This window comes from Pongo abelii, chromosome 1 (assembly GCF_028885655.2).
Source record: "Pongo abelii isolate AG06213 chromosome 1, NHGRI_mPonAbe1-v2.0_pri, whole genome shotgun sequence".
Lineage (NCBI taxonomy): Eukaryota > Metazoa > Chordata > Mammalia > Primates > Hominidae > Pongo > Pongo abelii.
In genome coordinates, this window is record NC_071985.2 from 128,660,249 (window position 1) to 128,732,337 (window position 72,089).

The following is a 72,089-nucleotide window of genomic DNA, read 5'->3' on the forward strand; positions in this document are numbered from 1 at the left end:
TTACCCAGTGCAATGAAAATAGTGGTCCTTTTCACTTCGAAAGTTATCCATTTGCACATTAATATTTTATGCTCACCATGCCCTTTGCTATCCTATTGGACACTTGAGTTGATTTCCTTATATTTCTAAAATCCATCAGCTTCTCTACTCCCCTTTCTTTGCTTCTGTGAAATGCTCAGAATGTTCTGCCTGGATTGCTTCTACAGCCTTTTAGCTAGTCTCATTGTCTTCAGTATTGCTCCTTTGATCCTATTTCAATACTGACAGCAGAATGACCTTTCTAAGTTCAAATAAATTCATATCGCTGAGATCACTCAAAGACTTTCCAGAGATGTCTTTATACAAATTATTTATCATAGTAGCTATGATTCACCATGATCTAGAGCCTGCTTCCATCTTATCTCAACAGGTCACTGCCTTGGAATCTGTCTTCTGGGTGTGATGAAACAAAGGCATTGCCTTTTCCAGGTAACATCAGTAATCCATTCCCCAAAATTAGATACTGCATGAGAACATCAACTAGGACCTCATTTCCAAGTAAACAAAATTACCAAGGGTTACTTATCAAGCTGAAGCCTTCCACTAATTTCTGAACAATGGAGCTACAACATGTGAAAAAAACTTAGATTCATTACAATTGATAGGGTCAGAGTGCACGATATGTAAACATATCTTCATCTCTTTACTAAACAATCAATATGTTTATTAATAAGCCATTGATTTTTATTCAATAATGTGTAGTGTTTGCATCCCAGGCCATAAATGTTGACATTTACAATATAACAAGGCAAAAAATCCACAAATGAACATATTTTTGTTAGAACAAAGAAAATAAAAAATGTTTAATTAAAAAAAAGCAAGGTGATTTCCTGAAAAAAAGTTTTATTCTCAAGTGAGAAGGAGAATAAAAGCTTTAAAAGGTTAAAGATGGAGAAGAGAGCAGGTTTGAAGCAGGCACAGTATGTCACTGGTTATGAAACATTATGATGCTGAATAGATGGGTGTTGAAGAGTAAATTTCAGCTAATTACCAGACTCAGAGGAACTGACAGTTTCCACTATTTTGGTGCATCAAAGGGCTCTATGACAAGATGGCTCAGTAACTCTGCAGGGCAGGTGGTCAGTGCTCCAATATGCACGAATTGCAAAATGCATCTTTGCTTGTATTCTTCCTAGTCATTTTCTTTGTATATACTTGTCGTGCTTCAAATGTAATCACCTTCATCAAACCCCTTGTTACCTTTTGTGTGAGCATTCTTTCCATTTTTTTGTTTGTTTTAATTTTTGTTGCTCATTACATGACTGTAGGCAAGAACAAAAGCTAAAAATGAAAAAAAAAAAAAATTCAGGATGATGACAAAGTATCCAGAGAGAGGAACGAATAGGGTATGGGAATGTGACTCTTCTAACAGCACCAGTAGCAATGGAGATGCATGTCCCTATTGCTGATAGTCAATGTGAGTTTTTGAACATCTACACATGAATCCGACATTTTACCAATTGTTTTGGAAAGTAATGAGATTTTCAATATATTGTTTTGCATTTGAGGGCATAAATATAAATTTTGACCAAAATTCTTTCACTGACAGATAAATTTGTTCTATGAAGTATAGACATAAAAGTATTTCACTAGGAAATCATTAATAGGAAGAAGCTCTGAAGGAGAAGCCTCAATGGGTGCTGCCCCAATTCCACCCTAGTTTTCTTTGTGCCCATTCCTGAGATTTATCTTCTCTCTCTCCATGCCATATCTTTTATACCTGGAAATTTATTTCCATTTTTAAGATATGTTTTGCCTTTCATACATATCCAGGATTAAATTCGTGAAAATTATAAACATCTGCCCTAATCTGGCTTATATTCATGTCCTATATCCTCCTCTTTTTACCTCTGTCTAGACTATGAGACCGTAACATTTAGTTGTCTATTGTCTTTATTCCATATACTGTGCTTCTCAAAGTCCCTGAGAGCAGGAACTACATGTAGCTCATGTCTGAATCCTCATGTCTAGCACAGTGTCTAGCACATGGTAGCACTTAAAAAACATTCAATGAGTGAAAGAAGAAAAGAAAGATTCCAAACTGGCAATTACGTATAACAGGCGAGGGCTCAGGAGACAAGCTAGAGCTACTGATACATATTTATAAATCTGTGTAAAGTAGCTAGTTGAAGTTTTATGAGTGGATGAGATCACTCTAGGAAAATGTAAATAGTAGTGGTTCTCAAATCTGTCTACAGTTTAAAGTTACCTAGGAAGCTTTTTTTAAAAAAATAAAATACCCAGGATTCACCCCATAAACAACATTTCTGTGGTTGAGGCCAGGTGTTGCTGTGTTAGAAAAACTCACCTGGTGATTGCTATGTGAAGTTAAAATTAAGAAACACTAATAAAGTTTTAAAAAACCAGCAAATGCAAAAGCTTTAGAATAAAAGCATAGAAGGATCAGGATAAGAAAGAGTAGCCAAAAATGAATGAATGAATGAATGAATGAATAAATGAATGAATGAATAAATAAGAAAGACAGATAGGAAGGAAAGGAGGGAGGGAGAAATGAAAGCAGGGATGGAAGATGGCTCAGAAAAGTAGGCAAACCTGAAGCTGCAGTGTCCCAAAAGCCAGGTACGGAGAGAGTCTTGAGAAGGATAAGTTGTGTAGTAAAGTGTAAAATGCCAGACAGATTTTCTGAACAGTAAAACCTAAAATAAAATCAGAGAAAAAAAGAGACTCTTGAGATAATAGGCAACTTTATTAAAAGCTATTTAGGTAGCGGGATGCTAAGAAATAAATTGAAATTGTAATGAGTTAAACAATAAATTAAGTGCAGAAATGACTAATTTTCCTGTAAGCCATAAGAAATACTTGTTATAAGGTATTGCCAAGAAATTAAGTCAATGTTTACATTATTTCTTTATGACATAGTCATTACTTTATTATTCCATAAGACTACAGCATACATTTTTACAATAAAATGTAATACATAATCCTAAAAATATAATATCCCAAATAACATGAATAACCTTTCAGTGTAATCAGAAAGTAATCTGCTTTTCATCATGCATAGGTAAACAAATATAAGGCTACAGAAAATGGAGAAGGGAAATAATCTATTTCTTATTATTCTACTGGTTAAGACAAAAGCTGATTTGCATATATTTTTATCAGATAAGGAATGTTTGTCATTTTATTTCACCACTACCTCAGTAGTAAATACCAGGATTTTTCTGATCAAAATATCTTGTTGCTATTATTCACCATAAAAGTAAGATAATACAGGTCAGAAGGAATGGTAAATTGTACACTTCTCCAAACTGTTGAAAAAGTAATTCCTCTATAAGTCAAGATAAGGTATGAACTAATTTGTCTCCTGCAGAAAGTAGATACAATTGGATTCCAATAAAACTCCACTCAAATATCAATGACAGGATATTTAAGACACAAAATGTACATCCTAATTGTTGGTTGATACATTTGTATTTGTGTGCATTGCTTTGTACAAAATTGAAACCCAAAGAGTATGGTTGAATCCATTTACAAATTAATCAGTCACCTGGAATTGGAAAAATGTGCATTTTTGATGGCTCTAATTTGTGTTCCCAATCTTCCCATTTTGGAGGATATTTTTGTATTTGTACATATGACATACATTAAAATACTATGCATTCATTAACTGGTCTGCAGACAATGGAATGTTATATTTGATTTTGTGGACCTCTTACCAAAACACTCAGGTCTGGTAGCTCACAGATTGGGAAATTGTACCAGAGGTCCATAGAATTTGTTTCTTCCTCTAACTATTGTTCTCGGAAAGAACAGTTTTATTTGACAAAAACAGAAATAAAACTTTGAAACCTTAAGAACTGTATTTTAATTAAAAAAAAAAGTTGCCATGAAGTTCTGAGTTTTCTGAGTATAGCTGCAGATTTTTGTATCAATAATATCAATCTTCATCTTATTTATCTCTGTCTCAGCTTCTTACAATAAAAATTCAGACATGTGCAAACTATCCTGCAATGAAAAGCAAGAAAGGGTAAAGTAAGTAGTAAAGTAGGAGTCTCAACTGCACAAACTAACTAACGTACTGGGCACTTCAACATGGCCTTTGGGTTTAAAGAGTCTTCCTTTTGGAAAAACATATATTTGACCCTACATCCCTCTACAGGCATCATTGTTTTCACTATCATTGATTAACTCATTTTATTTTCTATTCATCTCCTCCCATTCTTTTTGTTCTCATGTCAATAGGATTTCAGTCTCTGTACTTTTCTGAAAGAAAGCTTGTCAAGATCATGAATGACAACAATGTGACTGAATCCAATGGTCACTGTTCAGTTGTCATGGCACTCAACCCATCAGCACAATCTGATCATTTGTGGTTTTGACTCACTTTCCACAATTGGCTTCTAAAACACCACCCTGCCTGGATTATTCTACCTGCTACAGTACTCATTCCCGGTCTCCTTTGTGTTTCTTCATCCTTTCCTAGACCTCAAAACTTCAGAATGCTCAGGTTTGGAATATCAAATCAAATAAATATCAACATCTTCATCTATGTTTAGTTTACCATTAAAATTTAACCAGGTCCAGAGCCAATTTCTTGGTTCTCCCTACCACTGGTAAAAGAAAAACAATTCTCCTAAAATCTTCCTGTATTTCAGGAGCTTAGGCCAAACTACTGATCTCATCCACAAGTTATATTTCTCTCATACCCACATACAATTTGGAAGCAAATTATGCTGACTCTATCTTCAAAATATGTCCCGTATCCTACTCCTCCTCACCAATTCCAAAATTTTATCACAATTTAAGTGGCCATAACTTCTTGCCTTGATTATTGCATTGACCTCTTTTTCAACATCTCTGCATATAACCCTTATCCCCTAAAACATTTTTTAAAAAATCTATCACTTACTCAAATCCCTGTCAGATAAAAGTAAAATTCAACCTTGCCTATAAACCCTACATAATCTTACCCGCCATCCCCTTTGGCTGTTTTATCCTGCAACACTTTCTTGTCCACTCTGCTTCAACCTCATATACTCTTTTCTCTACTTGCATTTTCCCAGTATACACACCTTCCTTGAGGGATGGGTAAACCCTCAGGGTCACCACCTGGTCCTGAACATCCATCATGTTTTTTTAATATTCAGCATATTTACATATTTTCCTACCTTTAGGCATTGGCATCTTAGTAATATGCTTAGCCTGCTATCCAGATAACTGAACAGCATCAACTTCTCATCCTCATTCTTACCATGTATTTGCTTGATACTACTTTGGGAATATGAAGGTATAGAATTACCAACAATGCTGATATTACTCACTTTTAAGATATGAAAACAAGCTAGTCTCTTCCCAAAGTGGACTGAAACCCCAGGAATTAATAGGGATATTAATTAAACAAACTCAGAGTAATAGTTGGTACTACTTGGATTAATAAAATAAACCCCTATTGTAGACTCTATGATTAAAATTGAGTAGTCAAAATTGAAATGTAAGTGATGAAATAAACTCTACTCTTCTTCTTTATATCATTGTTGCTTTATGTGATCAATAAATACGACAGAAGTGATGACATGTAGTTTATGAGGCTAAGTTATAACAAAGATCGTGGCTTCTGCCTGTCTTCCTCCCTCTTACGTTACTCACGCTGGAGAAGCCACCTGCTACATCATGATAACACAAATGTAGTCCTACGAAGAGGCCCATGTGGCAGGAAATTGGTGCCTCCTTCCAATGGCCATGTGAGTGGGTCACCGTGTAAGCAAATTCCCCAGCTCCTGTCAAGACAGCAGATGCCTGAAGCCCCTACCAGGTCCTTCATGAAAGACCTTGAGCTAGAACCACTCAGTTAAGCTGTCAATACATTCCTGACCAGAGAAACTGCAAGATACTAAACATTTTTTGTTTTAGTCATTCATATTTGTGATTAACTTATTGTACTGTAATAAGTAACTAATACACATGCCAGTTTATTATACATTTGAATGACCTTGTAGGATGACTCTCCAGCATAGGTCTAGGCGATTGCCTTCCAGTATAAAAGACAAAAAGGACAGACACTCATTTTCTAGCACCTTCCAACACTCAATATTGCAGAGACTACAGCAACTTCGAAGTATCCCGGTATGGTAGAGTCAGTAAAAAGAGAAGCAGTTCCAGCGTCCAATGCCAGTGGCAATCAAATTTACAATTTCCAGTGTTCAGCTGTGAAAATAGACGTGTCTTCACTTATTTACCAGTGTGATTTGGCTGTCATTTTGTCTTTGACTTTTCCATGGTTACTGCCAGTTTTCCAGTTTGATCAGGATTCCAACAAATCTGTGAATTTACCAGTTAAGGTAACTATGGCAGTTGTTGTAATCAATCAGCACAATTTCAGTAGCCTAAAGCATGGAAGTTCCTTTCTTATCAATTTAACAACTTTAGAGGGTGTTTTGGTAGTGGATGACTCAGGCTGTTTTCATTCTAAACCTCTAGGACTTCTTCAACATTTGTGGTTAGAGCAAGAGAAAAGATGGCATAGAAAAGTTACTCTACTTTAAAAAAAAAAAAAAAATCCTGTCTCCTGTGCATTCTCCTTGGTAAGACCCAGACACCAAACACACATGAACTCACAGGTGAAGGAAAATATACTTGTAGTCCATAGGTTGCAACAATTCCTCAGCAACAATCCTATTTGATATATGAAAAGTACATCTTTTCAAAAGTTATTCGCCTCTGTCACACAAGCTATAAATACATCAAAATAAGTTTGTTTTACTTAAATCAGGCTGAGTTAGTTTGCTTGCAATTGGGAATCCCAATATAGTAGTATTCTCACTTACTTGATCAAAATTAACATAATTTGACTAGTTAGTACAAATTAAGTTGAATTACTTCTTTTTTTACATTATCAAGTATCATATTTTTGATAAATATAGGCTGCTTATCAATAAGTAGTTTATGATACCTAAGCTTATGCATAATGCTTACTATGAAAAACTTGGAAGCCTCTGTATCCTTTGTATATATTTAACAACATGGAAGAGTTCATTGCTGTAAAACATTTGCTATTTATAGACACATTATGTCTAATAAAGCCTGAAAGCATCTCATTTCTTTCAACTCCATTAATTAACAGCACAGATAGCCAACACTACCACTAAACACATATTTTTCATAAATTTCAAATAATAGATGATAATTTTCCTAGGAATATTTGAGATTTATTTAATATTATATCATTTATTAAATTTTCTTAGTCATCTAAAATAATTATGATCACATAATATTTTGCTGCTATGGAAAATCTCTACTAATTATGAATACAGCTTAACATTGTTGTATTGTATATCTTCAACTTCATTATCTTGAAAAATAAATATTTGTGAAAGGACTAAAAAGACAAGCCACAGACTGGGAGAAAATATTTGCAAAACACATACCTGATAAAGTGCTGGTATTCAAAATATACAAAAAACTTTTAAAACTCAACCATAAAGAAAAACAACCCAGTTAAAAAATGGGTAGAGTATCTGAAAAGACATCTTACCCAAGGAAATGCACAGATGGAAAATAAGCATATGAAGAGATATTCAACATCATATTGCAGCAGGGAAATATAAATCAAAACAATGATGTATCGTTATACACCTGTTATAATGGCTAAAATCCAAAACACTGACAACATCAATGCTGACAAGGATGTGGAACAACAGGAACCCTTATTCATTGCTGGTGGTACTTCAAAATGGTACAATCACTTTGGAAGACAGTTTGGCAGTTTCTTACAAAAGCTAGGTATACTCTTACCATATGATCCAGTGACCACACTCCTTGATGTTTACTGAAATGAGTTGAATATGTATGTCCACACACAAAACCTGTGCCCAAATATTTATAGTAACTTCATTTATCATTGTCAAAATTTGAAGGCAACCAAGATATCCTTTCAATGAGTAAATGGATGAGCAAACTTCAATACATTCATTAAATGTAATGTTACTCAGTCCTAAAAAGAAATGAGCTATCAAGCTATGAAAAGACATGGAGGCAACTTAAATGAATATTGCTAAGTGAAAGAAGCCAATCTGAGAAAGCTAATACTGTATGATTCCAACTATATGACATTCTGGAAAAGGCAAAACTATGTAGAGAGAAAAAAGATTCATGATTGCCAGGGGCTTAGAGAGGGAACAAGAGATGAAGAGGCAGAGCCTGGGGGATTTTCAGGGTAGAGAAACTATTATGTCTGACATGATAATGGTGGGTATATGTCATTACATATGTCAAAACCTATAGAATGTACAACACAAAGAGTGAGCCTCAGTGTAAAAAAGATGTCAGTTAATAATAATGCATTGATATTGATTCATATATTATAATAAATGTACCACACTAATGCAAAGTGTTAATAATAGGAGAAACTGTGGGCTTGGGAAATGAAGGGATATAAAGGAACTGTGTACTTTCTGCTTCCTTTATTTGTAAATCTAAAATTTCTTAGAAAAAAAGTTTAGTAATTTAGAAAAATAAATCATTGTATTTAAGTGACAGAGGACCACAGATTCTAGGAATGATGTTCATTATGATTTATTTTTATGAGATTCTTTTATCTAAGAGGAGAAACAAAAGCTGTTACATTCACTCTAAATGCAACTAGATGGTTCTCAATATTCCTTAAAGATCAGAGGTAGTAGGATAAAAAGCCCCATCAAGCAGTTCCAATGTGAGCTATTTCTGTCTACCAACAATTCATGTAAATTGCTTCCTAACCTTAAATTGGCCTATATTTTCTGTATTTTTACACAACTTCTTGCTTCTTGGTCCACCTGTTAGGCTCAATGTCTAGCCTCCCCATATCCTCTCATAGTTTGGCTTTACTAGCATTAACTAACAACCAGAACAACATTGAAGTTGTTCTACAGTTCCACCGTCAGATCTTCCTTAGGCTCTTAGTTGCTGCTGCCCAGAAAAAATAAATAAATAAAAAAATTCTTAGCTCAATGTGAACTTTGTATTGCCATCTCCCAAAATTACCATGGCTTATTCATCTGCCTCCCTTGCTTAACTTCAAAGTTTTTTCTTTAATTTTTTTTTTTAATGTGACACAAGGACTCACTGTGTCACTCAGACTAGAGTGCAGTGGTGTGATCATAGCTCATTGCAGCCTCAAACTCCTGGGTTCAGGCAATCCTCTCCCCTTAGACTCCTGAGTACCTGGGATTACAGGCATATGCCACCATGCCCATCTAATTTTTTACTTTTTGTTGAGGTGAGGTCTAGCTATGTTGCCTGGACTGGTCTCAAACTCCTAGCCTCAAGGGATCCTCCTACCTCTGCCTCCCAAAGTGCTGAGATTACAGGCATGAGCCACCAGACGTGACCCAAAGTTTTTAATGACACCGATTTCTCAATTAACTTATGGACAATAAAACAGTATGCATTTCATAAAATAAAATACATATTAAAAGAATAAGAGAACAAATTAATTAATGATAAATATTCCTTCTAGTTTTATTTTCTGCTGCTTCCATGACCCTAATACAAAACAGAGCAAGATCTATCTCAAAACTTCCCATACCAGCCTAACCTAATAATTCCTCAGGTGCTAAGCATTTCTGTAATGAATATAACAAAATCTTACCAATTTTTAAGCAGCTGAATATTTAATAACCTTAGATGATTTGGACTTTTATAATAGCATCATATTAAGCCATAAAGTCAGATATATGTTATTATTAGCTTAGAGATGATGAGGGATATTCACTGGGATATTCACTGGGATGATGAGGGATATTTGCTGAAGATCATTCAGTCAGAATAAAGGGCAAACAATTAATCAAGAAATAGGTTGTAGAAACCCGGCAAGCCTAAAGTAAAGTTCATGTGCAGGAATAATTAAAAAGCAGGTATCATTTCTGATTAATTTTTGAAATTTCTTTTGATTTCTGAAAAATTCATTACCTTTTTGTTTGTTTTTTCCGAGTAAGGATGACCATTTCAAAAAGAATATTTCAATTTAAAATAAGCTATGCCTACAGAATTCATAACTCAATCATTTATACATTTATTTAGCAAATATTTATTAGCCTTCTAATTTGTATGAGGCCCTGTATTAGTCACTAGAAAGTTAATACAAAGCAAAGATAAACATGATGCCTGCCCATGTAGAATCTGAAGTCTGGTTAAAAGAGTAACAGCTCCTCCTTCCAAATTACACATGAAATTTGTATCCATCATTAGAAATGAATCAAGCTTTAAGTAACATAGAGTGAAGATACAGTGCCACAAATATATAGGGCTAATTTTTCTCATATACATATATTCTAGATGTAGGCAACTGCTGTTGTTTCTTTGGCAGCTCATTGAATGTGGACCTACAACTTTGCTATTGTCTTCCGCTGTCCCTTGAGAGTGCCTCTCATGATCCTAAGACGCCTACTGCACAACCCATTATAAATGAGTAATAATGTATTTGTTTCAGTGGAAGATAAAGGAAAGGAAAAAAGACAGCAACTATAGGAAAACAGCAAAAGTCTGCAGAAAGTCCACAGCATACTTCTAGTTCCAATTAATTGGTCTAAACCTGGATTATATTGTCACTTTTGACTGAAAGATAACTAAGAAGGATACGGTGAGTCAAACAAAAAAGTTTTGTAATGCTAATTAATACTGCATAATTGCTAAGTGTTGTTTTCCAGTGAAACTGACCCCAAATCAGTCTTTAAAAAGCAAATTTAAAAATAATTCTTAGTTCTCTCAAAAACCAGAGGATTAAACTGTATATATATAATATATGTCTATATATGTGTGTACATATATATGTTTATATATACACACACACATACATACTGAAAAAATATATTGGTTGTAGCATGGTATGCTCTTACTATGAACATAGGAATAAATCAGGATACTAGGTACTCTAAGTATCTCACAGTATAGTGGAAGAGACAGGTAAACAGATAAGTATAAGACAATGTGATTTGTACAATGTTCAATCTTCTAGCATAAGATGTCATTGCTAAGATTTTCATATATCTCCAAACAGTATCAGAATATTGTAAAACCTTTGGTTAAGACACCACTGGTAGTGATTCTTAAACTGGAAATCTGAACAAAACTAAAAAAAAAAAAAATCCTGCCAAATAGAAAAGGGTTCTATTGTCATCTAGTGGCCAAACTCATGTCCTTGAAATGATTTAGTTACTTTGGATATCATCTATCTGAAATAAGTTATTTTTAGGGGGGGAAAGCAATTAACCACAATTTCACAAGTTTTCAGATCCTAATACATGAAGAGAATTAATGCTCTGAAAATTATGATAATATCACATGCCTTTTCAGGGACAATTTTTTTTTTCACTCTTTCATCACAGATAGAAATGCCTTCAATTTAAAGAACTGTCCCAGATTAAAGGAAGCTAGACAGGCATGAAAACTAAGTGCAATATGTGATCTTGGATTGGATCCTGGAACAATTAATGATTTTCAAAAAAGCCCGTAGATTATTTAATAGTACTGTAGCAGTAATCATTTTATGAGAGATATTAACATTTTGGGAAACTGGATGTCAGATATATAAGAATCCCATGAAATTTTTGCAACTTTTTATAACTCTGAATTTATTTTAGAATAAAAAATCTAAAATAAACTAAATAATAAAAATTAATGTAACTTATAAAACTGGGTTAATAATGTATTTTCTGTTCCCCTAAGCTGATAATATATTATATAGCTATAAAAATATTATAATTCACTTATTCATATATTTTGTTATAAATTATATATTTTGTTCTAAATTGTATATTTTAAATCTTAGGACCAATGTGAAAGTTTAACATCAGTGATCAGAAATATGAAATATGTCTTCATTAAATTGCTCTTGTATGCATTTAGTTGTGACACTGCTGTTTCTCTCAATCTTGGCCCAAAACTCTAGCTACTCCAGGAAGACACAATTAGTATCTGCATGGGTGCATTATTTTTCTTTCACTTCATGTACTAAGTGTAAAATAGTTTAAGGAAACTATTTTATTACATCCCATCAGACTTTACTTTAAAAACTCAATGAGATACATAATATTTTATATTTAATACTCTCAGTACTTTCAGAAAAGTAATACTTTATATTATCTAAGTCAATGCTTCAGATGTTTTATTTTGTTGGCAATAAATGAACACATTAATCATCTTTTATTTATCATTTATCTACTTATTTAAAAAGTATGAATTGCCTACTCCTTCTGTGGTAGGCACTGAGGCACAAAGATAATGAGATATGGTCCATATGTATTATACTATATAGTATAATTTCTAATAGCTCAGCTTCACCTATTAACATTTAGGTGAAATTAACAAATTTTTAGGTTGCAAGCACACACCTTCTTCAGTTGTCTGAACCCTGCAAAAAACATTCATAAAACTATTAGATTTAGATAACATGTTTCAAATAGGTTTATTCTTTAATTCAATTCATATTTACTGAATACTTATTTGCCAAAAACAGTGGTAAACACTGAAGATATAAAGATGAGTAAGTTCTTGTACTCAAGAAACTTATGGTCTAGTAAAAAAAAAAATTCAGTCATGCAAACAAATAGAGACAAAAAGATATCAAATGTGAAACAATACATACAGAGCTTTACACAGAAATATGTGGTCGTTACAAGGAGAATTGGAAAATGCTTTAAAACAAGGTAATAGCTGATCTGAGTTTTGAAAGCTGAGCACGTCTTTAGCAAGAAAACAAGCATAATAGATGACTCAAAAGCCAAAATGTTACTATCCGAGTGACGTGGATTGCCGTTATAAGATAGGTAGAATCTAAAAATTGTGTTTATGTGTGTCTAAAATATGTCTCTGTGTTGCACTGGGTGTCAGGTTATCCTTCGTATTTTAAAACAAACCAGAAGATGCTGGTTTTCCTATTCGTGGTTTGTGTTATCTCTTGCCTCTGTCCTTATCTCTTCTTATTAGAACACCAGTCATATTGAATTAAGGTTGACCCTAATGAGCCTGTTTTAACATCCTTACCTCTTTACAGCCCTATCTCTAAATACAGTCACATTCTAAGGTAATGTGGGTTAGGGTTTTAATACATGATTTTTTTTTGTGGGGGAGGACAATTCAGCCCATAATCCTCATCTTAGGAAGTGGGTTGAGCAACAAAATGTCCAAATGTTAAACCTAACAATTTGCCTTGCTTTTAAAAAGCTCTCCCAGTGGTTCTATTTTCAATCACATTGTAGATCAAAATTTAGGAAGATTATAATGCAAAGATTCACCTACTGTGATTGAGAATTGAACCCAATGTCATTTGATGCCTTTTCTACTCATATTATTTTATGATTTTATGTCACTCTGATTAGTACAATCTTACAGATTCAACACAGACAAACTAGATTTTTGGTCATGTGCCAACTTTAGTTGGCAAGTGCTTTCTGAAGCACTGTAACGAGGAGAGTTGTAAGACCACGTTCAGGCTTTAGGTGGAAAAGGGCCCTAATGTATTATTTATGTTTGCCATAGAATAGGGAGTAGGAACAGCTCTGCATGTGCTACGCATGTGTCTTTCTTGTAATAGTCATCTAAACAGAGACTAAACTAACAATTGCTAAAGAAAGTGTAGTTTCAAACCATATAACCCTTTGGAGGACTCTATTTGGCTTCAGGTATTTTATTTCATCATCCTAGCTAGAATAATGCCCACATTAAAAATGTGACCACTTATTCTCAGGTTCTTCCCCTACTTTACTTTGTGGAATCTCACTTTAGCAACAATTTTTGTGTTTTTCCCACTCTTCTCCAGACCCAAATCTGTCCCACTGGGTCTCTGAGTTCTTCCTGTCCTTATTGTCTTGGCTTTTCTCATAATGTTCACTACACCTCTTTCTTTGGATCAACTCACTCTGCCTTCTTACACCTTCTCTCTCATTCTCCATCTCTGATTTTTTTTAATACATGTGTGTAGATTTATATAACAATCCACCATCTACCTACCAGTTTTGTTATTAGATCCTCAATGGAATCAGTTTGTAAATTCATTCCTTTAAGTAAATAAATTATTATGTTCTCTCTTCATGGATTCTTGAACTGGAAAATGTTTTAACCTTACACTCCCATATGTAAGCTCTCCACCATCAATTATAGTGTAAAACCTCACTATTATTCTTTATAGAACTAAAAATGCTTAAGCTATTATTTTTGTAATACACCACTAAAACTCACTTTATTCCGTGTCTGTTCACTATTTGATTAACAATAATTTAGAGGTGTAGATGAACACTAAATATCATTTTCCAGAGTGTCTATTTTTTTATTGGAATAATCACCTAGATTTTAAAGAGAGTGATTTGGGACATTACAAAAATTAGAAATGATGTTTAAGCATTTGTGTTTTTAAAATTATTTCACGGTTTATCAAACTGTATCAAAGTTCTACTTTTGGGCAACTATTGTGTTGAAAAATAGCAGAAGCATTTATAAAATTGCGAAGTAAACAGTTGCTGCTAATACGTATATCCCAAAATTGAACAATGGATTTGAAAGAGGAATAATATTTTTTCAAGATATTCTGATTTAATGTGTTATTGTGCCCCTAAGGAATATACATACATAAAATAACAGGAAATTTGACTAAAGAAAATATTTTTATTTCAATTCATGAAAAAAGATATATTTTTTAAAAATTAATGTGCTACATTTTATATTTTGTGGAAGATATTCAGTGTGAAATGTGAAACAGGAAAATTGAAGTGAGAGTTTGAGTATCATTTACATCACAGGTATTAATTAATTAATATAATTAGAAAAGAATACTTCTGAAATTATCCTCAATCTTATGGTAACTATACTTCCGGCACTTTTTAGAAAAATATATTTTTCAAATATTTTGACTGTTGATTTATAAAAATCATTAAAATTCCATAAACTGGAGTATTTTAATAGCTATAATCTAATTCATTTTCTGCCTTTTGTAGAGATAAACATCACAGAACATTTTTTATTGGACCAAATATCTAAGGTTTTGGTTTAGAAAAAATGCTCACCGTACATAAAATTTATGTTCACATACAAAAGCAACCATTGACCACCACTCTTAGGACTTTAGTTTGTTAGATTTCACTCCAAGAATTGTAATAGAATGGTGCTGATCATGTATTTTAACCCAAGACCCCTTGTGAGTGTGTATATTTACAAGAGAGTTGGTTAGGATTAAGGATGCGGTCAGTAGTGAAGGAATAAGCAAATCAAACAATTTCACTTCAAGACCAAATTCCTCATTCAGAATGCTAATCAACTAATCTAGTCAACGTAGGCAAATGAATTACAGAATTTTGAAATATTTAATCAGATTAGTATAGTTACTTATAATTGATTGTTGCATAAATACTTTAAACTCAATATATCCTAAAATAATTTAGTATTTTCTCTCTAAAATCCATTTCACCTTCTGTGCTTTTGGTCTCTATAAATAATTTAATGACCAGAACAAGACACACATAAGAGTGAAAAAGGTCAATGCACATAAACATATATACTGGGGCAGTGCATATGAATTTGGACTGTCCTAGGTAAACCAATGGATGGTCCCACTATTTGTGAATAATGTAATCACTTATTCATTTGGCCAAATCAAAATCAGATGTCCTATTTGACTCACCATTTTCTATCAAATCATATCAGTTAGAAAGATTTGTTGATTTTACTTTATTTTTCCTTGTTCATTACCCATATATGAAACTCTCACATCATTCCTCACCTAAGCCAGACTTTGTGCCTCTAACCCATCCAATAACCACCACCAAAGTGATTGCTTTGCAAAATGCAAAATAATGTCTCTGTCCTAGTTAAACAAAACATAAATATATAACTGCCTCTTGACAACTCCAGGATAAAGTTTCCAGGTAAAGTTTTGAGAGCTTAATATAAGACCCTTTATGATCCCATTACCTGTGAAATACTTCATATTCATGGTATACATACATGACCTAACGTACTGTTTACCATTTATGTTCCCCTACAGTTTCCTCTGATGTTGATGCTCTCTTGTGTCCACTTGACTTCCAGGTTCCAACTTTATTTGCACAGAATATTTCCTAACACCACACACACACACACACACACACAGACACACACACATACATTTTTCTAAGCATAAAATAATGGATTGTTCTCTTTTTTTAAATTATACTTTAAGTTTTAGGGTACATGTGAACAACGTGCAGGTTTGTTACATATATATACATGTGCCATGTTGGCGTGCTGCACCCATTAACTCGCCATTTAACATTAGGTATACCTTCTAATGCTATCCTTCCCCCCTCCCCCCACCCCACAACAGGCCCCGGTGTGTGATGTTCCCCTTCCTGTGTCCATGTGTTCTCATTGTTCAATTCCCACCTATGAGTGAGAATATGCAGTGTTTGGTTTTTTGTCCTTGCGATAGTTTGCTGAGAATGATGGTTTCCAGCTTCATCCATGTCCCTACAAAGGACATGAGCTCATCATTTTTTATTGCTGCATAGTATTCCATGGTGCCACATTTTCTTAATCCAGTCCATCATTGTTGGACATTTGGGTTGGTTCCAAGTCTTTGCTATTGTGAATAATGCTGCAATAAACATATGTGTGCATGTGTCTTTATAGCAGCATGTTTCATAATCCTTTGGGTATATACCCAGTAATGGGATGGCTGGGTCAAATGGTATTTCTAGTTCTAGATCCCTGAGGAATCGCCACATTGTCTTCCACAATGGTTGAACTAGTTTACAGTCCCACCAACAGTGTAAAAATGTTCCTATTTCTCCACATCCTCTCCAGCACCTGTTGTTTCCTGAGTTTTTGATGATTGCCATTCTAACTAGTGTGAGATGGTATCTCATTGTGGTTTTGATTTGCATTTCTCTGATGGCCAGTGATGATGAGCATTTTTTCATGTGTCTTTTGGCTGCATAAATGTCTTCTTTTGAGAAGTGTCTGTTCATATCCTTTGGCCACTTGGTGATAGGGTTGTTTGTTTTTTTCTTGTAAATTTGTTGGAGTTCATTGTAGATTCTGGATATTAGCCCTTTGTCAGATGAGTAGATTGCAACAATTTTCTCCAATTCTGTAGGTTACCTGTTCACTCTGATGGCAGTTTCTTTTGCTGTACAGAAGCTCTTTAGTTTAATTAGATCCCATTTGTCAATTTTGGCTATTGTTGCCATTGCTTTTGGTGTTTTAGACATGAAGTCCTTGCCCATGCCTATGTCCTGAATGGTATTGCCTAGGTTTTCTTCTAGGGTTTTTATGGTTTTAGGTCTAACATTTAAATCTTTAATCCATCTTTAATTAATTTTAGTATAAGGTATAAGGAAGGGATCCAGTTTCAGCTTTCTACATATGGCTAGCTAGTTTTCCCAGCACCATTTATTAAATAGGGAATCCTTTCCCCATTGCTTGTTTTTGTCAGGTTTGTCAAAGAACAGATGGTTGTAGATATGTGGCATTATTTCTGAGGGCTCTGGTCTGTTCCATTGTTTTATATCTCTGTTTTGGTACCAGTACCATGCTGTTTTGGTTACTGCAGCCTTGTAGTGTAGTTTGAAGTTAGGTAGTGTGATGCCTCCAGCTTTGTTCTTTTGACTTAGGATTGACTTGGCAATGTGGGCTCTTTTTTTGGTTCCATATGAACTTTAAAGTAGTTTTTTCCAATTCTGTGAAGAAAGTCATTGGTAGCTTGATGGGGATGGCATTGAATCTATAAATTACCTTGGGCAATATGGCCATTTTCACAATACTGAGTCTTCCTACCCATGAGCATGGAATGTTCCTCCATTTGTTTGTATCCTCTTTTATTTCCTTGAGCAGTGGTTTGTAGTTCTCCTTGAAGAGGTCCTTCACATCCCTTGTAAGTTGGATTCCTAGGTATTTTATTCTCTTTGAAGCAATTGTGAATGGGAGTTCATTCATGATTTGGCTCTCTGTCTGTTATTGGTGTATAAGAATGCTTGTGATTTTTGCACATTGATTTTGTATCCTGAGACTTTCCTGAAGTTGCTTATCAGCTTAAGGAGATTTTGGACTGAGATGATGGGGTTTTCTAGATATACAATCATGTCATCTGCAAACAGAGACAATTTGACTTCCTCTTTTCCTAATTGAATACCCTTTATTTCTTTCTCCTGCCTGATTGCCCTGGCCAGAACTTCCAACACTATGTTGAATAGGAGTGGTGAGAGAGGGCATATTACTACCTAAGGTTAGACTATCTTTAGTTTTTACACTGAGTTTTCCCTCTCTAAGACCAACTTCTGTCTTTTGTGGAACTTTAACCAACTCTAGTGAGGGATGCTAATTATAGAATAATATTTCCTGATCACTGTGGATTTGTCAAAGGGTAGACATGTAGTCCAAGCCATGTCAAGCAGTCCATCTTCATAATTTTGTCGAATTCACTGAATAAAGACATTCAGGCCCTATTTGATGATTAAGCTATGCTCCATAAGTTATGGGGCCTACCAGAAGTTACGTTCCCAAAATGAAGGCGTTTGAAAACTGCATTCAACAACAGAGAAAGCCATGATGTTAGATATAGAAAAAGTTCTGGGAGTATTCATACTCCTCATTCCATTTGTCCCTGAGGCCCATACTACCCATGGATACATGAACTTTTAAATAAAAGCCACTCTCCTTTTATTTGCTCAATGTATTTGTTCATTTATTTGTCTCATTTGGTTTTTCTCAATTTCAAAAATGTCAATAAACAAGAATCACCTGTCCTGATTCTCCCAGGATGAGAAAAGCTTTCTGTGATCTCTGATTCTTTACAATAGTGTACTTGTATCATGCAAGCTTTACTTTAGACAAAGTCATCCACATATGCTAATCCAGAAACTAAAACTGTTCTCATTTACGATAATACCAAAATAGAAATAACAAAATAATGTCTTTTGCAGAACCTTGGATGAAACTAGAGGCTATTATGCCAAGTGAAGTAACTCAGAAATGGAAAACCAAATACTGTATGTTCCCACTTATAAGTGGGAGCTAAGCCACGGGTACACAAAGGCAGACAGAGTGGTATAATGGACATTGGAGACTCAAAAGGGGGAAGGGAGGAAGGGAGAAGAGGGAAAAAAAGCTACATTTTTGGTACAATGTACATCCCACACGAATGACAGGTACACTAAAATTGCAGACTTTATCGCTATGGAATTCATCCAGGTAACCAAAAACCACTTGTACCCTAAAACTATTGAAATAAAAAAATAAAAACAATAATAAATAAATAAATAAAGTAATGCAGATAATCGCACTCAATGAACACACATCTTAATGTGTAAGTATAATCTGAATCTTCCTGTGTTTTAGTTCTGGTATACCCCTCAGAGGGATTTATCCTCTTTCGCTGAGGAAGATTCCTTCTCTTAAAAATATGATATCAATTTTAAAATTCAAAATAGCTTTAAAAACATACCTACCACCTGAATTTTGGTTTCTAAAAATCATTTGCCAATAAATTAACTGGGGGCTTTTTGGAGAGGTGATTAATTGCAGGACTGGAGCAGAGAAAATATGAATATCCTGGTTCCAGAAAGTAAAAAAGTGCTCAAAGAAAGATGAGGGTTTGTCAAACAACACAGGGGCCAATCTGAAGGTGCTCTTAATGGTCAAAGCTGGAACATTTGAGCATCAAAATACATAATTAAAATGCTGGATTTTAGCCCACAGAATAAGAGAAATATTCATAAGTTGATACTGACATAAATAAGTAGTCAACTAAGAGAGATGAAATAGCTTTTCTTTATAATACAGTCTCAAATAATAAATGAGGAAAGAAAGAGGAAAATAGAAATCGTCATTAAGCAAATACCACATTAACAATTTTTGAAGACAAGATCCGTTGATGGATGCAAATGGTAGCTGGTGAAAATTTGAGGAGAAATTAGATTTCATCATCTCAAAGTATCTCCTCCAAAATATCTATCAACTAAAAAGTGATAGTAGTATTACAATAGAGGAAGCTCACAGAAGACACCTTAACTGTCAATAATAACAACACTATTAGTAATATATCATCGTCATGAACCTTATGATATAATGCACTAAGATTGTGTGCTATTCTGTTCAGTAAAAGCATTACCACAGTTTAATCATGTGAAAACATAAGACAAACCCAAATTGAGAAATTTGAAAAAAAAAACTTATTAGCATTCTTCAAACTATCGAGATACTGAAAGATAAGGAAAGCCTGAGGAGCTGTTGTAAACTACAAGTGACTATAAAGAAAAATACACTTAAGTTAAATATTGGATTGTGGATAGGATTCTAGAGGAGAGAAGTACATCAAAGGGCAAATAAAGTTTACCATTTAGTTAATGGTATTGCAACAATGTTAATCTCCTGGCTTTGAGAACTGTACTATGGGTATGTGACACTACTAGAAGACAGGTGAGAAATAAATGAAAAAGAGCCCAGATGGGATTGTTGGTAAATTCTATCAAAAATTTAATGAAGAAGGGCCGGGCGTGGTGGTTCACACCTCTAATCCCAGCACTTTGGGAGGACGAGGCAGGCGGATCACCTGAGGTCAGGAGTTTGAGACCAGCCTGGCCAACATGGCAAAACCCCGTTTCTATTAAAAATACAAAAATTAGCTAGGAGTGATGGTGGGCACCTGTAATCCCAGCTATTCTGGAGGCTGAGGCAGCAGAATCACTTGAACCCAGAAGGTGGAAATAACAAGAGCAAAACTCCATTAAAAAAAAAAAGAAGAAATTTTATACCAATTTTTTACAATAATTTCCAGAAGATGGAAGCAGGGGGAATACTTCTAATTCACTCTTTGAGGTCAGCATAACCCAATACCAAAATCAGACAAAAATGTTACAAAAAGACCGATATTTCTCGTGAACACAGGTGCAAGAAAATCCTCAATAAAATATTAACAAATTAAATATAAAAATGCATTAAAAGAGTTATATATCATGCCCAAATAGGATATACGACAGGTATGCAAGGCTGGTTGGTTCAACATTTGAAAACTCATTATTGTATTCCATCACACCAACAGACTTAAAAAAAAAAAGGTATATGGTTATATCAAAAAAATGGAGAAAAAGCATTCGATAAAACCCAACACCCATTCTTAATAAAAACTCTCAGAAAACTAGCAATAGAGGGGAACTTTCTTGACTTGATTAAGAACATTACAAATAAACTATAGTTAACATTATATTAAATAGTGAGAAACTAAATGCTTTCAACCAACATCAAGATCAGGCCAAGCATAACCCCTTTCACCATTTCTATTCAACATAATATTGGAAGCCCTAACTAATGCACTAAGAAATGAAAGGAAATAAAATTATACAGAACTAGTAGGAATAATATTGCCTTTGTTTGACATGACATGAATGTCTATATAGAAAATCCTCCCAAATCAACGAAAAGGCTACTGGAACTAATAAAGGATTATAGGAAGTATGCATTCAAGGTTAACATATAAGTATGTCATTTACCTTCATATATACCAGCAATGAACATTTGAAATTTGATATTAAAAATACAATATTATTTACATTAGCATCCTCACTCCAACATGAAATACTTAGCTAGAAATCTAACAAAATATTTAAGAGATCTACATCAGGAAAAATACAAATACACCAGGAAAAATCAAAATCAAAATACATCAGGAAAAATCAAAAATACATCAGGAAAAATACATCAGGAAAAATCAAAAATACATCAGGAAAAATACATCAGGAAAAATACAAATACATCAGGAAAAATCAAAGAAATCGAGGAATGTCTAAAAAAATGGGGAGCTCTTTCATGTTCATTGATAGGAAGACTCAATTTTATCCCTGAAAACTTATAGGTGTCAGTTTTCATAAATTTGTCTATAGATTTAATACAATCTCAAACAAAATCCAAAAGATATTTTGTCAATATCAACAAATTCATTCTAAAGTTTATATTGAAAAGCAAAACCGAGAATAGCCAAAACAATATTGAAGGAGAAAACAAAGTTGAAGAAATGATACCATCCAACTTCAAAACCTACTATAAATCTATAGTAATCAACAGTGGTGGTGTTGGCAAAACAACAGATGAATAGATTAATGGAACAGCATAGAGAGACCAGAAGTAGACCCACATATAAGTAGTCAACTGACCTTTGACCAAAAAAAAAAAAAGTAAAGGCAATAAAATGGAGAAAATATTGTCTTTTCAACAAATATTGCTGGAACATCTAGACATCCAATTCAAAAAAACAATTTTAACACAGTTTTTAAACCCTTCTCAGACATTAACTCATAATGAAACAGACTTATATGTAAAATGTGAAACTATAAAACTAAAAGATAATATAGGAGAAAGTTGATGACCCTGATTTTGTCAATAACTCTTTAATTACCACAAAGTTGTCATTCATGAAAGGAATAATTAGTAATCTGTACTCTGTTAAAATTAAAAATGTATGTTCTGCAAAAGAATGATATTTCACCAAGATAATGAAAAGAGATCCCACAGATTAAAGAAAATATTTGCAAAACATGCCTTATAAAGTACTGGTAACAGAAATATACAAAGAACTTTTAAAACTCAGCAATAAGAAAATAGATATCCCAGCCGAAAACACAGGCAATGTATCTGAACAGATATCTCACCAAAAAAGTTGTAGAGATGGCAAATAAACATATGAAAAGATGCTCACCATCATATGACAGATAATTGTGAATTAAAACAATGAGGTATCACTACACACCTATTACAATAGCTAAAATCCAAAATACTGACAATATCAAATGCTAGTGTTTCAACAACAAAATGCAACAGGAATTCTCATTTATTCCTTATGGAAATGCAAAATGATGCAGCTACTTTGGAAGAATTACAGTTTCTTACCAAACTAAACATACTCTTACTATATGATTCAGCTATTGCACCCTCTGGTGATTGCCCAAAAGAGCTGAAAATTTATGTCCACATAAAAACCTGTATGTATGTTTATAGCATCCTTATTCATAATTGTCAAAACTTGGAAACAACGGAGGTGTCTGTATTAGTCCATTCTTACACAGCTATGAAGAAATACCTGAGACTGGGTAGTTTATAAAGAAAAGAGATTTAAGTGACTCTCAGTTCTGCATTGCTGGAGAGGCCTCAGGAAACCTATTGTATTAGTCCATTTTCATGCTGACATACCCAAGACTGGGCAATTTACAAAAGACGGAGGTTTATTGGACTTTCAGTTCCACATCGCTGGGGAGGCCTCGCCATCACGGTGGAAGGCAAGGAGGAACAAGTCACATCTTATGTGGATGGTGGCAGGGAAAAAGAGCTTGTGCAGGGGAACTCCTCTTTTTAAAACCATCAGATTTCATGAGACTTATTCACAATCATGAGAGCACAGGAAAGACCTGCCTCCATGATTAAATTACCTCTCACCAGATCCCTCCCACAACACACGGGATTTCAAGATGAGATTTGGATGAGGACACAGCCAAACCGTATCACTTACAATCATGTGGAAAGGTAAAGGAGAAGCAGGCACCTTCTTCACAGAGTGACAGGATGGAGTGAGAGCAAGCAGGGGAAATGCCAGAAACTTATAAAACCAACAGATCTTGAGTGACACTAACTCACTATCACAACAAAGCATGGGGGAACCACCCCCCATGACCTCCACCTGGTCCCCTCCTTGACACATGGGGATTTGGGGATTACAATTCAAGATGAGATTTTGGGTGGGGATACAGCCAAACCGTATCAGTATTCTTCAGTAAGGGAATGGATAAATAAACTGTGATACATCCTGACTATGGAATGCTATTCAGTGATAAAAAGAAATGATCTATCAATCCATGACAAGACATGAAGGAAATTTAAATGCATATTACTAAGTGAAAGAAGCCTGTCTGAAAGGCTACATACTGTATGATTCCAACTATATGATATTCTAGAAAAGCCAAAACTATGGAGACAGTAAAAAAAACCACAGTTCCCAGGAGTTCAGAGGCAGAGAGAGGAATAAATAAGCAGAAAACAGGATTCTTAGGATGAAAAAACTGTATGATAACGTAATGGTGAATTCATGTAATTACCCATTTGTTCAAACTCAGAATGTACACCAAGAGTGAACCTTAATGTAAACTATGAACTCTGAATGACAAAGATGTGTCAATGTGGGTTCATTGTAACAAATGTACCACCCTATTTGTTACAATGTGGGTACATTGTAACAAATGTACCACCCTAGTAGGGAATATTGATCATCAGAGAGGCTATGCATGTGTGTGGGCAAGGGTTATTATAAATGCAAAATGTATTCTATTCCTCTGAATTTTGCCTATGTGTGTTCTTTCCAAATTCTTAGATCCTCTTCTCCTATAAACTAATCTGAATCAAACACTTGCCTCCTTGATTCCAACAAAACTGTTCTTAATGTCAATGGCTTACACACTGAATGATCTTATGATTTTTTTTGTTTTTTGTTTTTTTTTACTGAAAGACCATAGGGAATAATCTTAATGTAGCTTCAAAGACGAATTAATTCTGAACTAATAAACAGTTTATAAATTTAATTTTTCAGGTGCTTATGTATTTCTTTTAATAATTTTTAATAATAAAAAAGACAGTTAAATGAAAAGATGAATATTAAAAGATAGGCTAAATCATTTTCTCTGTATGTGTTTTTTTTTTTTTTTTTTGAGACAAGAGCCTCGCTCTGTCACCCAGGCTGGAGTGCAATAGCGTGATCTCAGCTCACTGCAACTTCTGCCTCCCACGTTCAAGTGATCCTCCTACCTCAGCCTCCCAACTAGCTGGGATTCCAGGTGTGCAACACCAAGCCCGACTAATCTAGGCATTTTTAGTAGAGATACTTTCAACCATGTTGGCCAGGCTGGTCTCAAACTCCTGACCTCAAGCAATCTGCCCACCTCAGCCTCCCAAAGTGCTCAGATTACAGGAGTGTGCCACTGCTCAGGGCTCTCTGTGTATTGTTAAAAAATAAATTGACCAAATCAAAGACAAAACAAATTTTCTAAGTAACATCATAACAATGTTCATAGAATAATATCTATTAATTATATGTATTAAAATTTTAACATTAAAATAAGCATTTTTGCTGGCCTACAGTTCATTCAGAACTAGAATTATTAGCTATAAGTTAAAGTCATTTTGTTTATTTCAGCTCCTTCAAATAAAATGTTATTTTATGCAGAAAAGAACTGAAATTACTTATAGCATGATTGAACTCCCACAGGTTTTATTTATTTACTTATTTTACAATTGCTAGATTCCTAAACTAACTCTAGGTGTTGCAGATGGGAGAAAAAGAAGCAGGATGGGGAAATACAAAAGACAAAATAATACAACTTATTTTTGGATAGTGGTTTTCCTCAGTAGCAATAAACTATGTAATTAGTATAAACTATGTAATTAATTCCATATTCGGAGAATATGGAATTAATTCTGATGTGGATGTAATATTGGATGGAAATCTTCTATTTTTGTTAACATAGAAGTCTAGATATCTTTTAAAATGTCATATATTACAAAACACTAAAAAACATATAGTGTTATATGTGGTGAATATTCTTTGTGATTCATAGATGAACACATAAAAGATAAGGGCAAAGGAAGATCCCACTGGTTTATAAACAAACCAAACTTTAAAACCAAAGTGGAAAAGTAGTACAGATAATTAACCGCCATGGGTGCATTTGCCAGTCTTCAAGTAACATAACAGTTTTAGTGAGAGTCTTTTAGTGGAAAACTCCCTTTTAGGGAGTTGAAACTAAAGTACATACCTCCTTCTCTACCACCATTTTAAAAATGAGAAGATTGAATGCTCTAACGATAAAATCTTTAGCGAAAGGGTAATACAGAAAAAAAAAATCTGCCCAAATCACATAAGAGTGCCATGAATACTTTATCAGCTTAGGCTGTATATTATCTCCTAAAAGTTTACTTAGAAATTTACATGAAAAGAGGTTTTGCCATATAGCTATTAATTGGGTGCCTGACAGAAGCAAATCCAAGTATTTTCTGAAAGGATTCATTCTTCAATCCAAGGAGCAAGGAAATAAACAACAATAGCAGACACAGAATTAGATGCCTCAATATTGAGACAATGAATTATCAGATATAGACGGTGTCTTAGTCCATTTTGTGCTGCTATAACAGAATCCCACAGACTGGATAATTTATAGTGAACAGAGATTTATTGGCTCACAGTTCCGGAAGCTGGGAAGTACAATATCAAGGTGCTGGAATCTGGCTAGGGCCTTCTTACTGTGTCAGCACGTGATAAGATGCATCACATGGCAAAAAGGCAAAGAGAAAGAGCAAGATGGGGCTAAATGTGCCATTTTATAATGACACCAATCCCACTCATGAGGGTGGAGCACTCGTGAACAAATTATTCTTTTAAAGATGCCTTCTCTTAATATTGTTACAATAGCAATTAAATTTTAACATAAATTTGGGAAGAGCCAAACATTCACACCATAGTAAACTGAAAAATGAAATAAGTAAAGTGATTAAAGAATTAACAGTTGGAATGAAATACATGGGAAATAAATGTGATACTACAATAAATAAAATAAAAGATGAGGAAGAAAAAACAGGGATAAATTTAAAAAGTGAAAACAGAAGTTAGGACAAACAGAAGAGAGCTATTAAACCAAAAAAGAAAACTAAATAATTAATTGGAATTTAGCATAGAGAGAGAAAAATTAAATATAGAAAAGAATTGTCTAAAAACACAAAGTATAGAATGAGAAGATCCAAAAATTAATTAATAGCATTATGGGAAAGGAATCAGAATGTTAAGAAGATTATATTTGAGGAGGAATGTCTGAGAATTTTCCAGAATCAATGAAAGACATAAAGCCTCAGATTCAGGAAACCCCATGCAAGATAAAGAAAAGTGATTCACACATAAAAACACCATACTGAAAGAGCAGAATATCCAAGAAAAAGTTAAAAGCAGACACGAGGAAAATATATTATACAATGCAAAAATTTAAATGCAATGTCAACAAAAATATAGATACAAAATTATTTCTCAAGGTGATAAGATAAAATATCACCATACCATATCACAGAATTGATGTAGAGCTGAGTTTTTTCTTCAGAATGATGAAGAAATAAAACAATTGTAAGACAAATGAAACCTGAAAGGATTGAACCATGACAGACCTTTAAAGAAGGAACTTCTAAAGATAAACTTTGAGAATAAAGAAGGAAGTAGTGAGAAGTGAAAATGAAAGTGACAGAGGAGAATGATAAACACATATAAATATCTAGATTGATAAACACATATAAAATCCAATTCTGATCAAAATCTCAATGTAGACTTTTAGGAAACTTAATAGAATGACTCCAAAATTTCTTGAAAGCATAAAATGTCGAGAATATTCAGAACACTTATAAACTACAGTAATTAAGACAGTGATATACTGAAAGATATAGACTAAAGAAATAAAATATAGCACCCACAAAACAATCTATGCATATGTGCAACTTGGAATAAGCCAGAATTGACAGACCAAATCATTGATAAGTCAGAAAAAAATAATTAACTGAAATAGATAAAATTGTATTTGTACCTCATATAAATACAGGAATATCCTTCCATAGCAATACTATTTGCAGTAGTAAAAACCTAGAGTAAACCCAAATAGGAATAGATAACCATGTAGAGGGGAAGAATAAATTTACAAACACACACACTCACAACTATTATAAAGCAGTCAAAGCAAATGGACCAAAACCACATGAGTATGTGATTCCTGTGAAAGGCACATTATATGAATAAATGTTAACATTAACAGAAGTTAAAAAAAAATCCAAAAGAATACACGAAGTATAATTTTTATATAAATTAATATAATTATAATTTTAAAATATACTCCATAGTAATACAAATATGTGCAATAAAACTACGGTATAAAGAAAGAAAGGAGTTAATAGACTTAAGATTCAGGATGGTAATTACTTCAGATGAACTAGAAATAATCTGCATCTAATTATAGGGCACTTTGACCATGCTTTTGCCCTATCTCATTAGTGGATGTAGCATGTTTTATTTGACTAGTTTCTTTTGAATCCCTTGGCCAATTTGTTACTTAATATTCTGCTCGTTAGGCAAAATGAAAATCGTTTTATTTACCAGGAGTGTTAAGTTCACTTGTACTTACAGATATAATTGATAAAATTGTCCTCTCTTCTGTGTTAATCATTTTATATAATCTTTCATTATGTAGTTTATTTATTTACTTTATTTTTATATTTAGGAAGGTTTTTATTTTTATTCAAAAATTTACTTTCATATACATAATTATATGAAGCCAAAGTTTTTCTCTTTTTATTTCTCATTATCTATTGATACCCTATTATGAACAATAAGGAAATTAGCTATTCACCAATTCTTTACCCTCTCCTTCCTTTCCCATGCCATATTATGTTGTTAAAAATTTCCTGTTAATTAAAATCATAAGGAATTAAAACATTTATTCTACTTTGCATATGATCCTCCCACACCTTCTTCTTATTTTTAATGGTTATATTCTTTTTACCTTATTAGGGTATATAGCCATGTCATACTTTCCTTTTTAACCATTATTATAACCACTCCTCTTTTTTTTGTAATCATTATTTGGTATTGGTTCTGAAAGAAAATGTATTTTTATGTTTATCACCAGTATTTATGTTGATGTCTATTCTGGCATTTGGCTCTCTAATCTTATTCTTTAATAGATTTTTCAGAAAGTGCTTATAAAAATATTTCCCAAGGAAATGACTGTGGGAATACCCTTGCCTGAGTCATTGTATATTTATCACAGTGTACACATCTTTATATTTGAAAAGTAAGTTGGCTGAATATAAAATTGTTGGCTTACATTTTTCTCTCCTAGAGTACTGAATGTGCTATTCCATTGTCTTCTGGCATAAGATTATTGTTATCAAAAAGTCTAATAATAATCTAATTTCCCTCACTTACAAGGGACTTTTCTTAGAAGCCTCCAAAATATTTTTCTTTTCTTATAATCTAGTAGTTTTATCAGAATGTCTGTGTTTATTATTCCATTTAAATTATCCTAAATTTGTAGTATGCTGTTTCAATATTTCATTCAAGACCTATTTTTATAAAAAAATTAGTTTACATTTAAAACTTGAACATTTTTAAGAATTTATTTTAATGTACCTTTATTTTAAATGTATTTTTAAAATTGAAATTAAAAATTTTAATAATTTTTCTATGATACTGATTTTTATTTCTTTGAGTACTCCAAACAGCTAATTTTCCATTTCTAATTGTAAATGAGTTTAAATCAATCCAGGAAGTAATATTACATGTGAGATGAATAAAATAGTAAGGCATTGTGCCTACCTAATTAACTTTTCAGCCTTCTACAGAAACTTTTGCAGAACTCCCTAATCAGTTGCTCACCTTCCCATCTAGTGCCTTCTTTTGTATTATTGTTCTACGTTATTTAATTTCTAATGACTTTGGTTCTGTTGACTATTTGTTTCTCAAGGCTCTGTTTTTATTTAGATTATCCAAGTGTTCTCTCCTGATTCATCTTCTATATTTCTCAATTGTTCTTTTTACTCTTTCTCTAGCTGTTAAGTGACTGACTCCCTAGAGTTCGGTCTCATTTACTTTTCTTTTTTGTTGCATATATCACATTGACATAGTATCTTATCTGCTCCTAATTTTTTAGCTATGTTCTGTCTGTTGAAGATTTTCTAATTTATTTCATGCTCCAATATGTATTCTCAACTGCTTATTAAGTATTGTTATTCTAATAACACCCCCAACATAATATATTCTTAATATATTTGATTACATTCCTCAAATTACAAATCTCCTTTTTAAATTTTATTTGCATCAAAGATAATTTTGCATTTATCTAAAAAATAATATTTGGCTCCGCTTTTTCCCTTCAATTCATATCCAATTAGTCCTTGATTACTTCAAAAATACTTCCTGAATATATTTATTAAAATCTGCACTACCACTACCTTTAATTGAGACTTTCCAAATTGCCTACTTCATAACTGGTCTCCCTGCTTCACATGTGTACTCTTTCAAATGACATATTCTCCACAAAATCATAATATAAAAGGTGTAACTCAGCGTAGCATTCTCCAGCTTTCAAACACCTGGTGGCTACCTATTGCATATAACAATTATTATCAATTTATTTTAAAATCGTTTTTAACAATGCCTCTATATAATTTGCTCTGCAATGATGTCTCCAGATAAAGAAAGAGTTTCTCTGGCCTAAGAAGGGATGAGCTTGTTAGAGGGTGGAGGGCTCAGAGTTGTGCCCACTGAATCTTCCTATGCCCTACCTCCTGGGGCACCACTGAAAAATATTAAGAATTCAAGATAGAGGGTCTGAAAACTCTTGGCCAAAAGCCTCAGACTTTTTAGTATGTTATTGAAGACTCTGTTCAAACTAATTCTCCTTATCCACTCTGGTTTTAACATCCCCACATCACTGATCCTAAACGTTTGAAATCCCAATCTACTCACATTTTACCAAATACATTGTGTATTTTCCTGAATATTTTATTGTGCTTATTCTTCTGCTTTTCTCCCTTTCTATGCTTAATAACTTGTATTCATCTTTTAAAGATCAGTTTAAATATCCCCTCTTCTTTGAAGTCTTCCCACAAAACAACTTAAATTTTCCTTCTATGTACTATTATCTGAGAGTACTTTGCAGAAACATTTCCCACATCACTGATCATCTTGTATTATCATGTGTACATCGGTTTAGCAGAATATGAAATCAAGTATAGAGTCTATGTCAGATTGGGCCGGGCACGGTTGCTCACGCCTGTAATCCCAGCACTTTGGGAGGCCGAGATGGGTGGATCACGAGGTCAGGAGATCGAGACCATCCTGGCTAACAAGGTGAAACCCCGTCTCCACTAAAAATACAAAAAAAAAAAAAAAAAAAAAAAAAAAAAAGTGCCAGGCGTGGTGGTGCGCGCCTGTAGTCCCAGTTGCTCAGGAGGCTGAGGCAGGCGAATGGTGTGAACCTGGCAGGCAGAGCTTGCACTGAGCGGAGATCGCGCCACTGCACTCCAGCCTGGGCGACATCGCAAGACTCTGTCTCAAAAAAAAAAAAAAAAAAAAGAGTCTATGTCAGGCTGAATATTACCTAGATATTTGCAATGTGTCACACAGCCTGCAAAATTTAGCTGTTTAATGTAAGAACCGACAATGAGGTATAGAATAAAATAAAAATTAAGTATTCATGATCTATTTACTTTACATTTTGTTGCTTTTTCACTCTATTTTACACACTCTCCTATGCAGCCACAGTGGTCATCTTGTCACATGCCTGGAGGTTTCTTTCATGTTCATTTTGTGGCATATTGTGTTTTCTAATGATGACTACAATGTCTTTCATCTCATATATTATTCTAGAACCAACAAACTACAGCTTACAGACTAAATCCACCAAGATTTGAATTGCCTGTTTGCTTTTTTTTTTACTACCCACAACCAAGATTTTTGTTTTCTATTGAAAAATAATATGTGAAAGGGATTGTATGTGGCCTGCAAAGTCTAAAATACGTACTCTTTGATCTTTTGCAGAGAGTTTGCCAGCTTCTGTTCTAGAAACTTGAGACTCCCTTCAAGGGTGGAGTCTAATTCCTTTCCCTTAAATCTGGTAACTTTATTACCTCCTTGTAACCATACAATGTGACTGATGTGACACTGCCTAATCCCCAAGGCTAAGTAAGAAAAGGCTATGAGATGCTCCCCTTACTCACTGAAGCACCGCCCTGAGGCTGCCACATTAGGAGGAAAATAAAATATGAGAAAATAGCTACCACAAGGTAGTGCTTTTTTTGGATTGTGTATTTAACAATGCAGTTAGGCATCAATTATCCATCTGTGCCTTGTCAATTAAAATATTACCTATTTGTTATTTTAAACATTCCTGTTAAAATTTGATAGCTATAATGTTGAATGAAGAAAGCCACATGGAAAACAAAAAAAATGCTATATGATTCCATTTCTATAAAGTTCAAGAACAGGCAAAAATAATTTCTGTTGTAGGTCAGGTTAGTGATTACCCTGGGAAAAGGTGGTAATTCAAAGGATGAGTTACAACCCTATGAGAGGAACATCTGGGTGGCTAGTAATGTTCTCTTTCTTGATCTGAGTAAAGGTTACATGGGTGTGCACTTGTGGAAATTCATTGAGCCGTCTACATGTGACCTGTAAACTGTGTGATGTTATACTTCAATTTTGAAAGTGTCTATTTTTAAGCATCAATTACCTATTATTATATAAAATGAAATATGCTTCTGTATCAAAATGTAAAGAAATTAAAGCATACAAAAAGATTAGGAAGAAAAAGGATATAAAAGATCATATAACAAACAATGAATTTTATATAAATGAATATTTTGATATCTCAAGATGCTAACCATTATTACAAAGTCATAGAGTAATTTAGGAGTAGACTTAGGTTGTTGTATTACCCATAGTATATGTTGGTTCTGAACATACTTATAATTAATATTTATGCTTCCAGTTCTTGCAGAAACAGCCTGGGCTTTTGGTTTTTTTCTTTTTTAACTTTTATTTTAAGTTCAGTGGTACACATGCAGGTTTGTTACATAGGTAAAAGTGTGTTATGGGGGTTTGTTGTACAGACCATCTCATCACTCAGGTATTAAGCCTAGTACCCATTAGTTATTTTTCCTAATCTTCTCCCTCCTCCCACTCTCAAACGTCCAATAGACCCCAGTAACTGTTGTTCCCCTCTGTGTGTCCATGTGTTCTCATCATTTAGCTCCTACTCATAAGTGAGAACATGCGGTTTTTGGTTTTCTGTTCTTGTGCTGTTTGCTAAGGATAATGGCCAATTTTTTTTTTTTTTTTTTTTTTTTTTTTTAATTCACTGCTGACAAGCAAGTTTACAACAGCTTTGACCTCAGAAAATCCTTTTGATTTTACGGGAGACCTTGTAAGTACCAATAGTTAAGAGATCCTCTAACTCTGCTGAAAAGTCACCATCTACTGGTTATTTCCCATTAAAGAGGTGTGAAAGCTGAGATATCAGCCTGTTTTCTCTCTGCAGGCATCAAGCCTTCATTAGGTATTTTTCCTGGCACATAAGCCAGGACTTCATCAAACTACATCCCACTGGGTGCAAAGAACGTTCTTAAGTTTCCAGAGCGAACTATCTTTTCCAATGACTCCTCTGTCCTTTTTCTCATTTCTGGGTCACTTTCAACGTATTCTTTACAATACATGGTGAATAATCAGCCAGCTTCTCTGACAACCATGCACCATTAATCAGAATGGCTCCAGCATGCTTCTGCTTTGTAGTTGTCTGCTGTCTCCTCACTATGCCTTTTGACTAGGTACCATTACCTCTTATCAATAAGCCATTTAACGTGCTATTTTTTATATTAGAACTTGGCAATTTAAGTTTGCTACCTTATTGATTTTGATTTTTTTGTTTGACTAAAAGAAGTAACATTCCCATTGAAAAAAAAATTGGAAATACAGAAAAATTGTATAATAATATTGAAATCATAATAACTAGCATTTATCTAGAGATTACTCTGACATATTTTACTAATTCATTTACACATATTAATACCTATATACTCATATCTTACCTAATCTCACAATAACCCACCAAGGCACACAAAGATACTGTTAAAAATGAAGAATCTGAGGCAGAGAAGTTAAACTGCTCCCCTCAAAATCACATGGCTAGTGAGTGGCTGAACAGCAAATTGAATCTAGATCTTCTGAATACAAAGCCCTAAATCTCTCTTCAGTCTGCTGTCCAAAAATAACCATTGTTGATGCTGCACTATTTTTTTCTCATATAATGAACACATATAGCTCTAAAAATTTTCTTCTATATAATCAGTATTATTATATAGACAACACTTCCAACCCTGCTATTATCACTCAACATTATATTATAACCATTTTATTATCCCATTAAAATTAAAAATCTCTGCAATCTGAATTTCCTGGGCTATACATTTAAACAATTTTTATAAATCTCAATATTTAAAAATGATTTACTTGTCATATATGTTACATAAGGATTTCAGGTGAATTGTGGCTGTGTTGGGCTTTGCTTTGGTTGACCTAGATTTGGCTTTATATATATTCTCAATCCAGAATCTAGGCTGAAGCAGGTGCTTCTATCTCAGAAAAGTGCTGATGAGGGAGTGCTAGAGCAAGAGGACCCCAGTAAAGCCATTTCAGTTACAATTAAACCTTCGGATCAGATTTGTCAAAAGTCCCAAGTATTCATAATGAATTGGCAAATGTATGCCACATGGCCAATCCCAAATTCAGTGGTACCAGGAAGCATGACAAGTATGAAGAGGAAATGTATAATTTTAAATGAATAATACAATCTAACATAATATTAACTTCCATACTTCAGGCAAAATATGTACTTATTCCATCCCCCAAGCCACTTAATGCCTCATCTAAAAGTTTGAAAAGGCTTAAAAACCAAGACTTTTAATCCAAATTAGATGCTGTTAGGGTTTTTCTTGAATCAAACAACTTCTAATTAAAAAGAAAAGCTATCTGATCCCCTATATGTCCAAAGTACAGTGAGGAAACAGGGACAAGATAATTACAATGAATATTCACATAGAAGCAAGGAAAATAAATAAATATTTACAGTAATCACCAGTTTTTTGAAATTCTGAAATCACATTGGACAAATGTGAGATTGCCCCTAACCTTGTATAGGTAATGCTTCCTGATCAGGCTCCAGTTCTGTTCCCTAGAATTGACTATTCTATTCTTTGTTCTCCAGGGAACTTGGCTTTTTCTTTGAGGATATTCTCTTTGGTCATAGCTTCAAAAGGCATGGAGGATGTGCCTACCTTATTACTGAATAAATTTCTCAGTCTTTTTCTACCCATAGAGGGCTGAAAGACTAAGGGACATTTTATGTCAAAAATATTTGGTCATTTTCATCAAGATACACAGCACTTTTGACAATGCAATGCTCAAAAATTTTGCTAGCATTTATTTCTTTGATTCCAGTCAGCTTTATGTGCCAATAGCCACATTTGCAATTCTTTCTGAGACAGGAGCTCTGTCACACTCTTTTTAGACTTAATTATAAATTATTTCTGTTTATCAGATGCTATAGACTAAATTGTGCCCCATTCCCAAACATTTCTATGTTGAAACTCCAATGTGATGGTATTTGGAGTCCTGGCTTCTGAAGCTGATTAGGCTTAGATGAGGCCATGAGGGTAGGGTTCTCATGATGAGATCAGTATTTTTAAGAAAAGAAACCCTCTTCTCTTAAGGTCACTCTCTTTGTTATGTGAGGAAACAGTGAGAAGGTGGTCATCTGTAAGCAAGCAAGAACCTCACCAGAACCTGGCTGTGATGGCACCTAATCTTGGACTTCCAGCTTCCAAAACTGTGAGAAATAATCTGTTTTTAAACCACCCAGTTCAGTATTTTGTTATGGCAGCCTGAGCTGACTAATACATCAAGCTTCCACAAAACCACAAAGGTGTACTCCCAACTGTAAGAAATTTTGTCCAAAGGAAATTATTTTTCAGGGTTACTTAATACAATCAGACTTAAGAAAAGTTTTGACACTTGTGCTTTTTATTTAGTCTTTGTCTCCAGGTTATGTGCCCGTGGGCAAACCTTGATTTGGATTGTATCTTTAGCTTTGACCTTGATTTGAGAATCTTTTACCAACTGGAGATGAAGGATAAATGTATTTATCAGCCCTGAAAAATCTCTAAATATGTTCCCTTCTTTCCCTACTTGAAAACTAACCATTTTTTTTCCTGAGCTTATTTCTTACTTGATTTACCTTTTCAAGTAGAATAATGGCCAACTCAAACTGCCAACATTTTGCTCCAAAACTTTTCCTCTAAACCTCAAAGTTTATTAAGTACATCTTCTCCCTTGTAAGTGATCATTTTACCAAGTATTTCACTACAGCATCCTGTGGTCTCTCTTTTTCCAGCATACTATTTTAGTGTCCTCACTGCCTTCTTCCAGTCTGTAGCAAATGCCACATACATTGGTGTTTTGTTTTAGCAGCACCCCATTGCTTGGATACCAAATTCTATATTCAGGTTTCTCTAGGTTAAACTTGAAGAGGGGTACTAAAAATATTTGTAGTTTAAAACAACAAGTAATTATTTCTTATTAACGCTGAATGAGGGTTAGTGGGAGACTCAGGCTCATCTCGGCTCTGCTGGATGAAGGAGAAAGGGGAACAGTTGCTTCAAGTTGTACCTGAAATGAGCCACTTTCCTAGATTTGTACTGTGTGAACTAATACATCCTCTCATAGCTTAAGCTAGTTTGGGCTATCTTTTCTGTCACATGTTCCTAAAAGAACCTATCTGCTTTGTTAAGGAATTTGACCTTTATCCTAAGAGCATAGCAGACATTGAAAGCTTTTTCTTTAGAGAGATAACATATAAACTGCATTTTGAAAAAGTCATTCTGCCAGCAGGATAGAGAAAGAATGAGGGAGAGCCAAAGTTGCTAGGCCAATGGCAGAATCCAAATCGTAGAAATTTTAGCTTTGAATAGAGTGGCGGCACTTGGGAAGGAGACATGCTCAGATTTAAGATACTTAGCAGTTAAATGAGACGAGAATTGGTGTAAATTGGATATATGGGTGAGGAAGAAAGATTCAAAGGAACACAGGACTTGTGTCTTTTTGTAACAGGATTTATAGTAGGATCAGTTAATAAGATCGAAAACATTGAAACAGGAGCTATTTTTTTGTTAGAAGATAATGAGTTAGTTTTTAAACATGTTAAATAGCATGTGCCCTTGAAACATGAAAGTGGAAGTATTGAGTATACAGTTGAATACTTGAAACTTTAAAAAAGAAGTTGGAAATATAAATCTGTGAGACTTTACCTAAGTTCGTACATAAATAAATTCTCAAAGGCACTTAACCTGCTCTGTGAGCATTTTAGAATCTCTCTTTTGATAATAAAAAAATTAGAGTTGGCAGTTACATCATAAGTTTAAAACTTCTCTCTCCTCAACAAGTCTGTATACTCCTAGAGGACAGGAAATTTACTTCTAGCATCTAACATCATGCTTGCACTTCGTGAGAATTTAGTAAGATTTATTTCATGAGTATGTTAACCAAAAATAAAATTCTAAGCCCCTCACCCATCTGAATGGACCCCTCCTGTGGTCCAAGGACATTCCAAAGTTATTAACCTGGAAAACCAGTTCAAGCCATAATGGGAAGGGGGAGTCAGACGTGCCTCATTACACCCACTTTCCTTTTGAAATTTGAGCACAACTGACCAGCATTAACATCAACACAAAGACGTTCAGGCTGATAGAACAGATTATTTTTGTCTGATAATAAGTATTTAGATGATAACTCTTTTAACCAATTGCCAATTAGAAAATCTTTGAAATGCCTATGACCTGGAAGTCCCTGCTTCGAGTTGTCCTGCCTTTCCAGATGGAACCAATGTACATCTTACATGTATTGATTGAAGTCTTATGTCTCCCTAAAATGTGTAAAACCAAGCTGTAGACTGGCCACCTTGGGCACATGTTCTTATGATCTCCTGGGGCTGTGTAATAAGCCATTGGTTACACATATTTGGCTCAGAATAAATCTCCTCAAATGTTTTACAGAGTTTGACTCTTTTTGTCAACAAGTATATGAGTATTGAACAGTATCATCTAACCAGGATTTCAGCTTGAGTATTTTTTATTTTCCTGTGATTTTAAATGTGGCTTTTAAAGTTTCTTCATTCCAACTCTCACTCATGTCTCAATCTATTTTGCTTTGCCTTTTTCTTGTTCATGTAGTCACACGTACCTTCCTAGACACCTAATGAAAGATCAAAAGAATGTTTTTAAATAAATCTTTTCCACATAATTTTTGTTCCATGTGATTATTTTGAAGCTGTGAAACAAAAATAAAATTCTATGTTTACCAACCAACTTAATGGACCCCTCCTTTTGGCCAAAGGCATTCTAAAGTAAACTTGAAACACTAGTGCAGGCCATGATGGGAATAGGTGGTCAGACAGGACTCATTATACCTTTCTCCCATTGAAATTCAGACACAGCTGATCAGTATTAATGTTAAAACCGAGATCTTAAACCTGATAGAACAGATTCTAAGTCTGATAAGAAACATTTACAATCTATTCTCTCTGAAGCCTGCTACATGAGGGCTTCATCTGCGTAATGAGAACCTTAGTCTCAACAACCTCTTATCATAACCCAGAAACTCACTTCTGTTGATTCCATCTCTTTAAATAAACTCTTTCAACCAATTGCCAATCAGAAAAATCGTTGACTCCACCTACCCCCACCAACTCCTGGCTTCAAGTTTTCCTGCATTCCCATATCAAACCAAAGTACATCTTACATGTATTGATTGGTGTCTTATCTCTCCCTCAAATGTATGAAACCAAACTGTAACTTGACCACCTGAGGCACATGTTGTCAGAACCTCCTGAGGATGTTTTGCAGGCATGTTCTTAACCAATTGATTGAGACTTGTCTCAGAAAATTTTTGGTTTACAAAGCAAAGTAAGAGTTTAGAAGTGGGAGATGGAGAAGAGTCTACTTGTCTACCTGATTTATAAATACCATTTCTCTTAACTACATATTTTATACCTCAACTTACAGTTCAGACTTTTGGCCAAAAAAAAACAAGTATTAGGGGTGGATTACGTATTTGCAAAACTTAATCAGTTTTATGGGGAGTTATATTTCAATTTTCATAAATACTTGAACTGGAGGAATGTTAAGATGTGTCATCACTTATCCACTTTACATTTTTCACAAATAGAGAGTCTGTTCCATTTATATAGCAGAAGCATCTGCTAGATGACTAACAAAAAAGCAGATTAACTCAAAGAGTAGCAGCAACTACTTTGCTTACCATTTGTTGCCACAGCTGCAATGTGAACTGATACATCCATGGACTTTACCTCACAGATAGAACAGCAAAGTCCAAAAGAAGCTAGCCAACCAAATAAGAGTTACCTTAAACTAGCCTCACTGCAGGTCCCTTTCTGCATATCTTCCCACAGCAGAATGGCCCTTTACTGCCAAAACCAATGTGATCATTTGTCACGCAAATGCTACATTTCTGGACGCCAAAGAATGAAAAGACAATGACACCTGGAACCACAATATACTCACCAAAGGCTCATTATAAAATGAGATCATGTTGGAAAATATGCAGGTGTTCATATCCAACAGCTTTATCCAAAGAAATAAAATGATTGGGCATTAAGCCATAGGTGCTTGTTTTGTTTTAGCTCTTTCTTCCTTTTTTTTTTTTTTTAAACTACCTAGTGGCATATCAGATACAGATAGGCTGTGTTTTCAGGGTTTCATTGCCATATAAATCCTTTTTTGTGGAACTAGAAATTGCAACAGAATAGATTTCTGACCACACTAATATTTAGAAGGATGGCACTTACAAATGACTAATTTATTCACTACCATGCTGTTAAAATAAATCCTCATATGGTCAACTCAGCTGCATTGATCTCCCTACTACTTCAAGAGATTTGGAAAATTCAATCCAACCTTAAATAAATGAGCTTATTCTCTGTTAATAGCAGTCCTTCATTTCTCACCCTTCTGTAGGGTATAAGTCTACTTTAAACAAGGTATGCATATTATGCCAGTTCCTTCAAATATCTGCTGACTTCAGCCTGCTGCCAACTCCCCAGTAATTCTTCAAGCCATGCTTATACTCAACATTACACTTACCAAATGAAATGATCTGATGGTCACTGAATACCCAGCCAGGCCCAAAGGAAGTTTCTCTGTTTTCTCCTCTGATGCACAGTTTCCAGGGGCACGGGTGTTCATTCACTTGGGCCTGTCAGTCCAGCTGTTCAACAAGGCCAGTATCTTTCTTTGAGGGGTCTCTCTGACCCTTTGAACTGCCAAAGCTTCATATAGGTCTATGTCATCCCAGATCAAGGCAAGAAGAGAAAAAAGGATGCGGTCAGGGAGAATAGGTCTCTCTTTGGTACTGTACTCTTTTAAAGGATCCCTCACCTCCGCAATGCATTTTAGAGCTAAATAAGACTTTTCTTTCAGTTCTCTTTATCCCCGGGACCTAGATATAGATCCAGGATAGCTAGTATGGACTCTGATAGCATCCAACACTCTCAAGATTCTTGCCTGTGGTTTTTTATTTTATTATAAGGCTAACATCATCATCCCTGGCTCCTTCTTCCTTAAGACAAGTTCCTTAGTGAGATGCTCCTGAATGCCCTGCTATAAGTTTTCTAGTTCTATCTAAAATCTGACATCAATTTATAAATTCAATAAATATTTATTGAATCCCTATCATTTTCTAGACATTTCAAATAAGTCTTTGAATACTTATAATAATTTATGTATGGATTTTTGTATGATAAAATGTATTGTCTTATGTGGCTGTTAGAAGCCTGAAAAAGAATTTGCTTAATTACCTTTTAGCAAAAAACCTAGACGTAACAATGAAATAACAAATTAACTCCCAATATTGTGTTTTAGCTCACCTGTAATTTGTGTGTGTGGCATGGGATGTTGAAATTTTCTGAGTGTAGCTTATGCCAAAACTTCCCTGACTTTCCCACTCCAACCAGATTTCCTTTCCCAAGGGAACATAAAAGCACACTGCACACTGACTATTCTTTCTAAACAGATTCTCAACAGCCTCATCAAACCTCCAATATATTCCATGCCATCATCTTTATTGCAGGTGGTGAGTGATGAGTCTCAGCTTGTAAAACTGGCTTCAAAATGTATTTGAATATCATCCATAGGTCATCTGGCATTTCACTGAAGTATATAAGGTTGTTTTGCAATTACTAAATTGGCTTTTGAAGCATCTGCTAAAAATCTGAGGCGAACGTGAAAATGTGTGTTACATGCTATCACAATCTTTTTTTTTTTTTTTTTTTTTTTGCCCTCCTCCACTTTATTAATATAACACAGTTGAGGCAGTTGTCCAGGAGAGCTAAGCTAATGTGGGGTAAATTTGGGCCTTATTTCTGTAGTACAAGCACTTAGGATCCACTGAAGAAATAGCAGTGATTGACTTAGTTTCTCACTAACTTCTTTCTTACCACTTCTCTGTTACTATTTCACCGAATAATATTTAAGATGCCTTTCCCTCATCAGTCAAATTAAAAAATTTCCACTTCCTGGGTCTTTCTTACCCTTTTTTTGTCAATAATGAAAAACATAGCATAGATGAGGTATGCAGGGGAGAAAGGAGAATAATAAAAGAATATACTGCAATTCATAACATTAAAATATTATGAAAAAAAGGAAGCTTTCAAACTAATCAAACAGTGACTTACTGTTTGCTATTCATCAGCTTTTTCCTATTTTATTTGCTTTTGAATGATTCTCACATCAAATATTCTTTTCCAACTCATCACTATACTGAAAAGATTAATGTAGGTGAAAGCCTGCAAAACTATTTCATCTAGATATAACACGGGTCTTCTGCTCCAGGAGCCTTTACATTTTTAATTAAAAATTGTAAAATATTATCAATTCTACACCTCTCACATTAGTACCTGTCCAAAAAATAAAAAACATACAGTACTGAAACAGTGCATTTTATAGAAATTAGCAGATATACAATAAATTATAAATCTATTTCCTTCTTTAAATAAGGTAGGGCTGTGCAGATCTTTATTAAACTTGACAGAAAGAAAAATAATATAAAAACTATTCTCGTCATTGAAATATTTTCAAAAGTAGAAGATCAGAATGAAAATCTTATGCCAGTGCTCCTTATTTAGTGCACACATTCAGCTAGAGAACTAGACTTCCTTAAAAATATAGCTTATTGCATGAACTCTTCTACAAAGAGAAGAAATATCTAAAGATTTAATGCAGGTGTTTAGGTTGGATAAACTTCCAAGACAGCAAATAGTTATCCTCTGATTATTATGGTTTTAAAAATAAGGTTAAATGCAGACATATTTGTTATTTTTATTTCTTTCCAGAAAGGTATCATTCTCACAGCAATCTAGTTAATGGTAGAGTAGTGGACAAAACAAATTGAGGCAATGTACATCTGTGGAGAAAACCTGGCAGTAAATATCATAAAAACAGCAATTCACTTTTAGATAGCACTTTGTAATTTACCAACCATTTTCCATTTTTAATCTTGCATTCTTAAAGTACATATTGTCATCCTGACTTTACAGCCAAAAAAGAATACAGCTCAAAGAAAGTAAGACTTGCCCAATTTTACATAACCATTTAATGACAGAGCTGGGACTCCAACCCAAATTTTTGTTCCCCCTCAAAGGCTCTTTTTTGCTATACTACACCTACTTTAGGTAGAATCCTAATTACATGATTAGGAAAGGGGATAAATGGAGTTTTTAATTGGCTAACACAAAAGGTATTAAAGACAAATGGGTCCCTGTGAAAACCTCTAAAACATTTGAACTTGTCAAAAAGATTAATGTCAATGGAAATGCAAGAATTTTCTAGCAGATCCTTGTAAGGACATCTAATTCTATAAAGGTCTGAGTTTTCTCTTGGATGCAGTCTTAAAATTTTGTAAGCTATAAAAAACTAATGGTAAAACAAATAATTCTTGTCCATAGAGAAAATATTTCACCCATTGAGATTAAAATCAATTTCCACTTTGTGGATATTGACTAGTTTTGCACCTATTAGCAAATTCATTTTTGTATTTCTATGACCTATATTATGTCTGTTCTTTGGAGTCTCCTTTGAACTACTGTTAACATTTACTGGCCTCTCATTAATTGATGAGTTAAATAAAAATATTCAATACATGTTTATTTTATTATTTGTGAATCATACTTTTACATTTTGGAAAATATTTTAGCATATGAGACTAAATATATATCCCACAAGGAATCACCATAAATACGTAATTATAGTGAGAAATGCCAAATAATACAGATTTGTCAGCAAAGCTTTTACAGAAATAAATTAACTCTGTACAGTGGTATTGGAGTATGATGGCTTAGATATTATTGGAAAATGAGAGAAAAATAAAGAACATAGAAATCAAGGAAATCTGCCACAGTGAACTACATTTAAGAAGACAAATTGAACTATAAATAGAGATAAAGCAAACAGTCTATTTTTGGGTAATATATATTATTCTAGAGTTGTATGATAAACTGAAACCATCTAACTTTAATTATACGTTATCAAATCTAGGCTACAATACAACAGGCAAATGAAATGGGAAATTGCACTTACCATTTGGTGAATTAAATCTTTTTGGCCAAACTAAATATGAATCTAGTCTCCAAAAGATTCTTTCTTCAATTATAATTATTTCAGCTGAATTTCATATTTGTATAAACTGTACACTTATTAAGAGTAAGTTCTTCCAATTCATCTCTGTGTTTACCTCAGCACTAAGCAAAGATGATTGCCCATAAAATCCATTTCATAGCTATTTGATGAATTCAGTGAATACTTGGGTCCAAGCTGTTGCCGCCTCCTAGTGCTCACCTCTCTAGAAATTTCATTCATCGGCAAAGTCAGACAATCCTTTCTAGCACATCGTATCTCTATATAACATTGGTTTCACCCTGTCTTGTGGTGGATAGGTGTTTGTAGTTTGGCTCATCACATTCTCCCTATCCTAGAATCTTATCCCCTGAGGCCAGGACCCCCATGTATGCATCTATTTAACTCCAAAATGCTTGCCATGGTGCCACTAAATATCTGTTGGATGAGTTTATTTAAAAAAAAAAATGGTCCACTTGGCACTTTAGCACTAAAAATGCTTGACGGGACAAAAATATAATTTGAACATAAGCCAAAAAAAAAGTTTTCTCTGGTTTATTTTCATAAGAAATAATCTTCAGTTATTCCAGAATTAGTTTTGAAATTATTTTTAGTATAAAAATTATCTGAGCCACTGCTTAGTAGTCTGTATTAAAGTTACAACAATATGGCAAATTTATAGGAGCTCTAAATAGATATGCAGCTACGTCACACCACGTACAAACAGTAAATAAGAAAATGATATCAAACAAGGATAGGAGGAAACTTTATGGACACAGACACTGCTTCGTAACAAAATTACTGAGCTCTATATTTAACAATACTATACCCTACAGTATGCATGCAGATGCATAATATATTCCAAACCTAATAAATATCAGTATGTTGGAGCATTTTGTATGCTTCAGAAAACTGGTCAATTTTTGGATCATTTGAGCATCTATAAATTATTATTTTGAAGATGAATAAATATCTCTCCATACATCATCTTTTTCTAGACACTGGAATATGTCACAATATCACAACTGTTTCTAATTCTCAGAAACAAGTGAATAATTTGGGCAAAAATATTCTTGTCCATGCCAAATGAAGGAATTGTCCATGGAAGGTGTAATGCAAGGTAGTAATCAGAAGACTGTATGGTCTGGGGGAAGCCTGCAGCAGCCACAATAACACCCGGAGGAGTCTGGGGATGAGGCAGAAATGAAAATGGAGGGATTGATTCCATGTTGGTTTGATTCCAAGACTGCTGTTACTAGGAAAAATGCCAGATTCATTGAAACAGAATCATTATTTTGACAAGAATTTTTAAAGATGACTTACTTAAGTACTTTTATAATACCAAATTGTGTTCCTCAAAAAGATATATTGAAGACACCCCCCGACCCTATTATCTGTGAATGTGATCTCATTTAGAAATAAGGTAGGTGCAGATGTGATCAGTTAAGATGAGGCCATACTGGAGTAAGGTAGAACTCTAATCCAGTATGACTGGTGTCCTTATAAGAGGGAAATTTAGACATAGCACAGGGAAGACAGCCACATGACCATTGGAGACAGCAATTAAAATGATGTATTTACATGCCAAAGAATGCCTGGAACTCTCAGAAACTAGGAAAGCCAAGAAAGGAGCCTCCGATAGAGGCTTAGAGGTAGCACGGTCCTGCCAACACCTTAATCTCAGTCTTCCATCCTTCGGAACTGTGAGAGAATAAATTTCTGTTGTTTTAGGTTGCCTAGGTTGTGGTCCTTTGTACAACAGCCCTATGATACTAAGTATACCCTTCCAGGTACTAAAGTAACATGAAGACTATTTTAATTAGATCCTTTAATCAACTTACCTTTAAGATCATAAAGATTGATTGCTATATGGCATAATGTTATTATCATAAGAAAAAAAAACACTGAACCCCTGTAATTTTGTTGTCATAAAGACTATATAAAAATATGGCTAATAATGATGTTAACAATGGTTATCATATATCAGGTGCACAGTCTTTCATCTCCTCCACAACCATAGATCGTAGGCAATACTATCCTCATTTTATAGGAAAGGAAAACAAGGCAGTAGATTAAGAATTTTCCTAAGGTACAAAGCTGTAATTCAAATCTATGTCTGTCTGACTCCCACACAATATTCTTTTCATACTGCCCTTGTCCCTTCTTTAAAAACTATATAATAATAATGAAAACAATTTGGCTGATTTTTATTAATTGAACTGACTGGATGCTTGGACATTCAAAGTTATATTCTAAAACAAATCAAGGGAAAGAAGCTTGCCCAATCATCACAAGCATTTATTTGAACTTTTAGTCCTGTCAATCAGCATAATTATCAGAGAACAGATTTATTTTTTCTCCTACTCACTACTTCTCCATATGTCTACTGCATGTCTTGCATTTTCCAAAAATCAAGTGATTCTGACTTGCTTTTCCAGGGAAATGGTATAACATATTGATTAAAATAAAAATGGGCTTTGATAGCTACAGTTCCTGTGTTCCAGTTTCAGTTCTGCCCCTTAGCAGCTGTGTGAATGCGGCTGGTTTCGCACCTTCGGGCTCCTGGCTTCATTATTTGTAGAGCGAGGGGTCATAGTAATTCCTCCCAGCATTGCTGTGGAGGTTAGCTGCCTAGCATAATGGAAGTTACATATAGTAAGCTATTATTACAATTATGCCTCCAATAATATACTTTACTTAGAACTAGGAAAATATGTTGATTATATGAAATTGACCACAAATGTATTTTGAATTATATCATTTAAACTATAGGCTTTGAGGCTTCTAAAATCAAAACGAATTTTTAAAAAGACACAACTCAAAGAAGGCATTTCTTTTCTGTATTATTTAAAGAATTCCCTACAAGTCAACACAATAATTCTTAAAAGCTAATCTTCACAATAAGAATCAGTGTGTAAAGGTTCAAATTCTATAGAGAAAAAAGTATATGACTTATTTTATAAGCAGATTTTGCACCAAGCTGTTTTCAAATTACCTCTGATAAAACAGAACAGTCACACATTTTCTATGCAAACCACTTTTGCATTACAATAGGAACCAAAGAGTAAAAATGAAAGGTGTCTACTGGGAGCTTTTTTCCAAATATAGTCTATCTGAATAATTAAATACTCACAAAAAAAGTGGTGAAAGAAAAATGATGGTATTAAGGCAGACAAAATCTTTATATTTTCTCTTGAAATGCTGTCATAGCAAGTATTCAAATTAGTTACTTATTAAATGTTGTTTGTGTCATTTTTAGGATTAATGGCAATGAGGCAGCATAGTGTGGTCACTGAGTGTGAATTCTGGAATCAGAATTTGGGATTATCTTTCCATCTCCACTCTTTACCAGTTCTGAGAAATTGGGCAAGCCATGTATCCATTCATTCCTCAGTTTCCTCATGTGCAAAATACAAATATGAATAATACTAATCTCATAGAGTAACTAAAAAGATCACAGGGATGTACAAAAAATGCTTTAAGACAGTACCTATTATATAGATATGCATTCATTTAATGTTAGCAATAATAATTACTAAACTAATAATTCAGTAAGATTAAATCTTATTGTCTCATGAAGAGAAAGTAACTAACAGCTATTAAAAATAAACAGTAAAAATAGCTTCCATGTGTTAAATACTTATTCTGAGCCAGGCCCTATAATGAATACTTTAATAATACATGGATGTACTATGTCATACACCCCATAATATGATCTCAGTTTTACAAACAATGGAGCAAAGAAGCTCTAATTTCTGGTCACTCTAGCAACTCGAAGATCCAGGATTGTTTTTACTCTTCCTCAACTTTACGCCAAGCACTGAGAGGAGGACTTAGGATGCAAAAATCTTCCATCAGTCCTCTCCTGCCTCCTAGATGCATATAGGGTTTTCGCTTTGAACATGGTTCAAAGTGAGTCCTCTAGAAGCAGAAGTTGAAATAGTGAGTTTTGTGAAATAACTTGTGAAAGTAATTCAGAGACAGTAAACTTCTGGGAGAAGGGGAAGAGAAAAACAGGATAGGGGAAGGAAAGAAAGCTAAGCAAGGCTGTGGACTCAGCTGGAGACTAGCTCAATTCTGGAGCATCATTTGCATCACAAGGTTGGCTCCACCTTGGCGCAAGAGGGCCAGGCCTTTGTACCCTAAATCAGGCAGTCAGTAACCCTGACAGCCCCAGGATCAGGGGTTCATAATCTCCTGAGCAACACAGCTCTCTTTCTTCCAAAGCCAGTGCTCTGTACAAGGGACAGCAGTGTACCCTTAGCAATCATCACTCCCAACACCTGCAGAAAGGCCCAATGAAGGCGATCTGGAAAGGGCACCAACAGCATAAACTGTCATCTACTCTCTGTTGCAAGGTCTTTCCCCTTGGAGGTCCCATGTCTCTTTCAATCAGTAAGTTCTATTTCTGAGCATTAGTTCAGGTCAAGAAAGTAGGATGTTGACTCTTCCCTGATTTCGGCATTCTGCTTATTCACTGTGTGTGTACGTATACTTTTGTTGGCTGCCTATCTATCTTGAACTGGAACTATCATATTCTATTAGCATCTCCACAGATCACAGTGAGCCAGGTTGTCTTGACTACCATTCTGACCTTGTCACCATTTGCTATTACTGGATGCTAACATTCTATTAATACATGGGTTCATGGGCATGTCATGACATCTCCTCCAATCGGCCCTGTCTTAGAGAGGACAACCAGTGTTCATCTCAGTGATTCTGGTGCCCTCCTTACAAACATATTTCTTTTCATCTTGAGAAATAGTCATCTGTGGGTTTCCAGGGTTTTTTTTCATGGTGGACCCAGTATAGTATAGTGTAGTGTAGTATAGTATAGTACAGTACAGTACAGTACAGTATAGTATAGTACAGTATAATATAGTATAGTATACCCAATTCTTGGAGTTTTTTTATTCTTTACGCCAATCTGTCAAAGATTTCTGGCATTTCTACTTTAGTTGGTATGGGCTATTTGGTTTTCCAAGATTAAAAGAGCCAGACAAATGGTATATTAGCACTTCTTTCCAAGCTCCTTGCCAGGGTATTAAATCCTGTCATGAGAGGATGCTTCCATAACAGAAAACCCATTTTTTTCAGCTGATGGTCTGTCTCCTTTGATCCAGCACTCTCAGAATATACTCCTGGTCATATTTTCCTTTTACCTACTGATACATATTAGCCAGGTCTTACAGTTCCTCTAGCATATAATCCATCTCCTCTCTCAGAAGTCCAAGCACTTTCACAGTAAGGTTTTCCTTAATACTGCCGTGCTTAACATGGTTCATGCTAAGTATAATAAACAAAGATCAGCTTTCCCATAGTGATTCTTGCATTTTAAACATTAATTCTGTTTACTCAAATAATTTTTGCCCCAAAATCTAATTTAGAAACAAAATTTGCTTGAAAAATTTAAACATTATTTCTCTATGAATGATTATGTTGGGTGCAGGGCAGATCCCAAGGAGGGTAAGCATTGTTTTGTGAGGTACCTGCTTCATATGAGGCCTCTTTATATCAGGGAGGTAGCATAGGCTGCATATTAAGGCTAAGAATTAGATCCGATAATTCCAGGTTTTCAAATACTTCTACCTAGTTTTGTCAATCTGAAGTCTCAGGATCCCTCCCCTTCCTTATTAAGGCTCTGTTTTTGGCATCAGATGCTTGCCTACCTTAAAATTCAACCTTCTTTACAGATCTTCCATTCTTACAATTAGGTATTGTCTTTAGTCTTCAGCACTGTTTGTCCTCTGGCTATGGGCAACAGGAATCTCTTACAGAAACTCTAAGGAGGCTTTCTGCCCCTCCCACAAGGATGATCATAGATGTGTCTCCAATTTATTCTCTTCAATACATCAACGGCACTTAGCAACAAACATCTAATTCCACAGTCCTTATAATTATTATTTATATCACACCTCTGAAACTTTAGAGACATTGCCTGACCTAGAGAATCCCCTTCCATAAGCAGCCTGTTCTAGTTAATCACACTGCTATAGCATTCCAGGTGCTATTGATATTTCATCTATTTCATTAAGGTCTTTATTGTCATCCTGAGAGCAAGTGATCTACTTTTAGAACCTCATCTTGAAAATCTGCTTCTGAGGATCACTTTTGGCACCATCTCAAGTCAGGATCCCAAAGCAGAGCCATAGATGATCATTGTTTTAAAAGTGATATATTGAAGAAGTGCTCTCAGAATGAGTTAGGGTTCCACCTTGAGGCAAGAGGAGTGCGGAACAGGCTGTGTACATCCCCGAGTCAGTCTGTTACTGGGCTGTGGTTACTATACAAACTCCTCAAAGAGACAGTTTCATTTCAGGTGAGGGTAATGCTCTGGCAGAGGGGGGATTATGAGCCAACAGCCAGGGAAAGGTGCACTGACCCTCTGGAAGGGAGTTTGGGAGCCCACAGACAGCACCCATTATGCCGTATTTCTGAGACAGCATTTAAAGCAGTGCTTCAAAAACGTAAAGTCCATGTATAGATTATCTTGCCTACTTGCTACTTACTGTGTTCCACTTGCCAGCTATTCCTTTCCCCTCCCATGATATGTTTTTACTACATTTCACTGTGTCCTTCAATGCTTTCAACTGAATGATAAGCTCCTATAGTGCAATGGATTATCTTCTATCGGTTACATTTAATAAATTAAAATATCTTCCTGGGAAAAATCTGCTGCTTCAAGTATGAATGTTGACAACCCTCAAAACTTTCCTTATTGGTCTGTCTGAGTCATGGCTAAGGTCAGCAGTTCTGCTCTCAGCCTAAGATGAAACCCTCCCTGTGCTGTGCTCTGCAGACACGTGAAGAGTCCTCATTCTTTTATACGTGAGTAGGCCTTCCGAAGAAATAATAAAACAACAAAATAGCAAAGGATCATCTGCTAGATTATCAGCATTAACAATCCTTCATTCATAAATGCAAATTTCCATTCATATTTTTAGAAAAACAAGAGCAGGACATTCATAGTTTAAGGTAAACAACAAAATGGAGGCGCTCTTTAGACAATTATATTTCAATAGTGATCTTAGATCTCCATCTTTTGCATGCAATAGCAACAAACAACCTGCTATGAGGGTTAAAACACCTACTTTTTTAATTTACCATTATCATCGTACCTTTAAGACTGGCACCCATCCCCACAAACCCAAAACTTGGACATACAGAGAAGAGTTTAGAGGTTGGAGAAAGAGCACAAACTAACCTGTTAAACCTGGAGGTTGACCTCAGTATTATACTTGGAGACAGTACATTGTGTACCCACAAAATTTGTTATATATATGTGTTATGATTGAAGACAAACTAGTCATTTATTATATTAGTAAATCTGAGAGATAATATAAAATACCGTGTGCATTTGATCTGTGAAATTCTAGGTAACAAAATGTATTAGCTCAATTGTGCACAGGTTAATGCAAAGAAATCGTATAATATTTCAGAAGATAACAGTCTGAAACTACCTCACAATTGCTTTCAATGACATATTAGAAATGCAATTCCCTGTTCTTAAAATATGTGATCAGACTATTAACACCAGTGCATAAAGAAAATTCTTTACTAAGAAGTCACACAGAAATCAGCAGTAAAGTGTTGTATGTTACGTGATTATATTTTAGTCTGTTTAATATTTAATAGGCTCCTGGTAAAGGTGGTGAAAATGCTTCTACAGTCTTCACACCTAAAATTAGGGGATAATGTATTTCAAATTAGGCTTCATATTATTGACCCCTATAGAAACATTACATTCAAAGGAAACCTTAGCTTTTTTTAACTTACATTTTTATTATAGTGGGTTCCACTTATCAGTCATTTCCTTCCCCTACCACCAATAAGCTTTTACTGTATTTTACTCTGTGTCCTCAATATATTCAATTCAATTATAAGCCCCTGCTTATAATTGGTACTGCTTGCATTTCTTCATTCTAAAATTCCCGTCTCTTTCTATTACATCTTGCAAAATCTTTTTGGTTCTTCAAAATTCAGCTCAAATGTCACCTTTTTTTTTGTGAAACTTTCGGTGTTCCTAACAACTCATTCTCAAGTGGGAATGATCAGATTTTCTTCATTGTGTTTATTCTACTTGCATTATATTTATTACTGTATCTATCACATCATCATGCAAATATGATTTACTAACTTGGAATCTATATGAGATTATGATCCCTATGAAAATGTGGATCCTTTCTTCTTATTTTCTGTTTTATCAGCATCTTGCACAGTGCCAAGAACTTATTAGTGACCCACAATTATTTTTAAATGATGAATGTACAAGTAGGCTTTGTCAGAAATTGACAGAGGAGAATCTAACATGTTTCCCACTGCTTAAAAGGCAAAGTATCAATCCTATGGGAGGACATAAGTGCCATATTATGCCTTCTTTTTTTGCTATCTCAGTTTGAAAAGTCCTAAATTTCCTTTAGCATCTTCGCAGATTGCTTGTTTTAACAAAACACAAGTACAGAACAACTGAAAAATCACCATGACTCCTGATTAATACTGAGAGAAACAGAGGGAATGAGAAATATACCGTCTTCTATATAATTTAAACAGTTTCAGTAAGCCCCTAGTTAAACCTCAGAATGATGATTCTTCTTGAAGTAGATTTGCCTGTCAACTCTATCCTTCCTCAGTTTTTAACCAAAACAATTATTAGGAAAATAATGTTGATTCAATTAGAAAATTCCAAATGTAAAGTTTTGTCTCATATTTACAAATCCTTGAATAATTGTCAACATTTGTGTTTCAAAATGTCACTGATTTTGAGCTTCACAAAGCTTGCATTTGACTTTTTCATTAGCCTGAAAGTTTGCAGTATCTGAACATGATCATACAAAGCTTTTGTATAGATTTGTCTTTATGAGGTATTATTTGTAGAGTAAGTCAGTTTTTAGCTACTAGAGAAGCTTTTTAGCAACTAAGGAAAAAAAGCAAGACTTTCTCTAGGGTTGATCTTTCCAACAGTGTTGTCAATTGTAACTGGTAAGTTTTTAGTTGCTCTGCAATTGACAACACAATTATTCAAATGAGAAATGTCTCTTCGCAAGTCTGTAGTATAAAAATTAGATGCATTTTTGATTTCTATTTTAAAGGTACAACTTATCATCAAACTCATGTTCATTGTAATGTTCATTGTAAATGTTTTCTTGGCAATTTACTTGCCATAAATGTCTATTATACAGACAAATTCATTTGAGAATAGTGTTTGTTTATCCTCATGTACTTATGAATTTGTAAAGACAGCAGTGACAATAAAGGTAAAGAAATTATGACTAGAAAACCTCCAGATGGTGAGATTTGTTTTGTTGTAATTCCATATTCCAAGGTCTGAGCTGGATCCAATCCAAATTTCAGAGAGAAATATATTATATAATGTTTTTAACTGTGAGAACTTAACGGGCTTAGAAATAACCAAACCATCCAAAGATTCATAGGCAAATATTGCTTTTGTGTGTGAAACAGGTGAAAAAGGGTGAGCTGAGAAACAAGTCAATATGAGAAATAATTGTATAGATTTCATTTGTTCGTTTTGGTAGGGTTCTTTAAAAGACATGGAAAGAAATTTTAGAAATAGAAGAGTTGGAATACACATTTATTGACATAGCTGTAAGAAAATAGATAAACATACAAATAGTAGATATCCACACCACATTTACAAATTTGAAATTTCTTAAAATTGCCAGATTATCTTAAGATGCTCATCCTTTATCATTATATCAAAGTGGTGTAAATTATGGTCAAAATAATTTATATTTCAAGAACATTCATTTATTCATGCATGCATCAATTCATCCAGCATATATTTATTGAGTGCCTATTTCGTGCAACTCACTGTGATAGGGAGCTAATATTCTAAAATCTCTTTTCTCCGTGATAAAGAGCCTACCTTTTATTACTATTTTTATTTTTTGCATTTTTACCTGATGGCAACATATGGCTCATGACAAATAGGAGCAAGTAAAACATTGTATTTATCAAGTATCATCGATCAGCCTTACTTGCTTAATATTAATTCAGAAATCAATTTTGTTTGAAATTTATCAAACAAAGGCCTGAACATTTTCATTTATTTAGAAACTTCAGTAATATACTCAGTTATCAAAATAATATCAATAATTTTGGTAGTTTACAACTCAGGTTATTTAAGCCTAAATAAAATAGAGTGACCCATATGGCAAATGCAACATATTTCAAATTTTATTTTTTATGTTTTTAAACCTCTCTCTTGAATCTTTAATTTATACATGTACTTATTTACATATAAATTTTACATTATATACATATTTATGTTTTCTATTTTATTAATGACACAGCTCAGAAGCTAAAAGCACATTTAACAAGCAAAAATGTAAATTAGTTTAAAACTTGTTATTTGTTGTCAAAGTAAAAATTAGACTAGAACTTTTAGAAAATTCTTTTAAAATTCTATAACAGATATGTTCCATTTTGATAGTCTATGAATTGTACATTACTTAAAAAGATTACAAAATATCACATGATAATATAAATACCATTTATGGGGGGAAATGTTCCTTTAATCAACTAATTTAAGACAATATAATTTTAAGCATTCTCCATTTTACGTCTTCTAGATGACTGCCTGTAAGTAATATTATATATGGTTTAATAGTTAATTTTTTTTTTTTTGAGACAGAATCTCACTGTGTCACCAGGCTGGAGTGCAGTGGTGTGATCTCAGCTCACTGCAACCTCCGACTCAGTGGTTCAAGCTGTTCTCCTGCTTCAGCCTCCTGAGTAGCTGGGATTACAGGCACGTGCCACCACGCCCAGCTAATTTTTGTATTTTTAGTAGAGACAAGATTTCACAGCGTTGGCCAGGATGGTCTCCATCTGCTGACCTCGTGATCCGCCTGCCTTGGCCTCGCAAAATGCTGGGATTACAGGCATGAGCCATCACGCCTGGCCGTAATAGCTAATTTTATGTGTCAACTTGACTAGGTTAAGGGACACTCAGATACCTTGTAACATGTTATTTCTGGGTGTTTCCAGGAGACTGTTTCTGGAAGAGATGATCTTTTAAATCATAGACTGAATAAAGAAGATTCACACTTACAAATATGAGCAAGCATCATCCAGCCCACTGGGGGCCTTGACAGAAGAACAAAGAAGAGAAAGCATGAGTTTCATCTTCTTTCTTGTGCTAAGTCATCGATCTTCTCCAGCCCTTGGACAATGGAACTCTTTATATATATATATATAATTGATTTTTTTTTTTTTTTTGAGACAGAGTCTTGCTCTGTTGCCCAGGCTGGAGTGCAGTGGTGTGATCTTGGCTCACTGCAAGCTCCGCCTCCCGGGTTCACGCCATTCTCCCACCTCAGCCTCCCAAGTAGGTGGGATTACAGGGGTCCGCTGCCACGCCCAGCTGATTTTTTTGTATTTTTAATAGAGACGAGGTTTCACAGAAAAGTCTTGATTAATACATATGGTTAATCCTACTTATCATAATTTTTATAAAAGACTGAGTAAAGAAAACAAATGGCCGTGTGTGTGTGTGTGTGTATGTGTGTATATATATATATATATATATATATTTTTTTTTTTTTTTTCCTTTGGTTGTTTGTTTTTGAGATAGAGTCTTGCTCTGTTGCCAGGCTGAAGTGATGCAATCTTGATTCACTGTAACCTCCACCCCCCGGGCTTAAGTAATCCTCTCCTGCCTCAGCATCCTGAGTACCTGGGACTACAGGCACATGCCACCATACCCAGCTAATTTTTGTATTTTTAGTAGAGATGGAGTTTCACCATGTTGGCCAGGATGGTCTTGATCTCTTAACCTTGTAATCTGCCCTCCTTGGCCTCCCAAAGTGCTGGGATCACAGGACTGAGCCAACGTGCCCAGCCTTTTTTTATTACATATTTTATGCTATTACAATCTGATTTGAACATTAAAGCAAGACAAAATAATGTTTAAAAGTGTATTACATGGAAAATAATACAAATAAAGCATATACAGTTGATTCTTGTTATGCTTGGTAATTATGGTCTACCAAGTCACTACGTTAGTCAAGTTACGGTCTACTATAATGTCCCCATGAGCACTGAAGTAGAAAATGCTGAATCATTAGCCCTAGGGAAAATACATGGTTAGGTTTCTTCAAGACTCGTTTGTAAAATTTTCATCAAATGATCAATAAACTTGTTTTATGTGTATTTCTGTTTAATGAAACATTATTTAATATATATTGTTGATTCATTAACATTGAACTCATGGCCAAGAGTACTATAACTTATCCCTGAGCAAAGTCCCTTTGTTTGGGCCAATTTACCCCATTTGGAATGAGAACATTTACTCAATGCCTGTACCCCCATTGATTCTTGGAAGTAAATAACTTGTTTTTGATTTTACAGGCCCATAGGCGGAAGGGACCTGCCTTGTCTCAGATGAGACTTTGGACTTGGACTTTTGGGTTAAGGCTGGAATGAGTTAAGACTTTGGTGGACTGTTGGGAAGGCATGCTTGGTTTTGAAATGTGAAAATGGCATGAAATTTGGGAGAGGCCAGAGGTAGAATGATATGGTTTGGCTCTGCATCCCCACCCAAGTCTCATCTTGAACTGTAATTCCCACATATTGACGGAGGGACCTGGTGGAAAGTGTTTGGATCATGGGGATGGTTTCCTCCATCCTGTTCTTGTGATCCTGAGGAAGTTCTCACAAGATCTGATGATTTTATAAGTTGTGGTTTTCCCTGCTGTCCAGTCTTTCCTGGTGCTTTATGAAGAAGGATGCATTTGCTTCTCCTTCGCCTTCCACCATGATTGTAAGTTTCCTGAGGCCTCCCTATCCATGCAAAACTGTGAGTCAATTAAACCTCTTTCCTTTATAAATTACTCAGTCTTGGGTATTTCTTTATGGGAGTGTGAAAATGGACTAATACCCCTGGCCTCTCCCCTTTAAATGCCAAGTGGCACGCTTCTCCAAGCTGCAACAACCTAAAATGTCTCCAGACACTGTTGAAGACTCCCTGGTGGGCAAAATGATCTCCTGCTGAGAAAATCGATCTGTGGTGTTGGTTGTGTTTTTAAACTTTACATCATTTGGAGTTAAATCTCATACTTTGGTTATTAAGGAACACTGACATACTGACATGTATCTCCCCCAAATACTAACAAGAAGTTGACTTTTCTTTGCCTGCTGATACTAAAGTTCCTCCATATACTGCAGAATTTTTCAAATTTATATCCTAAGATTTTATATTTATCAGATAATGAACCTAATTTATAAATATTATACCCAGCATTGTCATCTCTAGAGTCATGTTATCTATCTTCTCCTCTAACAAAATGAATCACTCTTACTGACCATTATTTGTATTGAAGTGATGATACAAAATACATTTTTTGAAATAAATACTAATATGTTTTCTCTACACCTGAAATTAAAGATAAAACATGCAGATTAAAATATAATAAAATATTTACTCTCATCCAAATTAACTTTTCTATGAAGCACTGAAATTAAAGTCTGTAGGCCTGGAAACTTTCTGATGCATTACACAGGGAATGTCTACTGCAATTGTTTGTTAGTGTACTTATTTAACAAATGTTTAATGAGCACCTACTATGTGTAATTCCTTGTTTCAGAGGAAACAAAGAAAGACCCACTAGCCAAATCTCTCAAACAGTTTATGTCCTTGCCAAAGGAGCAAATAATAAGCAACTAAACAAATATAGAAAAATATGATAATAGGACAATAAATTGTTTATAGAAAACAAAGCAGAGCAAAGGCTAGAGAATTTTTCATGGGATGATCCACAGAGGATACTTGAATAGAACTCTGAATACAGTAAGAAAATGAGCTTTATGGGGAACGAACATTCCTGGCAAAGAAGAAATAAAGTGCAAAATCTGAAATCAGAACCATCTTAGCTTATCAAAAGTTAAGTCAGAAATAGGTGTGGCAAATGAAGTGAATAACCTAAAACCATATGGGAGACAAGGTTGGAAGGGCAGGCATGTGTTGGGTCACGCAGAGCTTCCTTGGTGTGGTAAAATTTGCCTTTTGCTGTGAGTAGATAAGAAGGCTCAGGAGATCTGAGTGGAGGAGTGGTGTAATCTGATGTACAATTATGAATGATCAGTCCGGCTGCTGAGTGGAAAAGTGTCAGTAGGTGAAAAGGAGCTGAAACTGTCATTAAGAAGACATTGCCTAGTTTAGGAAAGATGACGGTCATTTGGAAAAGGGCAGAATCAATGGTGGTAATGAGAAAACACAGTTTCAGGAAATATTTTGAATAAGAAACAAACGACTTGCTGAGAAATTGAATACACAGTATAACCGAACATTTTCAAAAATGGTTTATAGGATTTAAGTTTAAATAACAATGGAAAACCTAACGTCATTTTCCAAGATGGGCAAGGCAAGAAGGAACAGATGTGGGTGGGTTTGCAAGAGGTAAATAAAATTTCTTTTTAGACATGTTGAGTTTGAGATAAAGTTTAAATGTTAAAACTAGTAACATTTTATCTAAAGAGTTAATATTTTTTTTCTGCTTTTCTGGTATGCTTTAGTTACTGAGCTTAATGTAGATTTTTGTGGGTTTTTAAAATTTGTTTTTCACTTTTGATAGGCGAGTGTTGTATCCGCATTTCTATATATCCCCAAATTTTTTTTTTTTTTTTTTTTTTAATAGAAAGACACTTCATTACACTGCCCACTCACACCAGGCCAGGACAGGAGTCACTCCTTAGAATCCCGAGCGGCGGCTGTCCAGGCTGATGGAGAAGGGGACCCACTCACCTGCCACAGAGCCGGCCCCCTCACATGACTTCCTCCCTGAGGAGCATCTCCCATAATGGGGCTTCCAACGACCTTCACTCTGCGCGTGCTGAAAGGACAGCGTCCAGAATCAGCCTCAGCCTGGACTTCTGTTACCATGGCAGGATAAGCTTGTCATGCTCACTCCTAGTGCCATGCCTCTAAACGTCCCCCAGACGGCGTCGGGGCTCTCGCCAGGGAGCTTGGTTACTGTCTCAATCCCCCGCCCGGCAGTCCTCACGGCCAACTTTCTCAGTGACCACAGCAGACAAAAACGTCCACAGCCAGAACTCCAAAGCCCTGCCGGCCCTGGTGTCACTACCGCCTCTGCGTCCGGAGCCTGTGGGGCTCAGCTCTGCTGCTCTGGCCCAAGTCTGACCTGGAGTCCCCAGTGCCCTTTGCAGGCACGGAGGCAGCTGGACATCCTTCGCTTCACCAGCCTCTGGGCCTGCAAGCGCTTCTGGAGCTTTTAGTTTTCCTTCACAGTGAGGAAGAGTTTTTTCCTTCAGGGAACCTAAGTCCAACAGGGCATAGCTGTGATCAGATGGCTGCTTGTCGAGGGGACTTCTCAAGCCTGCAGGGCCGGCTAGCCGGCCAACAGCCTCTGCCGCTTGCGGCCTCCAAAGCGAGATCTGTTTTATTGGGCCTTTGGCATTTGGCGGCAACTGAAGCTCTTCAAGCGCAGTGTCCCTGTTTCTCCCAGGGCTGTCCTCTCCGGCCCCCGCCTCAGGGAGGACCTTTTCTTTCTGAGAAGAGCTGGCATTTCCTCTCTCACTGGCAGGGGCTGTGTTCTCCCTCACCTGCGGTGGAAGGTGAGCTGCTTCCTGCGGCTGCTGTAGCGATTGCAGCACTGCCAGGCCGCGCACGACTTCGGCATCTCAAGCCAGGCCCGGCTGCCCGTAACAAAGATGGCGGCGGCGGAGTCGGCTGTATTTATTTTGTTATCTTCTAAGCCATAGAAAATAGAGTTTTTTGATATAAATATACAGGTTTATCACAGATAGTGTTTTTTTTTCTTTAAATACAGCATTATCTTTCTAAGGCTAGGTAGCTAAAAAATAAAGCCTGTGAAAAAAGTAAGACATGAGTAAATTAATTTATGAAGGCCTGCCTTTCTCAAACAACTAGTAAATACTAACAAATACTATTTTAAGACACTAACACTTATATTTAAAATAGAACTTTTCAATCTTGTGACATTTTACTTAGTCGAATTCATAATATATGTACAACTTGTGGGATCGTTTTGTAAAAGTATATAGTTTGACATAAGGATTCAAAGTTGTTCTCTAAATGTTTAAAGAAGCAATAAATCTAAGTTTGAGGATATTTGGTATATAAATTCACTGGGAAAGAAAAAGTCTGCAATAAATAATGTCATGGTAAAAGTACAAGCTATATATTCTCTTAGTATTATTTGCTGGTATTCCACATAATACTTTTTGATCCTTTAATTGAAAATGGAAACAAAATGAAAAAGAAGGTCTGTATTATAAAGTTTGCCCTACAGTATTTTGCCACAGGTCCCTGTAAAATTCATTCATTTGAGGTAACACTTGAATTGCAAACATTATCTCAGCAAAGAAAGACAGCATTTTCTTACCCATTGGGATCTTAGGAAAAGCGATCTGTTTCTGAGCAGATCCTGAAGACATACTAAGTTATATAAATTGAGAAAGGAGAAGATCAAAACCTTGGCATATTTCTCAGGATCTGCTATAGTGGAAAGTCTGGAAGTACTTTTAAAATCCAGAAAACTGGGGCGGGGCACAGTTGCTCACACCTGTAATCCTAACACTTTGGGAGGCCAAAGCGGGTGGATCACCTGAGGTCAGGAGTTCGAGACCAGCCTGACCAACATGGTGAAACCCCATCCTTACTAAAAAATACAAAAATCGGCTGGGTATTGTGGTGGGCGCCTGTAATTCCAACTACTCTGGAGGCTGAGGCAGAAGAATCACTTGAACCTGGGAGATGGAGGTTGCAGTGAGCTGAGATTGCACCATTGCACTCCAGCCTGGGCAACAGAGCAAAACTCCATCTCAAAAAATAAATAAATAAATATAAAAATAAAAAAATTATAAAACTGGTAGACAAGGATGGGAGAGGAAATACATAGAAGGTAAAGGCAAACAGAAAGACAGTGGCCTGCTGCATTGTGCAGTCTGGGGTTAATCTTTGTCTTGTACATTATTCTGAATTCTTCTTAAAGGATCATTATGAATAGTTTGAAAACAATTATTTTCGGCCATTTATTGTCTTCTGGAACTCAACTGTGTGCTCATAAAACAAAGAAAATATAAATGAGACATTTCCCAATATGTCAGATAAGTGAATTTTATTGTACTCTAAGCAAGGAAAGTAAATTATATTATTTCATTATGCTAAAACAAAAGTTAGTGACTCCTTGGGTTTAATGATACAACACTGATTTACCTCTAGGTCATTTGATAATTTTAAGTGACCTGTGGAGACTAAAAATGTTTTATGTCATTTTCCATCTCTGTGACAGCAGGACTTGGGGAAAGATGATTAAGAGCCTTTATGCATGAAGATAAGCAAATGTAAATGAATAGTTTATATTCATATCTCAAGAAACAGATGACAAATATATTTTATTATAACATTTAAAATTATGAAATTCAACTGTATCCTTAGGGAGATGGCTAATTCTAAAATAGGCCTTTTATATTTGACTCTGAAATAGTTAACATATGAACTATGGTCAAATGAAGCTTTAAAAAGAACATGTTTATTAAATCTTGTGTTAAAACCTACTAATAGTGATAAAGTTACTAAAATTCCAATAATAAAGGAAACCTCTAAAAATTTATGTGCTTCATTTTTTAAAAATAATTAAACTTAAATTCTATCTGTAGTCCTTATTTAAACTGGAGATTGAAATGTAGCATAATTCATGTTAGGGGAAAGTCAACCAATCTAATTTTTTTTTTTAGTTGTAGTCAGAGTTTGTTTTTGTTTTCTTCATTGAGTTTTGGTGTTTTATCTAAGATTTGAAGGGTTAAATAACCTCCATGGAGCCATGCCGGTGATGGTAGTAGTGACAGTGGGGCTTATAGTCCTTAATCATCACCATCATTATCTTTTAAATATATACCATTTTTACTGCTTCCAAAGTGTCAGCATCTAACTCTTTAGAGTCTGCTGAGACACCCATATCTAGTATCTTTCTTTCTTGGTGAAGTCTTCACATGTGTGACTTGCTCACTGAGACTCTTCAGATAGACCAGTTTTCCTCTGCATCTAAGCCTCTGCTGAAATTCACATACTTTTCCCCTCCTTTCCAGAGCATTGAGGCTCAGCAACTGAAACATGAGTAGGAGTTTTGCAGGTGTCCAGTGGAAATGTCGAGGCTCCTGGAAAATTTCTCAATCCCAGTGACTTTCTACTTACTAAGACTCAGGCCTAATTGATCATTAGCCCAAGATTACATACTGTTCTTGTCTCTGTCTTTATTCTCTCATCCCCAGACTTCTGAAACTGCATGTATACTTTGACCTTCCAGTATCTTCTTTCCAAAATTTCCATAAAAATCCCTTGACATGAGCAGGAGCTGGAGTGGATGCTTTCTAAAATTTCTCCTGTGCTGAAACACCTTGAAAATCATGGTTGAACCTGGGATTTAGTCTAAGAATACAATTGTATTTTCTGGATGACAGTTCTAGCAGCTTCAGCAAACACAGGAGATTGTGTGAATGGCTTAAAACACTGATTTCATTATGTTTCATTATTTTATGAGTCAGAAATTGGTTGGGCAATTTTTCTACTCAACATGCCATTGACTTACTAAAGTCATTTATTATTTTCACCTTATGGCTCGGCTTATATGGAGGGTTCAAAAAATTTTACTCAAATGCCAAATATCTTAGCAAGGAAAAAGTATTTGGAGACTTTAAAATTATACTGTGTTAATACACTCAACCCTCCATATCTACAGGTTCCACCTACAGGTTGAATCCACGGATTAAACTGCAGATGAAAAATATTCCTAAATATTAAAGAAATAAATAATACCAATGTGAGGGACAGAGCAAGAAGAATAGAAGCCTGCACCATTTGTCCCCATCTTCTACTCCCACCTACTACCTGCCCCATCTGGAACACCAAATTTTAATAACTATCTAAACACAGAAAAAAAAAAAAAACCATCACAAGAAACAAACAACAACAGAAAAAACAGCTGAGCAATGATAGTACTTGGTTTTAACTGCATGTTGCTGAAAGAGGCATCAAGGAGGACAGAAGAGAGAGTCCTGAATTGCAGATGCTATCCCTCACCCCATCCCCCATCAGTGACCATGCAGCACGGAAAGGAGATAGAATCTGTGCACTTTGGGAAGAGAGAGTGCAGTGACTGGGGGACTTTATATTGAACTCATTACTGCCCTGCCATATTGGAGAATGAAGCCATACTGGGAATAGCCAGTGCCCACTCATGGAGGGAGCATTGGGTCCAGCCCTAACCAGAAGAAAATCAACCATCCCAACATTTGGAACTTGAGTTTTTGACAAGCCTCACCACTGCAGGCTGAAGGGTTCTGGGGTCCTAGGTAAACTTGAAAGACAGTCTTGGAAACATGTTATGTAATCCTAGGCAACTTTTAGTGCTAGGCTGGGCTTAGAGTCAGTGGACTATGGTGATATGTTACCTAGGGAGACACCAGGTAGTCTAGCTAAGGGAGTGTTTGTACCATCCCTTCCCCAATCCCAGGTAATGAAACTGGCAGCAACAAAAGTAACTCCTTCTGCTTCAGGAGAGGAGAGTGGAGAGTAAGGGGACTTTGTCTTGCATTGTGGATACCAACTCACCCACAATAAGATAGCACATTGGGCAAAGTTTTGAGGCCCCCATTCCAGGCCCTACCTCTTCTGTGACATTTCTAGACACACTCTAGGCCAAATAGAACCCTCCGCCTTGAAGGGAAGAACCCAGTTGTGGCAGGATTCATCACCTGCTGACCAAAGAACTCTTGGGCTCTGAATAACCAGCAGCAATACTCAGGTAGTATGCCATGGACATTGGGTCCTGAGACTTTCCATCTATAGGGGAGATACAGCACGTTACAAGCTGTGGTGGCTATGGTGAAAGACTCCTTCTGTTTGAGCAAAACACAGGGAAAAGCAAAGCAGCTTTTTCTTGTACCTCAGGTACCAACTTGGCCACAGAAGATTAGAGCAACCAGCAAGCTCTTTGGGTTCTTGAGTCCAGGCCTGCACTCTTGGAAAGCACTTTGAACTTGCTCTGGGACAGAAGAAGCCCACTGTCCTACAGGGTGAGTCTCAGGCCTGGCAGTATTCACCACAATTTGACTGAGGAATGCTTGGGCTTTAAGTAAGCATTGTTGGGGCCTTGGTAGAATCTCTGTGTTCTGATGGTGGTGGTAGCCACAGGGAGAGGCTCTTCTGCTGTTGGAAGAGTCAGGGGAAGAGCAGGAAGGACTTTGTATTAAGGTGTGAGTGCCAGCTTAGCCACAGTAGAATAAAGCATTAGGTAAACTGCTAAGATAGAACATTAGGTAAACTGCTAACTCTAATCCCTGGCTCCCAGACAGCATCTCTGAACGTGTCCAGGGCCTGGGAGAACTTGCCACCCTAAAGGGAAGGGTCTTGGGCAAGACTCAAATAAATGATATCAGAAATAAAAAAGAGACACTACAATGGATACTGCAGACATTCAAAGGATCATTAGTGGCTACTATGAACCAATAAATTGGAAAATCTAGAAGAAATGGACAAATTCCAAGACACATACAACCTACCAAAACAGAACTAGGAATAAATCCAAAACCTGTACAGATCAATAATAAGTAACAAGATCGAAGCCATAATGATGTCTCCCAGTTAAAAAAAAAGAAGCCCAAAATAGAAGAGAAAGGAATGCTTCCAAATTCATTCTATGAGGCCAGTATTACCCTGATATTAAAATCATACAAAGAAACATCAAAATAAGGAAACTACAGGCCAATTATCTCTGATCAATATTGATGCAAATATCCTCAATAAAATACTAGCAAACCAAGTTCAACAGTGCATTAAAAAGATCATTCATCATGACCAAGCAGGATTTACCTCAGGGATGCAAGAATGGCTCAACATATGCAAATCAATCAATGTAATACATCATATCAACAGAATGAAGGACAAAAACCATATGATTATTTCAATTGATGCTGAAAAATGATTTGATAAAATTTGACATTATTTTCATGATAAAAACCCTCAGAAAACTGAGTATAGAAGAAACATACCTTAACATAATAGAACCCATATAGGACAGAGCCACAGCTATTACACTAAATGGGGAAAACCTGAAAGCCTTTCCGATTAAGTCTGGAATATGACAAAAATGCCCACTTTCACACTGTTATTCAACATAGTTCTGGAAGTCCTAGCTAGAGCAATCAGGCAAGAGAAATAAAGGCCATCCAACTAAAGGCAGAAAATGATCATTGTTTTCAGATTATATAACCTTATATTTGAAAAAATCTAAAGACACTACAAATAAAATAATTAGAACTGACAAATTCAGTAAAGTTGCAGGATACAAAATCAACACACAAAAATCAGTAGCATTTTCACATGCTGACAGTGAAGAGTCTGAAAAAAGAAATCAAAGTGATCCCATTTACAATAGCCAGAAATAAAATTAAATACCTAGGAATTAATCAAAGAAGGGAAAAATCTCTACAATAAAAATTATAAAACACTGATGAAAGAAATTGAAGACCACACACACAAGAAATGGAAAGGTCTTCCATATTAATGGATTAGAAGAATCAATATTGTTAAAATATCCATACAACCCAAAGCAATCTCCAGATTAAATGCAATCCCTATGAAAATACCAATGACATTCTTCATAGAAATAGAAAAGAAATTAAAACTTATATGAAATGTCAAAAGACTCAGAATAGTCAAAACTCTCCTGATCAAAAAGCACAAACCTGGGGGAATCACATTACCTGACTTCAAATTATAGTGCAGAGCTACTGTAGCCAAAACAGCATGGTACTGGCATAAAAACAGACACACAGGCCAATGGAACAGAATAAGAAACTCTGAAACAAATCCAATGAAAAGTGACTGAACTCATTTTTGACAAAGTTTCCAAGAACATACACTGGAGAAAAGATAGTCACCTCAATAAATGGTGCTGGGAAAACTGGATATCTATATGCTGAAGTATTAAACCACATCCCTATCTTTCAGCATACACAAAAATAAAATAAAAATAGATTAAAGACTTAAATCTATGTCCTCAAACTATGAAACTATTATGAGAAAACACTGGAGAAACTCTCCAGGACGTTGGTCTGAGCAAAAATTTCTTGAGTGCCCGACAATCCTAGGCAAGCAAAGCAAAAATGGGCAAATGGGATCACATTAAGTAAAAAGCTGCACAGCAAAGGAAACAATCAACAAAGTAAAGATATAACCCATAGAATGGGAAAAAACAGTTGCAAACTGCCCATCTGACAAGGGATTAAAAACCAGAATATATGAGTAGCTCAAACTTATCTTTAGAAAAAAAAATCTAATAATCTTATTTAAAAAAGTGGACAAAATATTTAAATAGACATTTCTCAAAAGAAGACATACAAATGGCAAACATACATATGAAAAGGTCCTCAACATCATTGATCATCCAAGAGAGATGTAAGTCAAAACTACAGTGAGATATCATCTCACCACAGCTAAAATAGCTTTTATCCAAAAATAGGCAGTAACAAAGGCTGGTAAGGATGTGGAGAAAAGGAAACTCTCATACGCTGTTGGTGGGAATGTAAACTGGTACAACCACTATGGAGAAAAGATTGGAGGTTCCTCAAAACACTAAAAATAGAGCTACCATATGGTCCAGCAATCCCACTGCAGGGTATATATCCCTAAAAAAGGAAATCAGTATATCTAAGAGATATCTGCATGCCTATGTTTTTGCAGCACTGTTCACAATAGCCAAGATTTGGAAGCAGTCTATGTATCCATCCACAGATGAATGGATTAAGAAAATGTGGTACATACACACAATGTAGTACTACTCAGCCATAAAAAAGAATGAGATGCTGTCATTTGTAACAACATGGATGGAACTGGAGGTCATTATGTTAGGTAAAATAAGCAAGGCACAGAAAGACAAACATTGCATGTTCTCACTTATTTGTGGGATCTAAAAATCAAAACAATTGAACTCTTGACATAGAGACTAGAAGGATGGTTACCAGAGGCTGAGAAGGGTAGTTAGCAGGTGGGAAAGAAGTTGGAGATGGTTAATGGGTGTGGACAATATAGTTAGAAATGATGAATAAGACCAAGTATTTGATAGCACAACAGGATGGGTATAGTCAATAATAATTCAATTGTACATTTTAAAATAACAAAAAGAGTATAATTGAATTGTTTGTAACACAAGGTATAAATGCTTTAGGAGATAGATACCCCATTTTCCATGATGTGATTCTTATGCATTGCATGCCTGTGCCAGAATATCTCATGTACCCTGTAAATATATACACCTAGGTATGCCCACAAAAATTAAATATTTAAAAATTTAAAATAAATAATAAACAATGTCAATGCAACAATAAAAATATGAATAGAAATAATATAGTGTAACAACTCTTTACATAGCATTTACGTTGTATTTGCTGTTATAAGTAATCTAGAAATAATTTAAAGTAAATGGGAGAATGTGCATAGGTTTATGGAGATACTATAGCATTTTATATCAGAGAATTGAGCATCCACCTATTTTGGTATCTGAGGATGCATATCAATACGAGGATGATACTTAATGAACAAATATGAATGACTGTATTTGTTATGTTATTAAATTTTGATTTATTTATGCCATCAAAATTTGATTTATTTCTGTGCTCAATCTCTAGGATTTTGATATTTTGAAATCTATGGAGGTTTAATTTATGCCCAGCAATTGTTCTATGTAGAGTTAAAAGTGGACTGAATATAGTCTATGTATAGTTTACAAGATAACATATGAAAAATGTGTTGTGTATCAAATATCTATTAGAAAGACAATAATTTAACTCTTACTTGTGTAACTGGATAAATAGCCTCAGTCAGAAGTGTGCCTACAAGTAACTGATACATGAAACATTTATGAGTCATATTCAAATATAAAAAATTTCATTATGATGAGAGAGTCTTACACTTGGCCTAAGAGTATTTATAGAATTATTTTGTTTATTGTCATGGTGGCATGTGCCTTTAGTTCCAGCTACTCGGGAGGTGATGCAGGAGGACTGCCTGAGCCCCAGAGTTTGAGGTTGCAGTGAGCCATGATTGGGTCACTGCATTCCAACCTGAGTGACAGAGCAAGACCCTGTCTTAAGTAATTACATAAATAAATATGGACTACTAAAAAGCCTTTCCCTCTTCCTTCTGCATAAATAGAGAACATATTTATATTTATTCATGTCTTTTAATGCAAATCATTGACTCTTCTTACTGGCTCCTATTTGGTTTAAAGAGTAAAAGTTTAAGCATTCTGTTGGGACAGAATTTTTTAAAAATACAAAATGATAAAAGTTTTTTCTGTTTCCTAAAGCAGTTACTTGAAAATGAGGCAAAATTTTATGTTCCTTATTACTTAATTTTTAAATTTATTTTTGTTTGTTTGTTTCTGCTTGAATAACCCATGGTTAGAGGGAAGTTAAGTTTTTCAAAAAGACTATGATACTGTAAGTTGGTAAAGGGCATCTACTGATGGTTTAGACAGAATATTCCTGGTCGCAAAGTCAGTAGTCTATAACTATTCGGAGTCTATAACCATTGCAAGATTTGGCTCGTGAAATGTTCCTTAAGCCTGGATACATGTATAGCCAAACATATTCTTACCACAACTTTTTAAAGACTACTATGTCATGAGATAAATAATGAATTATATTAAAATAATTAATAAATTTATAGTACCTTTTGAAATGACTTTTTATATTAAGAAGTGCTAAAAGTAAAATTATTATCAGATAGGGATTCATTATGCTTATTTTTCCTTTGAAATGACTTAAAATCTAAAAGGTAAGAATTTCTGACATAAATGATCTATTCTTGTCATACAGCCGCAGCCTGATATTTTAACATGCAACAATATTACAGGTGTAAATCATTAAATGCACTGGTAAGTAAATATTCTCACTGTTGTAATTCTGTAAGCCCTTGTAAAGGCTAGCTGGCCACTTGTTTGTGTGTTTTACATAAAAACAAGCATAGCAAAACATGTCTATTTAATACAACATACTTTGTCTGATACCAGAAAAAAATATTAAGAAGAAGGCACAGGCTAAAAGTTGTGTTTATTTGAATATTAGAGTATATGTAAATGCATGTAATTATGATTTGTGAAAAAATTTCCAGTTGAAAAATTTAAGACTAAATTAATTTATTGAAATTATGTGAAATACATAACATCATCATTAACAATAATAACAAAAACAACAACAATATCTCTTGTGTCTGTCTTACTTATTAGGTAACATGTTAAGCTTCATAAATGCATTACCTCTTTGAATCATTATAATATATGGACAAAATCAATAATGTTTTCACTCTTATTTTATGGATGAGAACACTGAGGTACTAAAATATTTTATAAAGACCATATAGCTAGTAATCAATCTATGTGTTATTTGGGATTGGGAAAAACCTGTGTTGTTTTTCACTGTGTTTTATTACACAGCATAAAGAGGACATAGTGGAAGCTGAGAGGGAAGAGGAAGGCATAAAGAGTATAAGGCTGGCAGACCAACTCGTGGACAAAATAAAGTGATATTATGACTTGGAAGGGGAAAAAACACATCTTAATTGTGTAACTCAAGAAAGAATAAAATCCCACATAAAACTTTCATTGAGAAATATCATTAGTATAATTTGTTTCACTAGGACTGACATAAAGAGATGATAGGAGTCCACTATTATAATTTGAACTCATAATGTTGCCTAAATCTGTAAACTTCATAGGAACTTAGAAGATTACCATCAATGATTTACAGCCAATTAAAAAACAGAAGTAAAGCATAACTGTTAACTTTTATTTAATTAAAATTTTAGTACAATTTTTATGCTGTAAACGCAATGCAGAGCTTAGTCTCAGCATAGAAATTAAGAGGAAGTAGAACTTATCAATAAACTTTATTTCCAACAAGCTCCATATTTTAGAGGATCATTAAGGAAATTTAAACTGTAGAGGCTGCTCTCAGAGGTCTGGAAAAATAGATTTGCATCTGCAACACAGAGTCCTAAATGGCTCTGAGAAGCACTATGAAAGGGACAGACATACTCTTATATGAAGTTCCCCTACTCAGAAAAACAGGCAAACATGGCTCAGGAACGCTATAACCAGGACCTGTTCTACCTTTACTGAGCTTCTTGGCAATGTTTAACTCCCTTTCCCATAACCCCAACCACACCCAAAAGAGATGAACATGTTTACTCTCAGTAAATTAATATAAATACATTTTAAGGTAAATGTGCTGCATTTGCAGCATATTTAAGTAAAGGAACACTACATTATCCTCCTCTTTAAGTGCAACTCAAAATATGTGCAATTCTTCATGTATTCAATAAAATATATTAGCATTCTACAGGTAAAGGTATATCTTCCCTCTACTCTGACCTCCATTTTCAATCAACTGTAAAGTTTTAAATGAGTAAGCCTTGAAATAAATAATTATATTTAAAATATTTCTTTAGTTGTTTCCACTTTCCTGGCTGGGAATAGGTTTTCATGATTCCAAATTACAAAAAGGAATCTAAACTTTAATCAATACTTACTTTCCAGGTTGTGTTTGTGTTGTTATTGTTATTTTTTTTAATCTCTTCCTTCTTCCTTTATATCTTTGTTTTTGCCATCTACTCTGCCAAACCAAATCCTAGAAAATCTAGCGCCAGCTCAAGTCAATTTCTTCATGAAGCTGACTCTGATTATTTATTTATTTATTTATTTATTTATTTTTTGAGACAGAGTGTCACTCTGTCATCCAGGCTGCAGTGAAGTGGCATGATCACGGCTCACTGCAACCTCCACCTCCAGGGTTCAAGCGATTCTCCTACCTCAGCCTCCCAAGTAGCTGAGATTACAGTCACACGTCACCCTGCCTAGCTAATTTTTGTATTTTTAGTAGAGACAGGGTTTTGCCATCTTGGCCAGGCTGGTCTGGAACTCCTGACCTCAGGTGATCCACCCACCTCAGCCTCTCAAAGTGCTAGAATTACAGGAGTGAGCCACTGCACCCAGCCTGGTAATTTTTTATAATGTTAATATTACCTGATGCTTCTGAACCCTAGAGTTGAGTTTTTATCATGGAGAATTTTAATTCCAGGGTAGTAAGTGGATTGCTGGTCAATATTTTGGGCGTCTGGACATTGTCATACATCTAGTATATATTTTACTTGGACTAAATCATTGGTAAGTGCACACATGCTCCCTGAATTTCAGCCTAAATTTTTCCCCAAACTGTGCCCATGTGTTGCAGTTAATCGTAAAAATCAATCTTCCTACCCAGTATGCCAGATCCCAGGTGAGATTAGTGCCCTAAGCTGAATGACAATTAACTTCATGAGTTTCTATGGTTTCTTGCAATAGCTGTCACTTTCCAAAATGGTAAACAATGCTTAGTACACTTGTTTATCTTTACCTTAGGAAAGAGCATGGTTCTACCGATTTATACCATAGTTCCCTACCTGGAAAAATTGTCAAATCTTAATAACATGCCAAGAATAATTCATTTTCATGTGCAAAACTGATTTATATCCTAAGCTCATATAATTTAAACAGGTTTTTTAAAATCTACAAGATATCTAGTGAGAAATATAAGAACTATAAGGAACTTTTCATATGTGACACTTCTATGTCATGAAGGATGCCAAGCATTCCAGTTATTATCCAAAAATGGTAATAGTGCCCCCTTTTCCACAGCTTTTGTGATAAAGAATATTACCATACACAAATTTTAATATTTTTCTATAGGTCCACACTGAAAACTACATCTTTAACAATGAACATGAGGGCAGGAGTCATATTATAGAGTGCTTGTAATATATACATGAAGGATTTGAGGTTTATCTTTAGGATCACAGAAAACCATTGAAATAATTTGAGCCAAAGAATAAGTAATGTCATTTGTATTTTAGAAAATATAACTGGTCTACCAACTGCAGAATGAATCAGGGGGAGAGTCTATGGCAAATTGAAGACCTTAACTAGTCCAAGTGAGAGAAATAGTGACTTTGACCAGAATTGTCTGAAACAAACTATTTAAAAATTAGATTAAAAATAATTTGGAGGTTGATTTTTAAGGAGTAGAAGAGGAGAAGAATAAATTACCAATGTAGAAAAAAACTAGAAAGGATCTAATTTGGAGTTTATTTTGTATGTGTCATTTTCCTCTCTCACTTGAGCTATACTGTCTCTGAAGTTACCTCCACTTTTAAATATTTTTTAACTTTCTGATTTTTTGAAGTTCCTTTATAAGTCATTGGATAAAAGAAAATGATTCCATATATAAAAATTATCTACACACAGAAATTTTTAGGAACAAACTCACCTCATAAAAATGTCAAGAGTTCCAACAACAATCTCTGGGTACATTTTTAAATTGTCCCAAAAAATCCATATTAATGGAGATAAAGAAGGCCCTGACTTTATTTTCTCCAAGTGTTTTACACTGGATGTTCTCAGAGGAAACCAATGTATAATACCAAACGAATTTAGCCATTTTCTCCAGTATTTTCTTCCTTCTCAGATTCATATGCATGCTTTTCTTTTATTCATATAACAAAATATTAAAAATTCAATTTAGAAGAGAGCAATTTGAATGCTTAGCTAAGGTGGAGTCCTTATACCCATCTATTTAAACTTTAGTACATACACTAGAATCACCTGGGGAACTTCTTAAAAATACATATTTCTAGGTTCCACATTCAAAATTCCCATTTCCATAATTCTGGAGAAATTTTGAGGAATTTGATTTATTTGTTC

The 72,089-nt window shown here is 34.9% G+C and overlaps 1 protein-coding gene across 1 annotated transcript; it reads right to left on the reverse strand.

Moving 5' to 3' along the window:
• Positions 1–699: 699 nt before the first annotated feature.
• Positions 700–58,952, reverse strand: LOC100445627 (THAP domain-containing protein 3-like). Its single transcript, XM_054530614.1, is given in 5 exon segments — positions 700–1,320; positions 2,593–2,696; positions 39,772–39,968; positions 58,058–58,880; positions 58,883–58,952. Coding segments are annotated over 2 exon segments (660 nt in total). The 3' UTR covers positions 700–1,320; positions 2,593–2,696; positions 39,772–39,968; positions 58,058–58,290.
• Positions 58,953–72,089: the final 13,137 nt, after the last annotated feature.